Source organism: Phaseolus vulgaris, chromosome 6 (genome assembly GCF_051622355.1).
Source record: "Phaseolus vulgaris cultivar YP4 chromosome 6, ASM5162235v1, whole genome shotgun sequence".
Lineage (NCBI taxonomy): Eukaryota > Viridiplantae > Streptophyta > Magnoliopsida > Fabales > Fabaceae > Phaseolus > Phaseolus vulgaris.
This window is the reverse complement of record NC_143503.1, coordinates 8,620,308-8,692,396: the sequence shown is the minus strand read 5'-3', so window position 1 is coordinate 8,692,396 and position 72,089 is coordinate 8,620,308. Positions and strand designations below refer to the sequence as shown.

The 72,089-nt window shown below is 39.4% G+C and overlaps 2 protein-coding genes across 3 annotated transcripts; both read right to left on the bottom strand.

Annotated features, from left to right (window-relative positions):
* Positions 1-15,119: 15,119 nt before the first annotated feature.
* LOC137816906 (3-hydroxy-3-methylglutaryl-coenzyme A reductase 1) lies at positions 15,120-19,303 on the bottom strand. Its single transcript, XM_068620076.2, has 4 exons — positions 17,916-19,303; positions 16,893-17,074; positions 16,154-16,500; positions 15,120-15,822 (listed from the first exon to the last, which is right to left on the bottom strand). The coding sequence occupies exons 1-4, from the start codon at positions 18,941-18,943 to the stop codon at positions 15,568-15,570; spliced, it is 1,812 nt and encodes a 603-aa protein (XP_068476177.1). The 5' UTR covers positions 18,944-19,303; the 3' UTR covers positions 15,120-15,567.
* A 26,685-nt stretch (positions 19,304-45,988) lies between these two features.
* LOC137816901 (SMAD/FHA domain-containing protein) lies at positions 45,989-68,159 on the bottom strand. Of its 2 annotated transcripts, XM_068620071.2 has the most exons (5): positions 67,567-68,066; positions 56,962-57,026; positions 56,828-56,888; positions 50,967-51,113; positions 45,989-46,243 (listed from the first exon to the last, which is right to left on the bottom strand). In XM_068620071.2, exons 1-5 carry the CDS (start codon positions 67,853-67,855, stop codon positions 46,119-46,121), a joined length of 687 nt encoding a protein of 228 aa, XP_068476172.2. In that variant the 5' UTR covers positions 67,856-68,066; the 3' UTR covers positions 45,989-46,118. The 2 variants fall into 2 exon arrangements, with proteins under 2 accessions (XP_068476172.2, XP_090159388.1); XM_090303262.1 differs by lacking the exons at positions 56,828-56,888; positions 56,962-57,026 and having other exon boundaries at positions 67,567-68,159.
* Between the last annotated feature and the right edge of the window lie 3,930 nt (positions 68,160-72,089).

Sequence of the window (72,089 nt, the reverse complement as noted above, 5' to 3'; positions counted from 1 at the left end):
TCTCTCAGGCCGATGACCGAGGTCTTGGCCAGTAGACATGCCCCCCAGTCTCGAGTTGTGACTTGCTTCAGTGAAGAGACTAAGTGATCGCCCATGGCGACCTACGTGGCACTGGAGTGACGGGATGTGAACAGTACACCGAATCGACGTATCTCCATACTTTTTAATCAGCGTACACGTGGCAGGATCAACGACTAGGACTCGTTATTGCTTGCGCTTCTTCGTATATGTTAAACCCTTTCAAAAACTTGCGTTTTCCACTGTTTCATTACTTCACTTAAGCATTTCTCAAGCATTTCCTGCCCTCGAACGCTTTCTCTTCTCCTTCGACCACTTCAACCTTCAAACCCTAACTGTCTAAAGGTATGATTTTTTACTTGTGATCGCCCTTACTTTATGATTTCGATGCTCATAACATGCCATAACTGTTCTGGTACTGTTTATATTTTTGGATTTTATGTTTTTTGCTCTTTCGCTTTCGCGCACTCTCTGTTTTCTGGGTTTCTGAGGCATACCATCTTCCTCCTCTAAACCTTCATTTTTTCTTTTTCTCTTTTTTCTTCTCTAGCTTCCTCTCTTAAGATGGCTCGAACTAAAACCATCCTGAACCCAATTCCTCGCATTGACTACCAACCCTTGTACCATTGGGCTCCTGACAACCTCTTAGCAGAGACCTCCAAAATCACCTCCTTCAAGGATATAAGAATTGTTCCCGCAAATTGACCTAACGTCTTCGTGCGTTTCTGTTGACTTCGCTTCCTAAGAACCTTTCGCTCCTACGTTCCCTTCCTCCGATGGAATCACCTGAAAAGATAGAGACAAAGGGCGCCCTCGCGACCGTTTGCACTTCGACGGTCCAGTCAGTCTCTTGGGAAATGAACACCAAACTCTAACTCTGATATCACTGTGTGTTCTCTCTCACTCTCCTCTTCTCTCAGAAATGCGTAACTTGCACTAATGAAAGCGTAATGTGTTCTATCACGTAAAACGTACCTGGTCATGCCTGTTGTCAACCTTATATACCTTTTAGTGTTCTGTAGGCGCGTCTTAGCGACACTAGCACCCAGACTTAGGGTCATCCAGTGTGTAAGACTGCCCTGCCGAAGTGCAACTAGCGCGGGATGACTGCTTGAATGCCAACTCATGCACCCAATCTCTGAGTCATCCGCCCTGGGAGTTCCCTGCCTTACTCACGTGCCATGCAAGCACATCACCCTCTAGGACGTGACCCTTACGGGTCGTCTCAGTCCTAGTGGCTCTTTAACGGTGGTGCGTATTGCCGCGTTCCTACACCCCATGCACAGATTCCTCGCGATCTGGGCCTCTCCCTGCTGGTAACTGGGGTGTGGCTTGAAAACCACATTTCTTTGTCCATCTTCACTGTTGAGGTGCCGAGGCCCGAGGCCTCCACGCCCTGCCTCGGTGCCGCCCCCTCCTCGGCCACCCTTACCCGTGAGCCTAAAGAGACTCCTTTCTGTTCTGTTGCACTTTCCTGTGGACCCTACCTTCGGGGTCCCACCATGTTGACTTTGGTCAACGCCCGAGGCCGAGGACCGATCAGTACACGAATGTACAGGAAGGCTAGGCTGATGAGAAGTTCCGCGTGTTTGGGAGGGAGCACGACGCATACATGAATGTTCTTCCTTGTAAGGAGGGGAGCCCGTGTGCATCGATGACTGCGCAAACCCTGAGGCACCTTTCTTCTTTATGTACGGAACCGTCTTTAAGCGGCTCAAGCTTCGTCTTCCTTTCATGGGGTTCGAGTGCGCTTTGCTGATTGAGGTTAACGTGGCTCTTGCCCAGCTGCACCCTAATAGCTGGGTCTTTGTCTGGGCCTTCGCCATCCTCTGCAACCACTTTGGCCATACGCCATTAGTGGATGCCTTCTTGTACTTCTTTGAAGCAAAAAATCATGGAAAGAAGTTGTGGATGAGCTTCAATGGAGTTGCTGGGAGAGTTCTTCTAACTCTCTTTCAGCAGTCTTACAAGGGCTTCTAAGGGAAGTTCTTTAAGATATGTTGCAGGACGCATGATCCTACTTGGATGGATGGGTTCCCACTCTACTGGGTAGAGAAAATAGGTCTCAAAAAGCCTAGGAGCCTCGAGGACTTGTCCCTGCCCGACCGGGAGGTGTGCCAGCTCCTTTCAAGATTAGGAGTGGTGTTTAACACTGCTGAACTGATCAAGCTTGAGTACCGTCCCAAGCATCTTAAGGGCTATATTGGTATCCTTTCCTGTTTCTGCTTTTGCTTACTTGAACACTGTGTTGGTTCACTTTCTTATGCCTTGTTGTTTTCTCGTGCAGACATGGTGCTCAATGCGGAAAAGAGGAGGATGCTAGCTGAGGTAGCCTCCAAATGCAAAGCTGGTGTTGGCCCATCTGTTGATGCCTCTCCTACGCTTATTTCTGCCCCAAGCTCTTCTGCTCCAGCCCCTATGGATCTTAGGCAGAAGGGGGTAATTGAGGCCACTGCCTTCGAGGATGAGGACACCTGCTCTGGCCTCGTCTTTAAGAGAAAAAGGGTTGTTGATCTCGCGGTCCCAGCCCAATCAGCCTAAGATGGTCGCGCCTCCTTCTTCAGAGAGAATCCCCCAAGTGCATCTTCCCCTCGTGATATCATGGTACACGAGGGCGGGGGAGAGAGCGCCCCTGAAGGTGATCACACCGCGCCTCCCGCTGCCAAGCTGCCCGCCTTTCTCCAGGAGGCCCTTCAGTCCTTCCAAGACCAGGAGGTGATGGAGAACCTGGGCGAAGACCCCTTGCAAGGGCGTGCAGCCAGAGGCCTTGGGGAGTTTCTTGTGGCATCCAGTCTTGCCATGACAAAGGTTCAAGGTTTGTAGATTGAGATGCAGGAGTTAAGGGAGGCGACAAGTCAAGACGCGCTCCAGATCAAGAAGCTCACTCAGTGTGAAAGCGCACTATACCTGGAGTTGGCAGACCTTCGCCAAACTGACAAGGAGACCAAGAGGCTCCTGTTCGAGAAGTCCCAGGAGGCCCTGAGCCCTCATTCAAAGGTCTTGTCTCTTCGCAATGAGGTTATTGAGTTACAGGAGAAGGCTGAGGAGACACAGGTCAAGATGGCCAGGCTAGAGGAAAGGACGACCCAACAGAAGGTGCAGCTTGGCCAGCTGGAGGGAAAGCTCGTCCGCAAGGACGAACTCTTCAGTCAGCTCAAGAAGGAGCTTACCAGCAACGTTGTTGAGGCTTATGATGCTGGGTTTGAGGATGCCATGACCCAGGTTGCCTCCGTGCATCCTGGAGTTGACCTATCTCAAACGGGATTGACAAAGAGAGTCGTTGATGGGCAGCTGGTTGACGCCCAGGAGTAACTCCCTCCTTGTTGTAACTTAACTGATTAACGAACAATTTTAGTAACTTGTATATATACCTGTTTATTTATGAAATATGCTTTCTATTTGATCTTGTGCCTTTCTTGTTGTTTAGTTGCTTTGCTTGACTTGCTTAGTCTAACAACGCTTTAGGGTCTTTCTGACTTAGGTAGCACGTTTCTCTGCCACTCGCTCGACTTTAATTGTTCTTCGCCGTCTTAGGGTAGAGGCAATGCTTTACTCAAAATTATTTCTTCGCCCTATCCTTTTCCAAACAAAGGTAAGGGAGGTGTTGCTCTCGACCTTGGCTCATAGGTCAAGGGAGATCTTTAACTAGGTACCGTGCACAAGGGAGACCTTTGACTGGGAACCATGCTGTTCTCGACCTTGTCTTATAAGACAATGGAGGTCTTCATTTAACTAGACTCAACCTTCCCATACAAGGATACGAGAGACATGTGACTAGAACCCATACTAGCCTTGCCTTGTAATACAAGGAAGAGGTCCTTCTTTCTGACCTCGCCCTAGCCGTATAGAGGCAGGGAAGGATTCTAACTGGTACCTACTTTATTCTCGACCTTGGCTTTCCCACGCAAGAGGATGGCTCACTAAGAACCACACTATTCCAACCCAAGGGAGATGCTTGTTTCACTGGTCTCGTCCTTGCCGATAGAGGCAAGAGAGGGTTTTTCTGGTGAACCATACTATTCTCAGCCTTGGTAAACTCACATAAGAGGGAGGCTCACGAAGAACCATACTATTCCCAATCTTGGCGTATCAAACCAAGGGAGAGGTTCATTTTACTGACCTTGCCCTAACTATACAAAGGAAGGGGACAATTTTAACTGTTGAACCATACTGTTCTCGACCTTGGTGAACTCACACAAGATGGAGGCTTGTTCCCGCCGGTTGACCTAAATGTCTTTGGGCGTCTCTGATCACTTCGCGTCCAAGAACCCTCTGCTCCTACGTCCCTCTCCTCCGATGGAAACACCTGAAAACAAAGAGACAAAGGGCGCCCTCGCGGCCATTTGCACTTCAACGCTCAAGTCAAACTCTTGGGCAATGAACACCAAACTCTAATTCTCAAAGCACTGTGTGTGTTCTCTCTCTCTCTCTCTCTGTGTTGCTTCTCTTATAAATGCGTAATGCGTACTAACAAAAATGTACCTTGTTATGTCTGTTATTACCCGTTATATACCTTTCAATGCCTTTGCCCCTCTAGCTAACTGTGACTTAAACATGCTGGAGGCGCGTCCCAACGACACTATCACCCAAACTTACGGCCATCTAGTGTGTAAGACTACCCTACCGAAGTGCAAATGGCGCGGGATGACTGCTTGGATACCAACCCATGCACCCAATCTCTGAGTCGTCCATTCTAAGGGTTCCCTACCTTACTCACGTTCCATGCATGCAGATCACCCCTGGGATGTGACCCTTACGAGTCGTCTCTTTCCTAGTGGCTCTTTAAGGGTGGTGTGTACTACCGCATTCCCTACACCCCATGCACGGATCCTTCGTGATCTGGGCTTCCCCTTACTGGTAACTGGAGTGTGGCTTGGCAACCACCATTTTTGGTACATCCTTTACTCTCGGGGTGCCGAGGCCCGAGGACTCCACGCCCTGCCTCGATGTCGCCCCCTCCTCGGCTCCCCTTATCCACGAAACTAACGAGACTCCGCTATGTCCTGCGGACCTCCCAGTGGACCCAACCTTCGGGGCCCCACCATGACTTTGGTCAACGCCCGAGTCCGAGGACCGGTCGGTACACAAGCCCCCCAGTCTCGAGCTGTCAACTTGTTCAGCGAAGAGACTATAGCCTCGCCCTATCGACCTACGTGGCTCCCTGTGACAGGACGTGTACAGTGCACCGAAGTGACGCTTTCCTGTTCATGCTTTAATCAGCACACACGTGTCTTAATCAGGCGGCTGGGACTTAACATCGCTTGCGCTTCTCAAGTTTACGTCAAGTCTTTCAAAAACGTGCGCTTCATGCACTGTTCCATCACTTGAAACTTCTCTTGCACTCTTCATCTTCTCCTTCGAGCTCCCTAGTTTCCTTTCTTCGCAAAAATCAGAACTTTCGCTCATCAATAATCAAAGGTATGATTTTTCTCCATTGATTGCTCTTTACTTCTGATGTGCGCACTGATAACTGCCTGAGACTGTTTGAACTTCCACATTTTAAGTTTTCTACTGCATCTTCTTCATTCCCCTATTTTTTGAGTTTCCTACGAGGGTAGGGTTTTCTAGGTTTCGTTAGTTTCACACCATAGCCCCCCCTTGCTGAACCTTTGCTTTCTTCTTTTCCTTGTTTTTCCTAGCTTCCTTCATCATGGCTCGAACGAAATTCACCGCCAACCCTCCTCCTCCTAGCGTCAACTATAAGCCCTTATACCCTTGGGCTTCCAACGAGCTCCTCACTGAAACCTTCTCCTTCACCTCTCTCGCTGATTGGAGAGCGCACTTGGACAACGAGCCTGACTTCAAGCGTAGGGCGTTCGGGAGAGAGTGTGATGCTTACATCTCGGTTCATCCCTCTATAGAGGGCGAACCCATGTGCATAGATAACCGCGCCAACGATGGTGAACTGCTCTTCTTCTTTTATCAGACTGTCTTCAAGTGCATTAGGCAGTGCCTCCCCTTCAACAGCTTCGAAAGAGAGTGCATCCCAACAGTTGGGCCTTCATCAGGGCCTTCTCCATCCTTCGTAACTACTTTGGCCACGCCCCCTCCGTAGATGTCTTCCTCCATTTCTTTAAGCCCAAAAGCCCTAGGAAAAACCTCTGGGTTAGCTTCAGCGGGGTGTCAGGAAAAGTCATCCTTACCCTGTTCCAACAGTCTTACAAGGGATTTAAGGGAAAATTCTTCAAGGTGTGCTGCTCCGAGCATGACCGCACCGCCCTAGACAAATTTCCTTTGTAATGGGTGGGGAAGTTAAAACTTAAGAAGGCCAAAACCTTGGATGAACTTTCTTCTACCGACCGCGAAGTATGCCAAGTATTGGCCAGCTGGGGTTGATCCTCAACACCACAGAGATCATCAAGAACGAATACAGCCCGACTGGGCTTGCTGGTTATATTGGTATAGGAACCCTTTCCTGATCCTCCTCATGCACTACTCTGTCTTTTGTTTGCTAGCTTATACTTGTGCTGATTTTCAAATTCTTCCTTGTTTACTAAGTTCTTAACTCTCCTTCTTTTGGTGCAGGGATGGTGTTAAACGCAAAGAAATGGGCAAGACTCGTTGAGGTTCTATCCCTTCGTGATGACGCTGCTGCTGGTGCGGGCACCTCAGCACCCACTGCCCCACTTGCCACCCAAACCAATCCTGCCCCACCTTCCATCCAAACCACTCTTGTTCCTGCTTCCTCAGCCCCCCTTGCCGCAATCCCCTTGGCAACTGTCGGGGATTCTCCACCTCCAGCCCCCCTTGAGGAGGGCGAGGGGGTGGTGAACATTGCTTCTGACGATGAGGAGGCTTCCTTGGATGGCCCTGTCTTCAAGAGGTGCAGGGCGGCCACAACGACCACCTCCCATTCTTCTTCAGCTGGGTGCCTTGCCTCGTTCAGTGATAACCCTCCTAGCACCTCCTTTCCCCGAGGCCCCCTTGCGCTCGAGGGTGGAGGCGAGAGCGTGCCTGAACCGGCCCCTGCTCCTGCCCCTGAGCTTCCCCTGGTCCTTCAACAAATCCTGAAAGGTTACTAGAAAGGGGCCATGAGAAGCTCCACCTCGAGGTAGTGCAGGAGAACTTGGCTTTCAGCCTTGGTGAATTCTTTGCCCAGGCCAACACCTTCTCCCATGAGGCAGAATCAAAGGCTAAAGAGCAACTGGCCTTGGCAGAAGAACTGGCCCTGGTGAAGGAGCAACTTGCAAATCAGGTTTAGGGTTTCTTCATCTGTGAGACCGCCCTGACCCAGAAGCTGAGTGCCCTTCAACAGGCCGATCTAGAAGCCAACAAGAAGCTCCATGACAAAGGCTAAGAGTACACCACCCTACTGGGTAAAGTTGTGCCACTACGTGCTCAGGTGGTGGAACTTCAAGAAGAGGCTACGACCAACAAAGCTAAAATGGCCAATCTTAAAGAGCGCTCTGTTGATCGGGAGGTGCAACTGGGCAAGGTGGAGGATGAGCTCACCGAAAAGGCTAAAGCCCTTGAGAAGGCTAAGGAGGAGCTCACTGTACAAGCTGAAGACTTCAAGAAAGCCAAGGCCGAACTCCTTGACGATGTTGCCAACGCCTACGCTGCTGGGTTCGAAGGTGCCCTTGCTCAAGTTGCTTGCAAGCATCCTGAGATGGACATTTCCCCCTTCGCAATGGCGAACCACATCGTTGACGGGAAGATTGTGCCAAGGCATCCTCAGAAGGAAACTGCTTAAATCTTAGGCTTCAAAACTGTACCCTTAAAATCATTTATGAATTTATGCAACTCACTCCTTACTTTCCTTGCTTTATTCATCTTTATTTGTCGAGGACTGCATCTTTAACTTGTCGCTTTTACTAACAGCGTTCTGATGCTAACACCATACAACGTCTTTGACAAACTTCAAAACTTTGAACTTTAGGTAGCACGCTTTTTCGCCCTCTGCCTTAACTTCCTAACGACCTGTGATGGAAGTGAGCATGCGTGAACCTTCCACTGTCCTTACTTCAACCTCTTGCTTGGACAAGGAAAACTCCTTTCCTAATACTTACTCATTCTTTGCGGTCTCAAGGTGTCTAGCCTCAAGACGCGTTACTGGCCTTGCCTTTGCTCAGAGACAAAGGAGGACTTAACTGGTCGAACCCTGTTGTCCGTACTTGGTGCCCACACTTGAGGAGGAAACGTCCTGAAGGAAGCTGCCACTCCCTCTCGAGGTGTCTAAACACCTAGATGGTTGGTGCACTTGGCGCCCACGCTCGAGGAGGAGGCGTCTCGAAGGAAGCTGCCACTCCCACTCGAGGTGTCTAAACACCAAGACGACTGGTGCACTTGGTGTCCACGCTCGAGGAGGAGGCGTCCCGAAGGAAACTGCCACTCCCTCTCGAGGTGTCTACACACCGAGGCGACGAGCTCATCACCGGTTGAACCTTGCTACTCGCACTTGGTGCCCATGCTCGAGGAGAGGCGTACCATAGGGCACTGCCACTCCCTCTCGAGGTGTTTAAACATCAAGGCAACGGGTTCATTTCTGACTGAACCGTGTTGTTCGCGCTTGGAGCCCATGCTCGAGGGGGGGTGGGCGTCTTAAAGGAAGCTGCCACTCCCTCTCGAGGTGTCTAAACACCAAAGCAATAAGCATTGTACAGAAAACTCGAGAATACGTATACTTGAAACGTAATTTTTATTGGGTGACCTCGTTAAAAAACCCTGAAGAAGGGAAAAAGAGTGTCCCCTTAAACTTTGTACAATGCTAGAGTTTTTAACTGAAATAAAACTTGAGATTGGCTGCATTCCAAGTACGAGGAATGACACCTCCCTCCAAGGTCTCAAGCTTGTACGCCTCGTTTCCCAAGACTTCTGTCACCCTAAAGGGGCATGTTCTCCAACTGGTATGGGTGGGCCTTCTGCATTACCAGGTCCGCGACTAGGAACTGTCGGGGCTTTTACTTGGAACTGTGCTTGTGCTCCACCCTTCTCTTTACTGCTTCAGCTTTGATTTTTGCCTCCTCTCTGACCTCATCCAGCAAATCCAGGTTCACCTTTCTTTCTTCGTTAAACTCCTCAGCCACGAAACTTTGAAAACGTGGCGAGCTCTCCTGAATATCTACCAGAATCATTGCATCTGACCCGTACACTAAGCTGAAGGGTGTCTCTCTAGTGGTGGACTGAGGCGTGGTGTGGTAAGCCCACACTATTCTGGGAACCTCTTCTGCCCAGGTCCCTTAGCCTTCTCGAGTCTCCTCTTTAGACCCCTGAGTAGGACTCTGTTGGCAGACTCAACCTGCCCATTTGTCTGAGGGTGCTCAACAAATGCGAACACCTACTTTATCCCGACCTCTGTGCACAGCTTGCCCAACTACTGGCTTGCAAATTGTGTGTCGTTGTCAGAAACAAGACGTCTCGGCACGCTAAAGCGACATACTATATTTTTCCACACGAAGTGTTGTACCTTGTGAGCTGTGATTTGCGATACTAGTTCAGCCTCAATCCACTTCGTGAAGTATTCGATGGCCACTACAAGATACTTCATCTGTCTTATCGCCAATGGAAAAGGCCCCAGAATGTCGATTCCTCATGTGTGAAAAGGCCACGGGCTGTAAATCGATCTCAGCTCTTCTGGTGGTGCCTTGTGCCAATCGGTGTGCTGTTGACACTGCTTACACCGCTGGGCATACCTCGTGCAATCTTCTCTTACTGTTGGCCAGTAGTACCCTGCACGGACAACCTTTGATGCCAAGGACCTACCGCCAACATGGCTACCACAAATTCCCTCATGGAGCTCAGCCATTATTCGTGTACACTGGTCTCCGCTCACACACACCAAGATTGGGTGAGTGAACCCATGCCTGAACAACTCCCCATCCACAAGGGTGTACTTGGCAGAGTTTCTTTTTATCTTCTTGCCCTCCTCGGGCTCCAATGGGAGTATCCCATCAGCCAGGTAGCGCCTGTAGGGTGTCATCCATGTGTCCCCTTCCTCAACCGTGCATACCTGCATAGGATCCCCCTCTCCCAGCGAGACCAGGTAAGCGCCTACACTGGGCGTCCTCAGCGTCTCCTGAGTCAACGACCGGTGACTCCTCGCCCTTCCCCTAAATGTACTAACCTAATGAACGCCTACCATATTATCGGCGACAAACGACCGTGGTGTTTTGAGGGTTTCTTGTATCACCGTCCTCTGCCTTCCCCCCTTGCCCGAATTGGCCAGCTTGGCTAGCAGGTCAACTCGGGCATTCTGCTCTTTTGGGACGTGCACCAGCTCAAACGCCGCGAACGCACTCTTCAAGACTTGGACATACTAAACATCGAACTCCAAGAGCTTCACTGCCTAGTGCACCATTCTTACTGCCACGTCTGGCTTCTACAACATTTTCCGGATAGGTAAGTTCGTCATCACTACCACTGTGAAACTCTGAAAGTAATGAAGAAGCCTCCTGGTCGAGAATACCACGGCCAGGCTGCCTTCCTCAGGGCCTGGTACCTCACCTTTGGCCCTTGCAATACTTTGCTCACAAAGTATATTGGTTTTTGTACCTGGTCCTGCTCCTGAACGAGGACTGAGCTGATCGCCCGCTCTGTCACGGCAAAGTACAACCGGAGCAGCACGCCCAACTGTGGCTTGCACAGCACGAGAGGAGCGGCCAGATACTCCTTTAACTTGAGGAATGTCTCCTCACACTCTGCGGTCCACATGAACCGGCTGTTCCTTCTCAAACACTGGAAGTAGGGGTGGCCCTTGTCCTTGAGAAAGAAAGGCGCCTTCATAAGGACCCTCCCATTACATATTGGAATGATCTTAGGGGAGTCGTAAGACGCCGCCATATTCCCTCCTACTACAATAGGAAGTCAATGGACAAACTCCAAGGACTTCATCAAAAAAATCTAAGTGTAGAAGAATATTGGAAAACGATGGTGTTATATATAAAAAGGGCAGGGATTAACGAAAACAACCATACCACCATATCCAGGTTTTTAAGTGGCCTCAAACTTGAGATAAGAAACAAAGTTGAACTTTTACCTTATAGAGATTTTAATGACTTGATTCAACTTAGCATTAAAGTTGAAAAACAAATTTTGAGAAAACAATCAAGTTAAAAACAAAGTTCATACTTTGTATCTATGACAACGATGAGTTCCAAATAGGGGAAGAACATATAAAAGAAACATCTCTAGAACTTTCCCGAAACCTATCCGAGCATATCTCACACACTCAAGCTAGAATAAATCAATGTTTAGAATATCTTGGTAAAGGTCATTTAGCATCTCATTATTCCAATGAAAGATCTATGATCTTAAGGAACAACGCTAACACTAGTAGCCAAGAAAAAGAAACTAGTGAGAGTGAAGAAAATGAGAAAAAAAAAGAAAGAAATAGAAAAGCCAAGTGAGGGGTTGTTTGAAAAATAAGAAGAGGAATCTAGAAAGAATGAGGAATATCTTACAACACCCCTTACAAGCATAGTAAAAAAAGAATCTTTAAAGAGGGATTGCATAGGTAAATATGTAGTAGTTTATGATTACCTAAGCCACCTTAGGGAAGTTTTCTTAGTGCTTAGAGCTAATAGTTTGTTTGCTAATAGTGATAAATGTACTTTCTGTGTTGATAATGTAGTGTGTTTGGGTTTTATAGTTAACAAAAAAGGGGTACATGTTGACCCCGAGAAAATCAAAGTCATCCAAGAATGGCCAACACAACAAAATGTAGGAGATGTTAGGAGTTTTCATGGTCTAGCAAGTTATTATAGGAGATTTGATCCTAACTTCTCAAGTTTAGCTTCACCACTCAATGAGTTAGTGAAGAAAGACACTCCATTTTGTTGGATGGAGAAGCATGAGCAAGCCTTTCAAAGGTTGAAAGCTCAACTCAACAATGCACCTATTCTAGCATTACCAAACTTTGTAAAAACTTTTGAGCTAGAGTATGATGCATCAGGAGTAGGAATAGGTGTTGTGTTGTTGCAAGGTGGGCACCCAATCGCATATTTCAGTGAAAAACTTCATGGTGAAACCCTCAACTACCCCATCTATAACAAAGAGCTTTATGCACTTGTGAGGGCCCTGCATGAGTCTTTAAAATATCTCAAGAGTCAACACAAGTTAAAAATACATACAAAGTGGATGGGATTTCTTGAGCAAATTCCATATGTTATCAAATACAAGAAGGGCAATACAAATATTGTGGTGGATGCTCTATCAAGGAGACATGCCCTCTTTTTAAAACTTGGAGCCCAAATTCTTGGATTTGAAAACATACCTAAACTTTATAAAAAAGATCAAGATTTTGCACCCATTTTTGCTAAGTACCAACATAGAGCACATGGAGGGTTTTATGTTTATGAGGGGTACTTATAAAGAAGAGAAACTTTGCATACCCCAAATAACACATAGAAAACTCCTTGTAAATGAGTCACATGAAGGAGGATTCATAAGTCATTTTGGAGTTGATAAAACTTTTAAGCTTTTGAAAGAAAAGAAAATTATGAACTCCTCCCTAAGGAAATATTGTAAAAAGTTGCCAAAAACAATAGAAAAACAAAAAGAATGGCAACTTCATAAAACTGGTTTTTATATTGTTGAAACTAACACATTTGCTTTGTTTGATGATTACCATAGATGGACATTTGATCCAGGAGGACGAGCATAGTTGTCAAAGCCAGAGGCTGCTATTCGAGATCGACCCTATAGATCTGAGGATAGATTTTCTCAAGAAGGAGGAGATGATGGACACCGTCCAGCCACATACAGTCCCCTACTAATGATGAGGACGAAGCCTTGGATTTGAGGAGAAATCCTTTTCAAGAGGGAGGAGATGATGGAAGAGGCCCCAGGACCAACTCTATTGAAAGGCCACCAACATGTCAAATGGATTCAACCACTAGAGTTATGGTCAAGATGAACCAAGGGGACGCATTTTACTAGAGTTATGGTCAAGATGAACCAAAAGGACTTATTTTACATGCCATAAACTCTAGTACAGAGTTGCATTTTATTTCTTGTCAAAAATTAGCATAGGAACTTTATTTGTAATTTTTCTTAGAATTAATTTTGGCACCTAAAACACCAACCTAGGTAAACTTAGAGTTTCTAAAAACCTCTAAATTTACCCAGGTCGGTCTAGAAAGCACATGGAAGGGGTGAGCATACAAACTAGACACGCCCCTCCCCATGTGCTCATTTAGGCTCCACTTTTGGGAGGGAATTCATTTGAATTTCCCTCCACTTTCTTTTGAATTTCCAGCCCTCTAAACACTATAAATAAGAGGGCTTGGCTCTTGTATTTGCAAGATTAATATACTTAGTGAATTGCTGCCAAATTGTGTCAATTTCACTTCTTTCCTAAAAACCTCTTAGGTTAGGCTATTGATATTCACAAATTCCCCCTTTCCAAGTAGAGTTGGCCTCACCACTCTTAATCCCTACCTTTCATGCACCTTCAAGGTCACCACCACTCTTAGGAGGACCTTGCTTCGTCTTCAATCCATGATGTTTCTGCTATTCACCACAATTTCTACAATTCATGAAGGCCTTTCTCCATCAAGTTGAAATGTCTATATTTGTCCTAGAGGACCTATCTTAGAAAAATCCTGGACATGTTTGGCATGACAAACTTGAAACCTGTTCCCACACCTCTTACTTCCCACTACAAGTTGAGTGCTGAACAATCTGCTAAGATGACCGAGGAACAACATTATATGGATGGTATTCCATATGCAAATTTGATTGGTTCAATAATGTATGCAATGGTCTGCAGGTGCCCGGAGATAACTTATGTTGTGAGTGTTGTTAGCAGGTTTATGTCTAACCCTAGGAGAGCACATCGACAAGCTCTTAAGTGGATCCTTCAATATTTGAAGGGGTCACTTGGAAGAGTCTTGGTTTAGGGTGAAGCTAGACGATCTGTCAAAGATGTCCCCATAGGGTTTGTAGACTCGTACTTTTCTAGTGTTTGGACACTAGAAAATCTCTCACTAGTTATGTGTTTAATGCTTATGGTATTGCCATTGGTTTGAAGGCTAGTCTCAAGAAGGTAGTGACTTTGTCAACCACTGAAGCTTTGTGGCTAAAGGGTTTAGCCAAGGAGGTGAAGGTGTAAGACCAAATGGTAACTATTCACTGTGACAACAATAGTCTTACACAACTATCAAAGAACAAATTTATGAGATAACAAAGCACATTGATGTGAAGCTGCACTTCGTGAAAGAAGACATTGTTTAAGGATCTGTGAAGGTGGCAAAGGTCTCAACAAATCATAATCCGCTAATATGATCACGAACGTATTTCCTGACAACAAGTTCTTTCACTATTTGAATTTGTTTGAATTTAAGCCGGTTGATGGTTATTAAGCCTGTAATGGGCTTAGATAAATTTGGGTGTTTTACCACACAAGAGATTTGTACTGAACCAAGGTGGAGTTTAGTGAAGATTTGGTTTAGATAAAACCTAAGTTCAAGTTCCTAGATCGTCCAAAGGTGTTAGATCATCTAGTAATTTAAGATCGTCCATCCGTTCGTTATCTTATACTAGCCTCATATAGTCTAGTGGTTCGTCGTCATCATATGAGTATTAGAATTGTCTAATAAGTTAACCTTCGTCTATGAAGAACTTAAAGATTAAATATTGGATGATCTGTCTCTTTTTTCGAACTTTCCTGTAATTTGTTGTCGTCTCATGTTTATTGTAACTAAATCATTGTACACGTGATTAGTTCTTATGATGAAACTTTGTGTTGTAATATCAAATATTATTCATAGTAAATTTATGTTCGTGGATGTAGACTAGGTTTTCAGTCGAACCATGTTAAATTGTTTTTGTGTGATTCTTGATACTTTGTTCTATCCTATTTTACATTCTTCTTTCCTGAAATTGATTTTTTTTTTTTTTCCGTTTTCATGTTAAGTTTGAGGATTTGTCGGATCAATAAATTGTGTTTGTGCTCTACATATACATATGTAGTGAAGTGTTTACCTTAGATTATTTTTTTTATATACTAAAAAAACAATGCCTTAATGAAACATGATGTCAACCAAGGTAGGCAAGTGATTCCAAGGACAAAAAAGAAAAAATAATGAAACATGACAAATAAATATTATTGTTAATGCTTCTGGAGATATGAAAATAAGCATAGAAAACATGGATAGAGTATCTTTAAGATCCACCAAAAGAAACGGGAAATTATATTGAATAAATGGTCCAATGTAATTGATTGGTTCTAGTGAACAACGTGACAGGAGAAAAGCACGAAACCACCCAGGTTCATGGTCCCCCCATAGAAACAGAAGTTTAAGAGAAAGTGGTACAATGCTGAACATTTGTTGTTTAGAATTTTAGTACATAACAACAAAAGAAATATCTAAGGTCTTGGAGAAGATAACTAGGCTACCAAACTTGTACAGTGAAGGAATGGTCCAGAGGGGCTCACCAAAACTTTCTACTGTACAATTAATGATACATTCAAAGACATCAATACAAGCCAAGAAACTTCACATGGGTGACAGAAAAGTGCTGTCTTCCACTTCCCTCTCAAATCCTGACCATCAAAGAGTCCCATTTTCACTTTTGGCATCACGAGTAAAGGCTAGAACCACATGCTCCTTAACTTTCTTGTCTGGATGATACTGTAGACATATCTCTATTTGATCTGTTGTATTTCATGTGGCTCTTCACTAACTGCCCTGCAGCTATAGCAGACATCAGCGACAGCTCCCCTGCCAGAACAGATCCAGCAACAATGGTGGCCAAAAGCCTCGAGTTTGATCCTGGTGAATCCTTGCTTGCACCCTTCACACCAAGAAGATTCAAGCATGCAGATTGAGATGGTAGTTGAGTTCCACCCCCCACTGTACCCACCTGAAAGGATCACGAGTCTTGCACAAACTTAGCAATTGAATTGAAACATTAACTACATAAAATTCTCTACAAAGACTTGTAGAGAAGAAAATAATAAAGTAAAATGAATTGAACAAACCGAACCTAAGATCTACCGAGCAATTTTAAGAAGTCTTCATTTAACTTTTCCAAAAGTTATTCTCCAAAAATTGAAGTGTATATGATTTTAACTTATAGAGAAACAGTATTTTATCTTTTCTTGTTTTTTCTCCTTTAAGTACTTAAAGAGAAGTTTATCCAAAAGATTCCATGTAAGATAAAAATAAATTTCTATCAGGGTGCTAAAACTAACCTCTATTGAAGGCATGGTCACTGAGATGTGAAGGTCTCGCCCATCATTCACAGCTTCCATCATGGTTATGCAATGGGAACTCTCAACATTCTGTGCCGGATCTTGACCAGTGGATATAAAAATGGCAGAAACAATGTTGCTGGCATGAGCATTGTATCCACCAAGAGCACCAGCAACAGCAGAGCCAGCAAGATTTTTTAGCATGTTAAGCTCAACCAAAGCTGCCACATTGGTCTTCAACACCTTTTTCACTATATGTTCTTTGATAGTTGCTTCACAAACTACTGACTTCCCACGTCCCTCAATCCAATTTACTGCTGCAGGTTTCTTGTCCGAACAGTAATTTCCTGAACAATAAAATCAATATATAATTATAGAATTAAATATATTTTCCGTCCTTCTACTTTCATGCAAAATTGGTTTTTCGTTGTATATTTTCAGTGAAATTGGTTTTTAGTCCCTGTATTCAACCCTAATTAATATTACATTTGAAGTCCAAGTAATCAACAAATATAGTTTCTCTCTAGGCACAAATAACCAAAGATTATCTAATGGGGTCCACTTCGATATTCCCCTTTGGAAAGGGAATTATTTCTCTAACTTTTCAAATTATGACAAACTAATGAAAGTTACTTTTAATTGACAACTTGAAGGACAACCAGATTCAATGTGGCATAACCTCAAGTTTGTTAATGAACATTAGGGGTACCCAGTTAGTGAAAAAGGAAAAGAAAATTACCAGAGATGCCAATAACATCCATATCAGGGAAATCACTTTGAAGGAAATCAAGAACATTCTGAACCCCTTTGGAAACCATGTTCATTCCCATGGCATCACCCGTACTACTGGTAAATCTAAGATAAACATTCTTTCCCGCAATAGAGCACTTAATGCTTTGAAGCCTGCCAAATCTACTTGACCTGTAGCACAAGCAACAAACATCAATTTCAGTAAAAATTGAAATAACCCTGTAACAAACAAATATTTTAAAAACTGCAATAAATGGACTCTACCCTCTACTACTAAAGAATCAGATCTAGTTCTTTATTCCTTATTTATTCTATCCCAATTCATAGCAATAAATCCAAACTCTGAAGACGCACTAGAATAATGAAACTCACCAAACACCAAAAACATAACATAAATAAATACAAATTCATAAGATTAAAGGGACAGAAAAGAGAAAGAGAAATTGACAGCAATAAATTTCTTACTCCCTACACCAAACAAGATTCCCAGCCCAAAATATCATTCAACTGCAGTAGGGAAACTGTCCAAAAAGAAAGGAAATTCATACATCCAAATTTGAAATAACAATTAGTCAATTAGGGTATAGATTATTGTAAGTTCAGAAACAACCCAAAAAAGGTTACAGAACTTAGTTTCCTGACAGATAAATCCATCAGCATTTAGCATGACCCCAATCAACAAACAAAAATGACACTGATTTGGAACAATGGATTTCTTAACCCATCAACCAAAAAACCTGTATTAAAAAATAAATCAACATCAAGCGTAGCATCACATTAACCATCATTACTCATGAAACATTTTAAATTTTGACTAGTTAAAATCATGGAGAAAATCATTCCACTTTCAAGGAATCAATTACCTTTAACTTCCCATCTAGGTAACTCCACATTTACAAGCGAGACTCAAACTAAGATCAGAAGTAAATAAATATATGGAAAAACACAAAATAGAAAACAACAATCCCCTTTTCCTCCACCAACACAAAAAGCCATAGAAGAAAACACGGACTTGTTGAAAACGACGGCCAAGGTATCAAAATTGAGAGTATCTTCCATAAAGAACTTCAACTCCGCAGCCCTTTTTGCCGTCGCGAATCTCACAACCGGCGCCCTACTCATCCCATCCCTCAGAATCACACTAGTCGCCCCACCGGACGCGTAGATCGCCTTGCACCCTCTGTTCGTGCTCGCCACCAGACACCCCTCCGTTGTTGCCATCGGCACCGTATACTCCGCCCCATCCAGCAGCAGCGGCCCCGCCACTCCCACCGGAACCTGCACATACCCCACCGGCATCTCACAGCACTGCCCGAGAATTGCATCGTAATCAAACCCCTCCAGAGGCAGTCCTCCCAACGACCGTCCCGTAGTCCTTTGAAGCGCCTCTCGCCGGATCGCGGCAGCCCTGCGACAATCCCCGAGACGCGATTCAAGTGAGTACGAGGGAACAGTCCCGTTTAGGACGGAGCCAATGAAGACGTCGTCTTCGTCATGATAGACTCTGTCAATGGAAGAAACCAATTCTTTCACCATTGGTTTCACGTTTTGAAAAGAAGGTTGTATGACTCTCTTCCCCTTCGTGACAGAATCGACCATGATGTCATTGTCGACCCCGCACGCAACCAGTTTCACTGGTTCCGTGCATAGAAGTGGAGAAGGTTGTGCAGCTCCCTTGGTTATCGAGTCGGCCATCATGACGTCGTTTTCTTGACCGTCGACTTTATCGAAGGAGGTGCATTCTGATGGTTCTTCGTCGTCGTCGGCAGGACGGACAACGAAGGACTGGACGAAGTGAATGCCGAAGAAGCCGAGGAGGTAGATGACGGAGGCGAGAAGGGCGAAGATGGCGGCTATGTCGGAGAGGGAGAGGAGGTGGAGGGGGGAGGAGGAAGTGATCTTGTCGCGCCAGCGGTTGAGGAGGTAGTAGGCGACGGAGAAGAAGAGGGTGAAGAAGAAGGCGTTGGTCAGGTGAAGAGGGAGGGGGAGGGCGTCGGAGGCCTTGGCGGCGGTGGAGGAGGATCGACGGCGGAGTTCCATGGAGGGGAGAGAGGCAAGGAGGGTGAGTGAGTCAGTGAGTGAGTCAGTGAGAGGGTGAGTGTGATCAACTACAATGATCTCTCATACTGCACACGTGCTCTTCGACCCTACTTTCTCTCTTTAATAAAACAAACAACAAGTCTGAACCATCATTTTGTTCCTCAATTGTCACTATTAATTGGTATGCTTTGAATATGTCTTAATTTTGTTACCAAATATTAATTTGTATTCAGGAGTGTAAGAGTATGACTAATATTTTATGTATTATTCTCATTTAGTTTCCATTTCTTACTTTATATTTCTTTCTTATTTAGAGAGTGTTGAGTATGTATACACATACAAAATATTACTCAGGTAATTTAGGTATTTTAAGGTATTTTTTTTTGGTGTATTTGGACTTTGGGTGTTCCGAAAATATATTTTTTATTGTCACTTTAAATATTTATATAATAGTTAAGTTGTTCTTGCTGGTTGACTCGGTGGCCGGTTGACTCGAACGGCAGCTTGAGGCCCGCCTGTCTCTTTCTTGAGTCAAACTTCCTTGGGTAGAAGAATGCTTCACATGTAAAGACAAAAGGGCGCATTTACGGCCGTTTGCACTCCGACACTCAAGTCAGTAAGGGCTAAAGAAATAGTAATGTGTGTAAAGCAGTTTCAGTCTTAGAAACGGCGTACCTTGTTAGGGTTCTTACCACCCTATTTATAGGTTGTATCTAGGGTTACTTATGTGATGCTCCCACATCTCTTAGTGGGCTTAGGGTTCCTGGGAGAATGTCATTGCGTCGCTATCACATAATCTCAGCGTAATCTGGCACATAGAACTTCCCTTTCCTGGAGTGCATTGACCTAACAACGTAGCCGCCAAGGTACCTACTCACGTACCATCGTTGCGGCATCATCTGTTCTGTAGGTGCCCTAAGTATTCACGTGTCATGCATGTAGTCTTTCCTTGGAAACCCTAACCCTAACAGGTCTTAGCGTCTCCAAGGAACACTTTCTTCTACCATACCTGATGGAAGAGGCCCAAGCCCGTGATAGAAGAAGCCCAAGCCCAAGTCCAAATACAAGTTCAAGCTTCAGCTTAAGCCCAACAAATAGAAGATCTGGGCCAACTAAGCATCATTGGGTGTCTTTTTTTTGTAGATTACTTTTGAGTAGTTGTTAGTAGAACATAAAGGGAGGTGTAGATATAGATATAAGAGGTGCAAATGTATAAAGATAAGTCACACCTTCCATGTGACATAAAAAGAAGGTGTAGGTGTAGATTTAGGAGGTGCCAAAAAAAGAAACCAAGTCACACTTCCCTTGTGACTAAGAATTGGCTCCAAATTCAAATGCTTCTCATTTGGATTTCCCTCCACTTTCTTTTGAATTTCCAACCCTCTAAAGAGGGTTTGGCTCATGTATTTGGAAGATTAATCAAATAGTGAAATGCTGCCAATTTTGTACCAATCTCACTACTTGTCTCCTACCTCTCAAGGTTAGACAATTGATCTTCAAACTTTCACTCTACCAAACAGAGATGGCCTCACCACTCTCATTTCATACCTAACATGCACCTCCAAGGCAGCCACATCTCCTAGGAGAGCCTTGACCGTGAACCTTCATTAAGCTTTTGCAGATTCCACCAACAATTATCCAAGAATTAAGGCACTCTTGCATCAGTACCCGAATGTACCATACACACCCCACGCATGATCCTCTCGTGACTTAGGTCTTTTTCGGTATCTGGGTGTTAACTCATACTATTTGTGGGGCCCAGCATATGTGGCCCACTATTGTTATCAGTCCACTGATGTTCAATATCTTTCTCTCAGGCCCATGACCAAGGTCTGGCTTGTACACAAAATCCCCAGTCTCGAGTTGTAACTTGTTTTAGCGAATAGGCTTTAAGTGATCGCTCGCGGCGACCTACGTGGCACTGGGGGTTACAGGATGTGAACAGTGCACCTAAGTGACGTCTCACCATACTTTTTTAAACAGCGTACACGTGGCAAGTTCAACGGCTAAGACCCGTTGCCGCTTGCGCTTCTTCGTATATGTTAAACCTTTCAAAACCCTTACGCTTCTTCACTGTTTCATTACTTAGCATTTCTCAAGCATTTCATATTCTCAAAACGCTCTTTCTTCATCTTTGAACACCTCTACCTTCGAACCCTAACTTATTCAAAGGTATGATTTTTACTCCTGATTGCCCTTGCTTTATGATTTTGATGTTCATAACATGCTATAATTGTTTGGGACTATTTATATTTCTACATTTTACATTTTTTGTTCTTCGTTCGGGTATTCTCTATTTTTCTGGTTTTCAGAGTCATGCCATCTTCTTTCTCTAAAGTTTCGTTTTTTCTTCATTTTTTTGTTTTCTAGCTTTCTTATTTAAGATGGCTCAACGGAATCCTTCTTCGGCCTCAACTCCAAACTCTACCCCAACTTCATCTCCAACCTCAACTCCACCCTCGACACCAATCCCAACTCCTTCTACCTCTAACTATGGGTCTTTGTATCGTTGGGCACCTGATGCCCTTCTAAAGGAAACCTTCAACTTTACTTCCCTCGTAAGCATAACTGCCTATAGGAAGAAGCAGACCTTGTCATAAGTCTCATGTTTTCGGCAATGACCACGATAAGTACGTGAGGATTGTGCCCTGTAGAGTAGGTGAGCCTGTGTGTTCTGACGAGTCGTCGAAACCTGAGGGACCTTTTTGCTTCATCTACTCCACAGTCTTTCAAAGACTTGGCCTACGCCTCCCTTTCACCCCTTTCGAGCGAGCCCTCCTTACTGAGGTGAATCTTGCTCCCGCCCAACTGCACCTAAATAGCTGAGCTTTCGTGAGGGCCTTCGCCATCTTGTGCCACTGTCTTGGCCATACGTCATTAGTGGATGTGTTCCTATATTTCTTCGAAGCGAAGAGCCGGGGCCAAAAGTTGTGGGTTAGTTTCAACGGCATTGCTGGGAGGGTGTTGTTGACGCTCTTCCAGCAGTCCTTCAAAGTTCGTTGTAACAGGAGGGACCCCACCCTCTTGGACGGGTTTCATCTTTACTGGGCGGAGAAGCCCAATCTCCAGAAGCCTAGGTGTCTCGAGGACCTACCTTCTCAAGAGTAGGAGGTGTGCAACCTCCTTTATGGTATTCACACACCGTTTAACACGGTGGGGCTTCTCAAGCTTAAGTTCAGCCCCAAGGCCCTCAAAGGCTACATTGGTATCTTGTTTGACTCTGCTCTTTCTTGTCTGCTTGCATACTGTGTTGGTTTACTTCTTATACATTGTAGTTTTCTTGTGCAAGCATGGTGCTAATCACAGAGAAGAGGAGGACGCTAGTTGAGGCAGCATCCAAACTCAAAGTTGGTGTTTGCCTATCTGATGCCAAAGTTGTGGCCCCTGCTAATGCTCCTCTTATGCCTATCCCTGCTCCAAACCCTTCTATTCCAGCCCCTGCGGACCTTAGGCAGAAGGGTGTGGTTGAAGCTGCTGCCTTTGAGGATGAGGACATCTACTATGGCCTCGTCTTCAAGAGGAAAAGAGGTGTTGATGCCGCGGTCTCAGCCCAATCAGCCTTAGATGGTCGCGCCTCCTCCTTCTGAGAGAACCCCCCAAGTGCCTCTTCTCCTCGTGACTTGGTGGTACACGAAGATGGGGGAGAGAGTTCCCTTAGAGGCGATTTTGTCGTGCCTCCCGCTGCTGAGCTACCCACCTTTCTCCAGAAGGTTATTCAATCCTTCCAAGACGGGGAAATGGAGAGCCAGGGCGAGAAGCCCCTGCGAGGGCATGCCGCCAGAGGTCTTGGGGCCACCTCATCGCATCCAGCCGCACCTTGACCCAAGTGCAGGAACTGAGGGCTGAGATGTTGAAGCTGAGGGAGGCGGCAAGTCAAGACGCGCTCCAAATCAAAAAGCTCACTCAGCGTGAAACCGCATTGCATATGGAGTTGGCAGACCTTCGCCAAACTAACAAGGAGACCGAAAGGCTCTTATTCAAGAAGTCTCCGGAGGCCCTAAGTGCTCATGCAAAGATTCTGCCTCTCCGAAACGAGGTTATCGACAGGAGTTGCAAGCTAAAATGGCCAGGCTGGAAGAAAGGGTGACCCAGCAGGAGGTGGGTCTTGGCCAACTTGAGGGAGAGCTAGTCCGCAAGGACAAGCTCTTCAGCCAGATCAAGGAGGAGCTTGACAGCGATGCTACTGGGGCTTACGACGTTGGGTTTGAGGATGCCATGGCCCAGGTTGAATGTGTGCCCCCTAGGGTGGACCTATCCCAAACAGGTCTGACCAAGAGAATCGTTGATGCGCAGCTGGTCGACGCCCATGAGTAGCTCCTTCCTTATTGTAACTTAATTGTTTAGCGAACAGTACCGACCAGTCCTCGGTCATCAACACCAGAGAAAGACCTCAGATATCGACGCTAGAGAAAGACATCAGTCATCGGACATCAGTGTCTGATAGTAATGGTGGGCCACGTAAGGTGGGCCCCAGAAATCATATCAGATACCAGTTAAACACCCAAATATAAGAGAAGACCTAAGTCACGAGAGGATCATGCATGGAGTGTATATGGTACATTTGGGTACGACACAAGCAAGTGTTCCTTCGAGGCACTAAGGCTCGTTAGGGTTAGGGTTTCCAGGGAGAGACTGCATGCATGGTATGTGAATACTTAAGGCACCCATAGAACAGATGACGTCGCAAGCATTGGTACGTAAATATGTACCGTGGCGGCTACGCTGTTAAGTCTTTGCACTCCAAAAAAGGGAAGTCTTATGCACCAAATTATGATAAGATTGTGTGATAGCGGTGCAAGGACATTCTCCCAGGAAACCTAGATATGGGTAACAGAACATAAGTAACCCTAGTTACAACCTATATAAAGGATGGTAAGAACCCTAGCAAAGTACACCGTTTCTAAGACTGAAACTACTTTATTCACTTATTGTTTCTTGGCCCCAGTACTGACTTGAGCGTCGGAGTGCAAACAGCCGCCAAGGTGCCCTTTTTTGTCTTTGCAGGTGAGAAGTTCTTCAACCCAAGGAAGTTCAATTCTCAGGTGGAGACAGGCGGGACAGAGACTACCATTTGAGTCAATCGGTAATCAAGTCAACTGATGAAAACATTTAGCGCCCACCGTGGGGCCCGATAAAACTAGGTCCCGCTCACAATCATATTAAGAGCTTACCAGCAATATGAGGAGTACGAGGCAAGGATCAACCGCGACCGAAGGAGAGGAGAACGCTACCTTACAACAAATGATGCAGAGCATACGTGCCCTTCAGCAGGCGGTAACAGCGTCTAGGGTCGACCAAGATCGTTTCCAGGTTGACCTAGTCGCGTCACAGGCAAGCAATGAAGAGTTGCACAAAACCAATGAGGAACTGCGCAGAAGTTTGCAACAGGCGGGGGAGCGCGCAGTGGATGAGCGTGCCCCACCCATACCACCTAGGGCACACCCCATGCCGTTCTCTCAGACAATTATGGACGTTGTGATACTAGCCACTTCCATGTGCCCGAAGGTCACTTTCACTGGTATAAAGGACCCAGAGGCTCGCCTCATAGCGTTCCACACCCAGATGATGCTTTCAGGAGGTTCCAATGTTGTGTACTGCAAGCTATTCATGAGCACGTTGGCAGGCGCAGCGTTGGACTGGTTCGTTAGTCTTCCTAACGGACACATCACTTTGTTCGACCAATTCTCAACGTTGTTCAGAGAACAGTACCTTATCAATAGGGCTCCCCCTCCGATCTCTTATGATGTCTTTGACATAAAGTAATACCAGGGAGAGTCCTTGAAAGAGTTCTTAAATAGGTTTGGGGTCTAAGTGGTGAGGCTAAACACCAAGGATAAAGCCATGACGGTGCACCCCTTCACCAAAGGAATGCTACTAGGGTCCTTCAGCGACTCATTGATTAGATGTTGTCCGAAGATGTTTTGTGAGATCAGGCGTCAGGCTATGGCGCACATTGCCGCAGAAGATAGGGTCACAGAAAAACGCAGTAGTGTTGGCCCTGTCCGACCTCAAGTGACTGGTCGATCTCAGCCCATGAGAGTGCATGAGGCGACGACAAAGAAGAAGGCCCATTCATGGTGAGATCAACACCATCTCTGTAGGGTTCCCAGGAGGAGGATGCACCGCCTCCCAACAAAAGAAGTAGACACGAGAGGTGATGGCAATAGAGGTACAGGAGGCATATCAGACTCCCGATGTCGACCTCGTCTTCACCAAGGCCGACTGTCAGGACGTCGTTCTGCATGACAATGATCCGGTGGTGATTTCGATAGTGACAGCAGGAAGGAGGGTGCACCACGTCCTCATGGACCAGGGAAGTTCGGCCAACGTGATGTTTTGGTCGACCTTCAATTCGAAGCCAGGTTCCTTCAGATAACCCAAAGAAAATTTAACCACTACACCAAACAAATGCTTTAGTATTATTATGATTTTTATTATACTTATTATTATTAACAATATTAATATTAATAATATAAATATAATATTAATAATAATATTTATAATATTAATAATATGAATATAATTTATTTTATTATTAATAATAATTATATTAATATGTATAAATTATGTTAGTAATAATAAGTATAATAAAAATGATAATATGACCAAAGAACTTGTCTGGTCTAATGGTTAACTCTTCCTTGAGCACTGGAAGGACTTGGGTTCGAGTCTTGGCTGCTGCAGTTTCTTTACATCAAGGTGGTTGATCCACATATACTTCCTCATTGATGTAGCCATTGAGAAAAACACTCTTTACATCCATTTGAAAGAGTTTAAATCCACTCATACAAGCAAAAGCCAGCAACTGCATTACTATTTAGGGAATAACCAATAAAGATTCCATGATCAGCTTCACCGTTCTTCCTTTCCACTACACCATTCCTTTGTCACATAGTTGGCTAATGCTTAGCAAGTTGTGCTTTAAGCCTTCTACATAAAGAACATCATGGATGATCAAGATATCTTTGTCTCCTCTGGATCCTCTTCCAAGAATTCTTCCCTTGTTGTTGTCTCCATAAGTTACATGGCCTTCTTGTTTAAAGGAGATGCTTAGAAACTTTGATTTATCCTCGGTCATGTGCTTTGAGCAGCCACTGTCCAGATACCATTGTTGCATGCTCTCCTTCAAGGTTTCCTACAAAGTAGATTTTCAAGTACAAAGATTTGGTCCCCTTATGAATGTGGGTCCATTTGGTTTACATTCATCATTTGAAGCTTCACAACATTTGGGAATCCACTTCATGAAACCTCTAGGAACAACATATCCTTTTTTCATGCAATTCTTCTATGCCATAGCCAAGACTCATCATGCTTAGAAAGAAGACAACCAATAGAACAAGGAGAAGAGATATCCAAGAGATAAACATTATTGATTCTCTTACCAATCAACATTACCTCTTTTGAGTTGGGAAGACAGATTTCACATGAGTTTATCTTGAAGATCACTTGATATCCTTTGTCACATAGTTGGCTAATGCTTAGAAAGTTGTGCTTTAAGCCTTCTACATAAAGAACATCATGGATGATCAAGATATCTTTGTCTCCTCTGGATCCTCTTCCAAGAATTCTTCCCTTGTTGTTATCTCCATAAGTTACATGGCCTTCTTGTTTAAAGGAGATGCTTAGAAACTTTGATTTATCCTCGGTCATGTGCTTTGAGCAGCCACTGTCCAGATACCATTGTTGCATGCTCTCCTTCAAGGTTTCCTACAAAGTAGATTTTCAAGTACAAAGATTTGGTCCCCTTATGAATGTGGGTCCATTTGGTTTACATTCATCATTTGAAGCTTCACAACATTTGGGAATCCACTTCATGAAACCTCTAGGAACAACATATTTTCTTATTTTACAGATTCTGTCAGAATGACCTTTTTTCATGCAATAAAAGCATGTAACAACCGGTTGTTTCGACAGATCAATCGGTTGTTTTTCTGGCAGTTTTGAAAATGACTTTGAAAATTTGTCTTGCTTGTTTTGTGGATTAAAACCTAATCCTGCTTTTCCAAAAACACAATTTTGAGATGCCTAGACATTCTCAAAGTTGCATTGACCTTTTGAAAGCTTATCCACAGTTTTAACAAGATAATGAACTTTCTTTTCAAGATTTTCACAATTTTCACAAATAAGAGTCTCACACTTGCAAGAAGAGTTTTTGTAAACGATTTCAAGGTTTTCAAAATCTGTTTTTGAATTTTCCAATTCTTCTTCCAGTGTTTTGACTCTGTTTTCAAGCTAGTTGTTCATTCCCTTTAATCGGTTGTTCAAGAGGGCCAATCGGTTAGCTTCTTCATGTGTTTCTTGAAAAGCTTGAAGCAATTGGCTGTAATTTTCAGTATTTGAAGAATTAGAGGAACTTACACTGCTTGAATCATCTTCCTTTCTAGCCATGAAGCAGAGGTTGAGGCTTTTTCGATTTTGCCTCCTTTTCCTTCTTGCTTGACTTCTTGTCTTTACTTCCTTTGATTCAGTGATGTTTCCATGAGTAGCTTTGAGAGTGTCCCACATGTCTTTAGCAGATTTGCATTCTGATATCCTGAAAAATTCATTAGGATCCACTGTAGAAGCTATTATGTTATGGGCAATACAATCAAGCTTGGCCATCTTACATTCTTCATTGGTCCATTGGGACCAAGTTTTTTTAATAAAAGATCCATTATTTTTAAGCTTTGGAATGAAAGGGTCATTTTCAATTGAATCCCAAATTCCTTGATCAATGGATTCAACAAAGATTTTCATTCTAGCCTCCCAATACTTATAATTCAAACCACAGAACAAAGGTGGTTTGTTAATTGATGCACCTTCCTCAAAAGATAGTTTTCCAACCATTGAAAAAGATTTTTGGACCAACTTGAGTATTTTTCAAGTACGAAGCTCTTGATGCCAATTGTTAGAATGTATGGCTTTAAACTAGAAGGGGGTGAATGGTTTAAAGGGGGTTTTTGCAAACTTTTTAAGATAGAATGAAATTCTTTGCAAGAAAACAGATTTAGGAATTCAGTTTCCCAAGAACAAAGCTCAAAATAGTAAAGCACCAGAAAAACAATCGGTTGTTTTGTAGAAACAATCGGTTGTTTATAGCAGTAAAAATAACAACAACTGAAATTTAAGAGATTAAGGAAGAGAGAAATGCACAAACCGTTTATACTGGGTACATGACTTGACATAACATGTATAGATTCATAATATCAAATGACTTAAGAACCAAAACATTTTGCATCAATTGAATCACAAAGAAATACTCAAATCCTACAAAAACAAAATAGTTTACCACAACAAAAATGAATCCTACATAAAATTTGCAATATAGAAGCTCAAGATCAATTTGAACATGATTTCACCGATTGGATTGAACCAAAACAGCATCTAAAACAAAATCAAGACTCAAAACAACAAGACAATCAAGAACACTTGAAGAACAACATGGAATTGAAATGAACAAACAATTAAAAACAAGATAATGCACTTATCTCTTGAAGACCATGGCTCTAGATACCAAATGATGGAAGAGTGCCTTCATCCTTGGAGTTTTTGTTGGTGGAAATGGCAGAAGCACAATGGAGGTCTACGGTCAAGGCCATCCTAGGAGGTTTGGTGGCCTTGGAGGTGCATGCTAGGTAGGAAATGAGAGTGGTGAGGCCATCTCTCTTTGGTAGTGTGGAATTTTGAAGATCAATAGTCTAACCTTGAGACGTTTTTTACAAGAAGTGAAATTTGCTCAAATTTGGCAGCAGTTCACTATCATATTAATCTTGCAAATACATGATCCAAGCCCTCTTATTTATAGTGTTTAGAGGGCTGGAAATTCAAAAGAAAGTGGAGGGGAATTCAAATGAATTTCCTCCCAAAAGTGGCGCCTAAATGAGCACATGGGGAGGGGTGTGTCTAGTTTGTATGCTCATCCCCTCCATGGGCTTTCTAGACCGACCTTGGTAAATTTAGAGGTTTTTAGAAACTCTAAGATTACCTAGGTTGGTGTTTTAGGTGCCCACATTTAATTCCAAGAAAATTACAAATAAAGTTCCTACGCTAATTTTGACAAAAATTTAAAGTCTACTATACACTAGAGTTTATGGCATTTGAACATGTATAAGAACGTTTCTTTGCCATCAGTAGCAGCATTCCAGTCTTCTTGGATTCTCTTGGCCATAACTCTAGTGGTTGGCCCAAATCTACCCTTTGATGGGCTTTCATGTGGGCTTGTGCTTGGGCCTCTTCCATCAAGAAACTTCCTTACACAAGAACACATAAAAAGACAATGTTCAAGGAAGAATGGAATAGAATACACCTTGGTAAATCAAAGATTAAAGTTCAGAAGTACACAACTCAATCCTATTCCACACACTTGAGATGATCCAAAGCTTTTGAAATCTTGAAAATTGTTTTTGATAAACTCGCTTTCTTAGTTAATGAAAAGGAGCGTAAAACAACATTTATATGACCTCAATCAAGTGGTCAAAGTAGTTAAATCAAAAACCAAAAGCTATTGGAATCATTTAAAACATATTAAAACCTCTTAATATAATTATGTTAAGGTTTTACAAAAACAACCATTTGATTTATCGAAACAACCAATGGATTCTGTTTGACAGCAAAACCAAAACAAAGCTAAGCTTTTCCAAACCAATTGAAAAACCATTAAGTGCCAAACAACAGGTTGATTCAAAATTTCAACAGGTTGAAATTTCATAACCTTTTAGAAAACCCATATTTTCAAAAAGATAAAGATTCAATTGTACTTGGATCATCTTAAGGAGTGAATTAACAAGTTAAAAACTACAAGACACCACACACACACCCAACAACAAGGTCTTCAAGCTTTTCTTATAGATTTGGTGACATCAAAGTATCTTGTTCAACAATCTCCCTCTATTTGATGAAGACAAATCCCTAGTTTTCTTGTGTTGTAGTTTTTAAACTTGAAAGATCCTGCAAAACAAAATTGTATAGCATACAAAACATATATAACAATAGGATAACATAGAGTTGAGAAGACAAACACAGATCTACACATGCATATGTAGAAAACAAGAAAAATCAATGTGTGTGGTAGCAGAAAAATGTGGCAGTGTGTACATAGCTCTATCAACAGCAACATGATAAAATATAGCACCATAGAGTAGCAGAATTACAACACAGAACCACATATGCAGAAAACCAGAAAAATTACTGTGTGTGGCATTAGAAAAATGTGGCAGAGTGTATATAGCTCTATCAGCAACAACAAGATCAAATATAGCACCATAGAGTAGCATAATTACAACACATAACCACATATGAAGAAAACTAGAAAAATCAGTTTGTGTGGTAGCAAAAAAATGTGGCAGTGTACATAGCTCTATCAGCAGCAGGATAAAATATAGCACCATAGAGTAGCAGAATTACAACTCAAAACCACAATTTCACAAATAGGCTAAGAGAATGGATAAAAACATAATTAAAAAGAAACATCAGAAGTAGGGAAAAAACCAGTTCATCAGCTTCAACGTAATTATAAATTGATGCATTAAACCCTTTAATTTCCTTGCCATACTGGAGCTCGAAGAGCTGGTTCTGCACAACTTTAATTTGTTTACCAAGATTCTGAAACCTGGAAACACTAAACTTGTAATGGTTCCTTTGATCATAGGCCATATTATCCAAGCGATTAATCATCAACCTCTCAAAAGGTGAAATAGAAGCAACATAATCATCCATATTTCTAATACTTGGACCCAACTCCATAGGCTTCACTCGAAGCATGTTCAGTTGGAATCTCATTGCCTTGATCATCCATTCCAGTATCTAGGGCAGCTTGATCTTCCTCATCTGCTTCAGCTTGATTTCCACACGAAGGACCAACTTGTTCTCCATCTTTACTTACCTACTTTCCGCCAACCTTAATGAATCCCATTTTGCTAAGAGATCCATTATTAACTTCATGAGATGGCTTCACAACCTCAAAAAATTCTTCTTCAAGGTCAATTTCAAAATATTGCAGAAATTTTGAAATAAGAACAACATAAGGAAAATGATAGTCACTTAACCTGATTGACTTTTGCATGTGATCTTTGAAAATATGAAACCAATTAACCTTGATCTTCTTAGCAATGCAGTAAATGAGAGCAAAATCTACTTCAATGAGGACCGAGTGATTGCTCCCCCTTGGAGTCATCATCCAAGATACTATGAAAGCAATGATTCTCTCATTCACCTTTAAATCTCCCACAAAGAACCCTCCACTTTTAAGTGAGGATTTTTTAGGAAGTTTCTATAATACTACATCTTGTTGAAGTCCTCCACCACACAAATGTTTCCTTTGTTGATTCTGAGCCCAACATACTTCAACCCCGTGACAAAAGTCCATACATCTAGAGTGATCTCCATATCAACCCCTTTTACATGTGAGCACAAGTTCTCACCATCAATGTAAAGATTTGTGTAGAAGACCTTTACAAGATTTGGATATGTGTTCCATGACATTTCAATAAACCTTATCAACTGTTGTTCTTTCAAAGCATTCCTCAAATCATTGAGGTTCTTCCCTTTTAGCCAGTTGAAGGATATCAACTTTGGGTTGTTGATGGATTTTCTACTTGATTCATGCAAGAACTTTCCAATCTTCTCATCATCACCCAAAAACTATGTCTCAAGGTGTCCAACCCTTTTTACATCACACGTTTTCATCCTTTTTTATGATGGAGATGATGAGGCCATGATGCAGAGATGAATTTTGAGAAGAAGTAGTGGAAACAACAAGTTTTAAGTGAGGTAGCATAAAAAAGTGGGTTGTTTTTGTGAAATATTCAGTTGAAACCACACATATATATAAGCAGAAAAAGCTAATCAAGATAAATTGTCTTTTAGTGAGTTCTTTTTCCAAAGAAAAAAGAATATGTTACAGTTGGAATATGCAGTGCGTCAGACCTAAACAAATATAGCTTTTACATCCCCTTTATTTTGATTTGACCATACTTAAAAAGCACTTAAATTTTCAAGGAAACCATAGAATATATTCCTTTATGACCATAATATATTCCATTATAATCTGATTAAGAGGAAGCAGCCATGATAACTTTATTCAGAGGTGTCAGGGGTAAAACAATTGGTTGTTTCGTGAAAACAATTGGTTGTTTTTCTGTGACAACAAGTGAATGTTTTTCAAAGCAATAATTTTTCACAATGATGAGGAATGCATTATGTAAATTACTCATACCTTTGCACAAAGATATTCCTAAATAGATTTAGCCAAGAAAAACATTTGAATGTTCATTTGATCATATGAGGCACACACATAAGTTGAGAAATGAAAATACACATATTTTCTTAATTATTGAAGTTTCTCTTTTGACCAACCACTATGCATGAGCCAAGGATGTCACTTGACATTTAAAGAACCCTGCTGTATGTAATTGAGCAGGCACAAGAATTGACTTTAGATCTTTTCTCTTGAGACTTCATTCTTTACACCAATATGATTCTTGGCTTTCAAGGATACCTACAAGAAGGATTCAAGAAGCAAGATTTCATCCCCGTATAAATGTGGGTCCAATGATGTTAGTAGGAACCTTAGGAACCTTAGAAACCATAGGAACCCATTTCAAAATACCTTTGGGAACATAAAACCTTCTTACTCTGCAAAATCTAATAGTATAGCCCCTTTTCATGCAATAAAAGCACGTTTCAATCGGTTGTTTAAAAAAAAAAAACAATTGGTGGTTTTTCAAACAAACTGGAAAAAGGTTTTGAAATTGATTTGTTCTTGCTGTTTGGATTAAATTCTAGTCCAGCCTTTCCAAAAGCACAATTTTGTGATGCAAGAACGGTTTCAAGATTTGATTTGCCTTTGGAAAACTTGTCCATAGTTTTTAATAGATAATGGACCTTCTTTTGAAGAACTTCACATTTTTCACAAAAGCTAGAATTACACTTGCAATAAGAGTTTTGGTAAATCATTTCCAATTTTTCAAAATCAGTTTTTGAATTTTTCAACTCTTCTTCCAAGGTTTTGACTCTATTTTCCAACCAGTTGTTTAAACCTTTCAATCGATTATTTAAAAGGGACAACTTATTAGCTTCCTCATGAGTTTCTTTGAAGGAATCAAGAAGTTGGTTATAATTTTCAAAATTAATTGAAGTGCTAAAACTTACACTACTTGTTTCTGATTCTTCCTTTGCCATCAAACATAGATTGTCTTCTTCATCTTCCTTCGATGATGAGCTAGAGGATGAATCATCATTATCTTGCCAAGCAATGTATGATGTGATTCCAATAGCATAGAAGAGAAAGATTCTTGATCTTCTTAGGAATCAACTTGAGTTGGACAATAGTTAGGCACTTTTCTTAGAATTGGATCAATGTTCTAAGTCTAGAACTCACCAAAACTAGCACCAAATCCAAACTCATATGGAAGTTCCAATTATGATCAATTTGAACCGAAAAGAATGGAACAAAAGATAAGCAAACTGAAATAGAAGTGTTGGAAATTAAACACACCGAACCAAATCAAACAAAGGAAGAATAACTTGCTGGAATATGGAAATAACCGAACCACAAAAAGGCAAGAACAATTACGCTAGACATGAAAATGAAGAAGAAACAAAGCTAGAGAATAGAACACTTATGGAGATGGAAGAGTAGGTGATTGATCACACCACTTGGAGGATGGCTGCTCCAAGATTAGTGTGCTGCCGCCACTTGAGGACACCATGGATCCATCAAGATAAGACTAGAGAAGAAGGCTCAAAAGCTCTCCAATGCTCACTCAAAATTTGAGTATAGTTTCTTTACTCCAAATTCAAATCTGAAAAATACAAAGGGAGCACCTCTATTTATAGCCTAAGGTGCTGAAATGCAAGCTACACAAATTCAAAAACTCCCTCCTAAAAAGCTTCTAGAATCGGCGCCAAAAACAATGCATGAGGAAGGTGTGACCTCTTCCTTCACTTTGGCACCTCCTATTCTACTCCTACACCTATCTACTAACGCACCCCCCTCATAAAGCTCCTAACTAAAGCCTAAAAGATGCTATAACAATAGAGGTTTCTAATGTTTCCCTCTAAGCACCTTCAACAAAAGAAATTACAAAAAGAGAAAATAATTGTCCCCTAGCTCCTAAAGCTTTGAACATGCTTCTTGTAAGCCTTTGAGGTGGGCTTTGACCTCCATGGGCGTCTTCTATTTGCGCCTCTACCTCTTCTTGATCTTGTTGATTGGCCTCCATGTCCACTTGAGCTTGATCTCCATCAATGTAGGATCTTCTTATTTTGCCCTTCTTTTTAATCTTTTTTGCTTGTCGCCCTCTCCTTGCTCTCATTATTTGGACAATCAACCTTCATATGATCTTGTTTACCACATCCAAAACAAGTATAGTTTGTAGAATTGAATTTATTCACTTTCTTACTATTATACCTGTTTAATGGTTGATTCTTGTCCCGATTGTGCTTGTTCAAGAACTTGCTAAACTTCCTTGTGAGCAAGTTGAGAGTTTCACCATCACTGCACTCACTTGAGTCTTGACCATCCCTATGACCAGCAACTCTCAAAGTAATGCTTTTCACATGCTTTTCTTCATTTTCTTGGTCATTAAGCTGGTTCATCTCAAGCCCATGCTCCCTTAGCTTACCAAACAAAGAGGTTGTAGTCAATGTGGTCAAATCTTGGATTCGAAAATTATAGCGACCTTTGTTTGCCATGATCTATCCAAAACTTAAGTAACTTTCAAGAACTCAGCTCTTGATGCCAATTGTTAGAATTAGAGGGCTAAACAAGAGGGGGGAAATTATTTTTGAAAGATTTTCGCAATGATTGAAGGTAGAGTGAAAAACTATGAAGAATCAATCAATTGAAAATTTTGTTCACCCAATAAAAAACTATTTTAAGTTTGATTCCATAAAATCAACCAGATGTTTTCAAGAAACAATCGGTTGTTTATACCAGCAGAATTGAAAAAACAATGTTAAAACAGTTTATGAGTGTTGTTCTCGTCGGTTGACTCTAACGGCAGCCTCAGGCCCGGCCTGTCTCCTCCTTCAGTCGAACTTCCTTGGGTTGAAGAACGCTTTGCTTGTAAAGACAAAAGCGCGCCCTTACGGTCGTTTGCACTCCGACGCTCAAGTCAGTAAGGGCTAAAGAAACAGTAATGTGTGCAAAGCAGTTTCAGTCTTAGAAATGACGTACCTTGCTAGGTTTCTTACCACCCTATTTATAGGTTGTAACTAGGGTTACTTCTGCGATGCTCCCACGTCTCTTAGTGGGATTAGGGTTCCTGGGAGATTGTCCTTGCGCCACTATCACACAATCTTAGCGTAATCTGACACATAGCACTTCCCTTTTTTGGAGTGCAAAGACTTAACAACGCAGCCGCCAAGGTACCTATTCACGTACCAGTGCTTGGGCCATCATCTGTTTTGCGGGTGCCCTAAGTATTCACGTGCCATACATGCAGTCTTTCCGAGGAAACCCTAACCCTAACGGGCCTTAGCGCCTCAAAGGAACACTTGCTTGTGTCATACCCGGATGTACCATACACATCCCATGCATGATCCTCTCGTGACTTAGGTCTTTTTGGTATCTGGGTGTTAACACACGTTAACTCATCTGTTTATGGGACCCAACTTACGTGGCCCACCATTTACTATCAGTCCAACAATGACCGATATCTAATGTCTTTCTCTCAGGCCGATGACCGAGGTCTGGCCTATACACAAGCCCCCCAGTGTCGAGCTGTAACTTGTTTCAGTGAAGAGACTAAGTGATCGCCCACGGCTACCTATGTGGTACTGGGTGATAGAACGTGAACAGTGCACTGAAGTGACATTTCACTATACTTTTTTAAACAGTGTACACGTAGCAAGATCCGTATGGAATTATATACGAATACCATTACATACGAATATATATAGTGGACGGGACTTGAAGTTAAGTCCCTTGAATGACCAAAGAAACTTTAACCACTACACCAGACAAGTTCTTTTGTCATATTATGATTTTTGTTATACTTATTATCATTATTATTAGTATTATTAATATTATTAGTATTATTAGTATTATTAATACTATTAATACTATTAATATTATTATTTGTTATTTTTAATTAAATTTTAAATAAGTTACATACGGATATAATCCGCATGTAAAAATTTTAGTTATTTTTTAATTAAATTTGAAATAAGTTACATACGAATTTTATCCGTATGTAATAGTTTTTTTTTTAATTTACATTACGTGCGGATATTACATGCGGATTCAGTATGTAACACTTTTTTTTTTTATTTTTTAATTAAATTTGAAATAAGTTACATACGGATTAAATCCGTATGTAACAGTTTTTTTAATTAATTTTAATACAATACATATGAATATAATCTGTATGTAACATTTTTTATTATTTTTTAATTCAATTTGAAATAAATTACATACGGATCATGTATGTATGCAATAGTTTTTTTTAATTAAATTTTTAAATACCTTACATACGAATTATATTCGTATGTAATAATTTCTATTTTTGAATTAAATTTTAAATATCTTACATACGGATTAGAATCCGTATGTAACGTTCACTTTACATACGAATTTTTATCTGTATGTAATAATCAATATGTAATTCCAGATTTATTTTGTAGTGTAATTACAAAAAAATTAAACAAAATGGCTAGATGGTATAGAACAATAGTTCTTCAATAGACGCTATACCCATCAAACAATGATACCCATGAGACAGTCTTGAACCACTAGACAATTTACTACCTCTAAATGGTTTACGAAAACTTAAACTTAGATTTTATCAGAACCAATCTTCACCGTTTGAATGCTTTATCATCACACTTAGATAAAAAAAAATATAGATAATCAAAATTTAGTATTATTTATTGTGATCAAAATTATAAGACATTTTGCTAAGATTATGTATGCCAATCCATGAGGCTTTTTCCATTGGTCTTGCAAACCTTGCTTCAAGACCAAATTGATCTCTCCTTTTATTTCTTTTTCCTCCACTGTTCTAAATTGCAATGTTCATGTGGCTGTAAATGTTCCATATTCTTTATTGTGCTATGAAGTAAAAATTTGAAAAGTATGTATTCCAATCACGAAGGAAAAGAGGACTCAACGTTGTTATCTTTTAAATGAAAAAAAAAAAAAAATCTTTCTTTTAATTTGTTTTTAATTTCAGTGTGGAATGTTTATTAGTACATTATATGACAATCATGGTGCTATACATTTGATGAATCTTTTTAAAAAAAAGTAAAATGAGCTTAATTTAAAAATACTAATGATAAGATTTATCAAATTGAAACTATAATGGTAAAAGGTACATATTATGAAAAGTCCGATGGTAAAATCTGCAATTAACATTCTTTGAATTGAAACTATGAAGACAAAAATATCTAGAGTTTGAAACCTTAATGGTAAAATGTGTAATTAAACCTAAATTTTATTTTGACTCTAAAAACTATTATATTAATATGAAAAAAATTGTTAGATTAAGTTTAATTTAAAACTTAAGGTATAAAGGAAATTATAAAAAGAGGAGTTAATAAAAATATAAAACCAAATCAAATCCTATAAAACCATATATTATTGACAATATTTATATACTTTTTAAAGCTAAGAAAGCTATTTGAAATAAAATTATCAAATCCAATAAGAATGTTAAATAATAGATTCAATAGATTTACATTATTTATTCATTATAAAACATTATATCATATGCCATAGATAAGATAGAAAAATACTATGAATAATTTGCATTATAAATACATCCACGGTAAGGTTAAGACTTGTTGAAACAACTTTTGAAAGACATTCAATATGAGAGGGCGTTTTCTTCCTTCATTTTCTTATTTTCTTACTCTAACTCCATACTTTTGATACAAAATTTAATTTATCTTTAATAAAATTAAAAATTAATCTTAAATTTTTATAGCTTCATATTATAAATTGTATAATTTAAAATATTTTTCTAAATCTAAAAAATATTTTTCAAATTATATAATTTTATATTCTTAACTCGACAATTTAAAATCTTTTAAATTATATAATTCATAATATAATTTTATATTCCAAATCCTAGAGGAAGAATATAATGTTATATTTTGAATTATACAATTTGAAAGATATTTTGATAATTTTACCATTCGAAAGACGTGGATTTTGTACTGGCCAAGATCTCGGACATCGGCACTAGAGAAAGACATCGGACATCGGTGGGCTGATAGCAATAGTGGACCACGTAAGTTGGGCCCCACAAATAGTATGAGTTAACATAAAGTTAACACCCAAATACCAGAAAGACCTAAGTCACGAGAGGATCATGCATGGGGTGTGTATAGTACGTTCGGCTATGACACAAACAAGTGTTCCTTGGAGGCGCTATGGCCCGTTAGGGTTAGGGTTTCCAAGGAACAACTGCATGCATGGCCCATGAATACTTAGGGCACCTACAGAACAGATGATGTTGCAGCGCTGGTACGTGAGTAGGTACCCTGGAGGCTATGTTGTTAGGTCTATGCACTCCAGTAAAGGGAAGTCCTATGCATCAGATTACGTTAAGATTGTGTAATAGCGGCGCAAGGGCGTTCTCCCAGGAACCCTAAGCCCACCAAGATACGTGGGAACAACACATAAGTAACTCTAGATACAACCTATAAAGGGGATGGTAAGAACCCTAACAAGGTACGCCGTTTCTAAGACTGAAACTGCTTTACACACATTACTGTTTCTTTAGCCCTTACTGACTTGAGCGTTGGAGTGCAAATGGCCGTAAGGACGCCCTTTTGTCTCTGCAGGTAAAACGTTCTTCAACCCAATGAAGTTCGAGAGAATGAGGACACAGGTGGGGCCTAAGGCTGCCGTTAGAGTCAACCGGCAAGAACATATTCAAAAAATTATTTTTATTCTGAAATATACAATTCAAATTGTAGTTTTATATTTTGAACCGTACAATTCAAATTGTAGTTTTATATTTCGAACTCTACAATTCAAAATATAGAATTATATTTTAAATTGTACAATTAAATTTTTTTTTCTAAATTTCAAAAATGGCTTTCAAATTATATATATTTGTTCCTGTTGGTTGACTCTAATGGCAGCCTTTGACACTTCTATTTCCGCCTGAGAATCGTACTTCCTTGATAAAGAAATCTCTCACCTGCAAAGACAAAGGGGCGCCTTGACGGCCATTTGCACTCTGACGCTCAAGTCAGTATAGGGGCAAAGAAACACCAAGTGTATAAAGTAGTTTCAGTCTTAGAAACTGTGTACATTGCTAGGGTTCTTGGCACCCTTAATATAGGTTAAAACTAGGGTTTACCTGTGTAGTGTTACCCTTGTCTAGGGTTCCTTGGGGAGTATCCTTGCGCCACTATTTACATAATCTTAGCGTATCTGGCACATGGAACTTCCCTTAACTGGAGTGCAACGAATAACAAAGTGGCTGCCTGGGTACCAACTTGTGTACCTAATCTCTGGCACCATCTATTTTTGCGGGTGCCCTAAGTATTCACGTGCCATGCATGCAACTTCCCTAGGAAACCCTAACCCTAATGGGACTCCGCGCCTCCAAGGATCATTCTCTCGTGATGCGCCTGTATGCGCTATACACACCACACGCATGGATCCCTTGTGACTTTAGGTTTCTCTCATATCTGATGTCTTAATTGTTAATCTTAGTATAATTCTATGGTCCACCTTACTTGGCCCACTACAACGTTCAGACCGCCAATGTTCGATCTCTCCCTCTGTTGGTAAGGTGCGATGTCGATCTCCAACATCGGGGTCTATGGTACTGATGTTCGAAGACTGGCCAATCTCCTGATAGGTGCGTCTGGGGCCCCCCTTACGTGGCCCACTTCCACTATCAGGCACCGGTGTACGATGTCTGAGGTCAGCCTCAGGAACTGATGGCCGAGGACTGGTCAGGACACAAGGCCCCAGTCTCGAGTTGTAACTTGTTTCAGCGAAGACACTAAGTGAACAATACGCCAAAGTGACGTCTCACCATACTTTTTAAATCAGCGTACACGTGGCAAGATCAACTGCTACCGCTTGTTGGCGCTTGCGCTTCTTCGTAAACTGTTCAAACCTTTAAACCCTTACGCTCTCTTCATTGTTTCATTACTTTCACCTACACAAACCTTCTCTTAAACATTTCTTCGAAACGCTCTCCATTCTCCCTCTCGAAACTTCAAACCTTCAAACCTCAACTCATTCAAAGGTATGATTTTTACTCAACGATTGCTCTTGTTTTATGATTCTGCTGCTCATAACATGCTATAACTTCCTGGGACTGTTTATGTTTTCTGCATTTTAGGTATTCCGCACCTTTCACTTTCTGTGTTTCGAGTCTCTATTTTTCTGGTTTTGTCGAGTCACGCCATCTTCTTCCTCTAAAATTTCGCTTTTTCTTCTCTTTTTTAGCTTCCTTATTTAAGATGACCCAACAAGAACCTTCTCTGGTTTCCACTTCAAACTCTAACTCAGCTTTATCTACAAACCCTGCTCCACCCTTGACACCAAACCCTCCTCCTTTCGTCTCTGACTATAAGTCCCTATACCGCTGGGCACCTGATGCTCTTTTAAATGAGACCTCTAGCTTTACCTCCCTTGCGAGTATAACTGCTTATAGGAAGAAGCAGACCTGCCACAAATCATGTGTCTTTGGTAAAGACCACGACAAGTTCGTGAGGATGGTGGCTTGTAGGGAAGGCGAACCGGTGTGTGCTAATGAGTCCTTAGACCCCGAAGGTCCCTTCTACTTCATCTACTCCACGGTCTTTCGGAGAATTGGACTACGATTACCCTTCACCCCCTTCGAGTGAGCTCCCGCCCAACTACACCCCAACAGTTGAGCGTTCATGAGGGCTTTCACGATCCTCTTCCACTGTCTTGGCCATACGCCATCGGTGGATGTGTTCTTCTTCTTCTTCTTTGAGGCGAAGAGCCCGTGTAAGAAGCTGTGGGTCAGCTTCAACGGCGTAGCTGGGAGGGTGCTACTAACGCTCTTCCAGCAATCGTACAAGGGATTCAAGAAGCACTTTTTCAAGGTACGGTGCAACCGGAGGGACCCCACTCTCTTAGATGGGTTCCCTCTCTACTGGGCGGAGAAGCCTAACCTCCAGAAGCCCAGGTGTCTTGAGGACCTTCTTCCCTAGGAGCGGGAAGTATGCAACCTCCTATTTGGCCTCCGCACTCCATTTGACCTCGCCGATCTGATCCTGCGCCTCTTGGCTCAAAGACTTGCCAAGCTTGAACATCTTCCCACCGATCTCTCGCCCTAGCACGCCTTCAGGGGGTCGGGTCGTCTCTCCCGGGCGATCTCTGTCGAGTGACCCCTTCATCCCTTGGGGATTGGGTAGTAACTGCGAACACCCCTCTCTTAATCTTGAGGCTATTTTTGTAACACCTTTTTGCCTCTTTCTGGTCAAACTTGATGGTGATCACCATGCCCCCGAGGGAAGGCAACTTCATCTTCATGTGCCTCGTAGAGGCAATCTCTCCAACCCTGTTCAAAGCAGGTCTACCTAGTAATACATTGTAGGCTGATGGGGCGTTAACAACAAGATACCTAATGTTGGCAGTTCGTGAAGTTGAGCCATCCGTGAAAGTCATCCTCAACTCTATGTGCCCACGCACCTCCACCTGCTCTCCAGCGAAACAATACAGGCACTCGGTATAGGGCCTCAACTGGTCTGGAGACAATTACAACTTGTTGAAAGTCGACCAGAACATCACGTCGGTCGAACTTCCTTGGTCTACGAGGACGCGATGCACCCTTCACCCTGTTGTAATGATCGAGATCACCACCAAGTCATTGTCATGTGGTATGACATCCTAGAGATCGGCCTTGGTGAAGACGAGGTTGACATCAGGAGTCTGATCTACCTCCTGTACCTCTACCCCCTTCACCTCTCGCGCGTACTTATTTCGTTGGGAGGCGGTGCATCCTCCTCTTGAGAATCCTCCAGAGATGGTGTTGATCTCATCATGAATGGGCACCTCGTGCCCCTAATCTGGTCCTACGATCACCAACCATCCTGTTGCTCCTGAAGGTAATCCTTTAAGAAGTCGCTCTTTACCAGTTCGTCCAGTTGGTGTGCCAGAGCCAAGCAATTGCGTATATAGTGGCCATGTGCTTGGTGAAACTTGAACCAAGCATTCTTGTTGGGCCCTATATTCCTGTCGGTCTTCGTGGGCACCTTCAGCCTTGCCACTATGTTTGGAATAGCAATCAGTTCTTTGAGCTCTACACGAAAATTATGTTTCGGGGGCAAGTCCCTTCACGTGCACGTCCCCGTCTAGGACTGTTCGTAGGGTTTTCCCGCGCCCTTCTTCTTTGTGGTTGCCTTGTGCACCCTCATGGGCTGAGGTCGGATAAGACCGACAAGACCACGTTTCTCTGTTACTCGATCGTCTGCAGCGATGTGCGCCAAAGCCCGACGTTTGATCTCGGTGAATGTCTTCGGGTAGAACCTTAGTAGTGATTCACTGAAAGGTCCTAACAACATTCCTTTGACGAAGGCGTGCACCGTCATGGCCTCATCTGTGGGTTTCAACCTCACCACCTGGACCCCAAACCTATTCAAGTAATCCTTCATGGACTTCCCCTGGTACTGTTTAATGTCAAAGACATCATAACAAGGTATTGTTCCCTGAACAGCGTCGCAAATTGGTCAAAGAGTGATATGTCCATCAAGGAGGCTGATGAACCATGTTAGAATGTATGGCTTTAAATGAGAGGGGGGTGAATTGTTTAAAGGGGTTTTCACAAACTTTTCGGTCTAGAATGAAATTCCTTTGAGAAAACTTGATTTAGAATCCAGTTAGCCAAAAACACAGAGCAATTTAATACAGCACCAGAAAAACAATCGGTTGTTTCGCAAAAACAATCGGTTGTTTATACCAGTTGAAAAAACACAAACTGAAATTAAAGAGTTTAAGGGAGAGAGAGATTACACACACAATTTATACTGGTTCACTCTTAAACCAAGAGCTACATCCAGTTTTCTAGAAACCACTGGGGAATCCACTAAGTAACCAAACCTAGATTACTTACACATAACACCAAAGAAGTGACATTGATCCCCTCAAGAAACACACTTCCTTTGGCTCAGCACACACACCAAGAATGTTGATCTTGACAACCTCAAGAGCACACAACACTTCCTGGCCTACCACCCCACAGTTTACTCAAAGTACAAAAGGATTACACTTGTTACAGAATGAACTGAAATCAATACAAATGAAATCATATTCCACTCTTTCTTGATCAATGCAAGCTCAAAGCAATCTTTAACTATTGAAAACTAAAATCAATGAAAAACTCAAATATGTTTTTCTATGAATCAATCTTAGTTGTTGTTTGTTACAAACGTTAAACAAACTATTTATTGCTTTCAAAGAATGGTCAAAGCATTTAAAACAGGAGTGCATTCAGTTGCAAAATCATTTAAAGCTCAGTCAACACACAAAACAGTTTTTTGTTATGTTTTGAAAACAAACAACCGGTTGAATGTGCGAATCAATCGGTTGTTTTGGTTTGACAGCAAGTCAACCAACCAAAACAATTTTCAACCTTTTCCAAAACACCTAAGAGTAAAACAATCGGTTGTTTCGACAAAACAACAGGTTGTTTTTCACTTAGTTTGAAAAACACTTTCAACATAAAAGGTTTGAAAATACTTTAGCTTTAAGATTCAATCAAGAGTGGATTTACACAATCAATCTACCTAGATCCTATCCTAGACACAGCAGCAACACCAGCCTTTGCAACAACAAGAGATTTGGATTCTTCAAAGCAAGTGATCACTCTAGATCAACAAACCACTCCAACTCCGCGTCTGCCAACGTGCTCATGAGTAGCTTGCAGGCGTCAGATCCTCCTGTGAGCATCATCTGAGTATGGAACACCGTGAGATGAGCCTCTGGGTCCTCCGCACCCGTGAAGGTGACCTTCGGGCCCAGAGACGTGGTTGGCAACGCTATATCCATGATCGCCTGTGAGAACGACATGGGATGTGCCCTAAGTGGTACAGGTGGGGCACGTTCATCCACTGCGCGCTCCCCTACTTGTTGCAAATCCCAGCGTAGTTCCTCATTGGCTCTGCGCAGTTCTTCGTTGTCCGCACGTGATGCGGCAATTTCAACCCTAGATGTTGCCACCTCTGCTTGGAGGGCACACATAGTCTCCAAGATTTGTTGCATGGTAACGTTATCCCCTCCAGGGGGCACAACATTTGTGGCGACGATAGATCCTTGCCTCGTACTCCTCATATCGTTGGTAAAGAGACTTTTAACATGATTGTGAGTGGGAACTTGTTTTAACGGGCCCCATGGAAGGCACCAAATGTTCCTGTCGGTTGACTCGCTTCGCCGGTTGACTTTAACGGCAGTCTTTGGCCCTTCTATCTTTGCCTGAGAATCGTACTTCCTTGATCAAGAAATCTCTGACCTGCAAAGACAAAGGGGTGCCTTGACGGTCGTTTGCACTTCGATGCTCAAGTCAATACAGGGGCAAAGAAACACCAACTGTATAAAGTAGTTTCAGTCTTAGAAACTGTGTACCTTACTAGGGTTCTTGGCACCCTTTATATAGGTTGAAACTATGGTTTACCTTTGTGTTGTTACCCTTGTCTAGGGTTCATTGGGGAGCATCCTTGCGCCGCTATTTACATAATCTTAGCATATTTGACACATGGAACTTCCCTTAACTGGAGTGCAACGAATAACAGAGTGGTCGCTTGGGTACCAACTTGTGTACCTAATCTCTGGCGCCATCTATTTTTGCGGGTGTCCTAAGTATTCATGTGTCATACATGCAACTTCCCTTGGAAAACCTAACCCTAATGGGCCTCTGCACCTCCAAGGATCATACTCTCGTGTCGCGCGTGTATGCACTATACACACCCAGTGCATGGATCCCTCATGACTTAGGCTTCCCTCATATCTGATGTCTTAACTGTTAATCTTAGTATAATTCTATGGTCCACCTTACGTGGCCCACTACAACATTCAGACCGTCGATGTCCGATCTCTCCCTCTGTTGGCGAGGTTCGATGTCAATCTCCAACATCGGGATCTATGGTACTGATGTCCGAAGACTGACCAAAATCCTGATAGGTGCGTCTGGGGCCCCCCTACGTTGCCCACTTCAACTATCAAGCACCGGTGTGCGATGTTTGAGGTCAGCCTCGGAAACTGATGGTCGAGGACTGATCGAGACAAAATTGAAATATAAAAATTGCATAATTTAAAATATAACTTTATATTTCAAATTATACAATTTAAAATATCTATGAATTATATAATTCATAAATGAAAAAAAATCCAATATCTTACCTTATATAACTTTATATTTCAAATTGTAGAACTCGAAATATCTATGAATTAGAAATATCTATGAATTATACAATTCTTAAATGAAAAAAAAAATCCAATATCTTACCTTAAATAATATCGGCTACCTCACCATCACCACAAACTCCTCACAACCACTATAAAAAAAATCTCAAGACACCAAAAATCACCACGAACTACCATAATCTACCGCAAACCAACACTGCCACTCTTAACGAAATCGACAAACATCACAACTTTCACTGCAAACCACCACTACACCTACTCGGCAACTCAATGACCACCACAAATTCACCAGGAACCTCATTCACCTCCAACAATACCCTTTTACCTAAAATATTTGCATAAGGATAATTTTGAAATTAAAACAGTTATGAAAGAAACTGAAGTTGCAGGAAGAAAACGTCATGAGAGTGGAAGCGTGTAAAAGTTATATTATAGGGTCAAATGACATAAATTCAAAAAAAAATGTTTGGTATCTCAAGAACATGATTACGAGATTCTATATATTTCAATAGATAATATAACTCTAATTAAAAATAAAGTATTTTAGTGACAAAATTTGGTGATGAAAAGTTACTTTTTTTTTCTGAGGTTCACCAAAATTTTATAAATCTTTAAAATTGACATATAATATATTTCAGCACTCATTTTCTAATATGATAAATTGGATGACTTTTCGGCTTAAATTCAAACCAAATCACAAGCAACCCTTTTAACAAGTATACATCAACATTGCAAAAACAAAGATTGAATTATACATTAATTGTTTTAATTAACCAAGCCAAAATTTTCACCATTTGTTTTTTTAACTATACAAACATGAACACTACAAGTTAATGTTCAACTTGTTTCGGTACCATCACTTTTGTTGTCGGTGTCTAGTTCAATTTCAGTTTCTCCAACTGTATCAGCAACCTTCACATTTTCTACCTTTGATACACGAAACATAGCTAAATGGGTGTCTCCTGTAAATGTTAATGACAAAAATCAGCTAAAAACTTTCATATAAAAAAATAAAATGATGACCAAAATAATCAATTTATCATTTTTAAACATGTGAACAATTGTAATGAAAGAGAGAATAAGCTACAACTGTCTAAAGTTCCACATGTGATTAGAATCTCTTTTAAAATTCTATAGCACTATGGTGTCAACATATAAATATAAAGAATTTAAAAATATATTGTTTCAAAATTTTGTGTTCCGACCTTTAAATTGTGTGTTTACCTCAATTTCATTCATAAATGATGTAAGATTATTTGGTGTAGGAGATCAAGCTTTTTTTAGTTGAGATTTAACGAAAATTCTTAACAAGTAGACTTTTTAAGTTTAATTCAACCTTATAAAACTGATTTGTAAGGTGAAGTTTACTCTCACTTATATACTATGAAATGTCATCTCTGATCGAGATGAAATCTCCAACACAACTCTCTCACATCGAGGTTGTCAACTTGTGTGTGAAATTAAATAGTATGAGTGTCCGATAGCGAATGACACGAGAGACCCAACAAACTCCAACTAAAAAAGATTCTAAATTATTCAAATATCATATTAAAAAATAGACTTTAAGCCTAACTCAACTTTATAAAAGCAGTTTGTAAGGTGAAGTTTACACCCACTTATATACTATGAAATGTTTTTATCTCTCTAATCGATGTGAAATCCTAAAACAAAAACAAATATTAATCTTTGAAACCATTTTTCTATCTTCATACACAACATTAAGATCAACATATTCAAAAAAAGATAATTCAATTTGAAATTTCATCGTAATTTTGATCTTAATTCAATCTCAAAAAATTAAAGAAAAAATAATAGATAAATTATTTTTCATCGTAGTTTTATTCTGAATACATATCTCAAAAAATAAATAATACATATATATATATATATTATTCTTTACTTAAGTAAGTGTAGAAGAAATCTTTTATTAAAAGTAAAATAATAATTTTTTATATAATTCGGTACCAGTTAATTATTTGGGTATACCAACTGATTCAATCTACATAGGATACTTTAACTACATAAGTAGGAGTTTTTTTTGGTACCCTACATTTTTCTTTTTGCGTCCCTACAATTTTAAAAATTTCAAAACTAGCCATTTCAAAACTAGCCTTGACCTTTTTTTTAAAAGGGTACTGTGAATAAGTTGAGTGACTATCATTCTTCTTCTTCATTAATTGGTGGTGTTGGTGGAGGTGTGGGTTGCGTTGTCGAAATGTTTGTTGACTTTTAAAGGTAAGAACTAAGTTTCGTTGAATAGGGTGGGTAGTTAAGAAGATTTTAGGTTCCCAAAAATTGGGATCCGCGATTCTGCTATGGACGGATCAATCCACAAGTGAAAATTTGATCTATGGAATGGTTGCTCTGTAAGCGAAATTTTTGTTTTCCTGATACAAGGGTGTTCTGGAAGCATTTTATTGACTTATGGATTGGTGGATCCAAAAGTATTTTTTACTTACAGATTGTGAGATTCGGAAGATTTTTTATTGATGGATTGGTGGATCTGGAATGCATTTTTTGACTTATGGATTTGTGGATCTGGAATTCATTTTTTTGACTTACGGACTGGTGGATCTAAAAAACATTTTTTGACTTAGGGATTGGTGAATCCGGAATGCATTGGTTTATTTTTGTGGTAGTTTTTAATAATTTGTTGAAATTTGATGGTTAAAGTTTAATTTGTAAAAGTATGGATAATAGCGAAGGATTCAAACAATAATTATATGATGATGTTGATGTGTGGGAGGGTCAACATGGTAATATTGAGAAGTCAATATCCAACAAAGCCTTAAACAATATATGGAAAGGATATGAATGTACAAATGCATTTACTATAGATGAGGTAAAATTGAAATTTGTAAAGTGTGTTTGGGTCGTTTATATTTAGTAAATAATTCGTACTTGGGATGAGTTATGACGTGGGTTAGAAAGGTTGTGTTTCATTTTGGTTTTGTTATTGTGATATTAACGTTGAATACTTCAACTGGCCAATGAGGAAGGAAGACATTTGTATTATTAGGTTGTGAGAGAGGAGGTAAATACAGGCAATATAAGAAAAAATTACAGGTTCCTCGGGGTGGAAGTAGGAAATGTGACTATCCTTTTAAATTACTTTGAGTCTCATAATCATGACTTGAAAAATACGTTGGTTGGTCATCCATATGTTGGTAGGTTCACATCTATTGAGAAGTCAATACTTATGAACATGATAGACAATATAGTGAAGCCTAGAAATATTTTGCTAACTATGAAAGAGCATATAAAGAAAAATGGGACCATCATAAAGCAAGTTTACAATGCACAATATATGTATAGAAATTCAAAATGAGGTGACAAAACTGAAATGCATCAATTGATGATGTTACTTGAGCGAGATATGTATGTCCATTGGTCTAGGTCTGAGGAGGAGATGAATGTCGTGCAAGATTTATTTTGGACACACCTTTATTTAGTGAAGTTATTAAATTCCTTTAACATTGTGTTGATGATGGACAATACGAACAAAACTAATAGGTATAAGATGCCCTTGCTTGAGGTTGTTGGTGTTACATCAATGGGGTTCACCTTCGGTGTTGCATTTATGTTATGCATCAGAACGATAACATAACACTGTATGGGCCTTTGAGAAACTTAGAGATTTGCTTTTGAGAGTTGATTCATACCTAAAGGTCATGGTCAGTGATAGAGATATTGCTCAAATGAATTCAATAAATGTTATGTTTCCCGAACCTACTCATTTATTATGTGCTTTCCACACAAATAAAAATGTAAAATGATTGTTATCGAAAAGAGACATGGGATCAAGTGATGGAATCTAGGGGCTATTGTTGATTGTCATAATGTAGAGTCTTATAAACATCGTGGGGAGGCATTTAATGTTTTTTGTTCATCATGACCTATATTTACTGAATATGTGATTAGTACCTGGTTAAATCCACACAGAAAAATTTGTTAAGGCTTGAACGAATAAGGTCATGCACTTATCTAACACAACAAGTAACATGGTTAAGTCTGCACATTGCATTCTAAAGAGGACCCGTGTGACGTCAATGGGTGACTTATTCTTTTGTTGGGATTCCATGAACAAGATGGTCATCTTGTAACATAATGCAATTAAATCTTCATTTAAAAAAAGTTTGCATGTGGTGGGTTATGTCTTTAATGTGACAAGATATAAGAAATTTTTTGACTTTGTATCCAATTATGTTTCGTAGTATATTGCAGAAGAGAGTGATCAAGTTAAATATGGTGGTTTAAATAGATTTCATTGTGGGTGCTTCATTAGATCTACTCATGGGCTTCCTTGTGCTTGTGAATTGGCTTCTTTTAGGCTAGGTAGCATACCATTGCAATCAATGCATTTCATATGGATACGTTTTTAGATATTTCAAGTTGTGATACTTCAGTAGAGTTGTCCATCCAACAAGAGTGGGGTGTCATCATGAATCGGTTCAATGAGGTTGACATTGCTGATAAAGTTAACATCAAAGCCAAATTACATGAGATTGTGTATCCAGATAAGACATTTTTTTGTCCACCAAGTGAGAAAGTCAAAACAAAAGGTGGACAAAAAAAAGTCAGTTTAAATTTTCTAGATGAACGAAGCGAAATTCTTCTTACTTTAAACATGTTGATTTCATTGTTTCACGACATGATAGTTCTTATACTTTGAAATCCATTGGAAACAACGCACCACTTTGTGCACTTCATAAGACATCCATCAAACAACAACTACAAAGATGCTATCTAAGTGCATTCGAATAGATACAAATGTAGAAACCCTAAACCATAAACCCATAATAGGGTGCAGAAAAAAACTCCCCAAGTTATAAAGTTCCTTAGACCTCCACGTATACAAGAAAACATTTTTTTTTTACAGAGAAAGCATAGAACCAAAAGTGAACAACATAATTTTTTTTTTTATGAAACTGGGCAACTATTTGGAAAGAATTTATCATCATACACCTCATGATTTATATTTCCAAAAGTATTTCAAAAAAAAAAATAGTTTATGTTTGTTCTATTTTCTTATTATAAGGGTTATCCCTGCTTATATCCAATTTGTTTGGCCATATTAGAGTCCTATAAACTTCTCTCTAAAGATGTTCTAAAGATGTATAAAAGCATGACAATTACTTTTTGCACCTGATCAAATCAAATTTGCAATTACTTTTTTATCAAATTTGAACTTGCATTCGACTTATATGTAAAGTAACAAAAATACCCTTAAATAAAATGGGAGGTATGGATTAAAAATACTTCTGAAACTCTTTTTCGAAACACGTTTTTGGATTTGGATTTTCGAAATATTTTTCTGAATTCTGGAAAGACACATTTTCAGATTTAGTTTTCTGGAAAAAAAAAATCATAACGTAGTTTTTGCATTATGGAATTGCTTTTCAACAATGAAATTTTGATTTTCGAATTCTATTCCAAAATTTCATTTTTAGAACACATTCAATTTTTTTTTCTAAAATGTATTTTTTGAATTCCAAATTTTCAATTCTAGAATAAAAGGTAACTTTAGAAATTTCAAAGGAGGATCGGATGTAGGTCACAATTTGTAAGGTGATGGAAGAATTTGCCCTAAACCAATTAGAGGAGAGATGTAAGGTTAACTATTTTGAACTAATTTTTGGGTTGAATGGTTAAAATTATGATGAATTAGAAGTTTGTAGAAGTTACCAAATGTAATAGAATTGCCAGGTGATACAGTTGCAGCTACTCCAGGTCTCAGACGCTTGTCATTAATGAATGTTCCATTAGTGCTGTCCAAATCTGTGACAAGAAGATTCCCTTGTTTCTTCCTAATACGTGCATGCACACCAGACACTGCAAATATAAGATCAGCTTTTGAATTCAAAACATGGTTCATAAGCAATACAAATTTCAATACATTCCAAGGGACTTTTCAGTAGAATTTTTAAATACGCACTCTTCAAACAACCTTTTTCAAAACTCGACACTTTCTCTTTGAAGTTGACATATTTTTTTTTTTTTTTTTTATGTCATATGGTAAGTGAATGCAAATCTCACCCCATGAGCTGGTTTTATGGGGTTGAGTTAGACTTAGAGTCCACTTCCTAATAGAAAATTCTCAAATACTTGACAATTTTCTTCACCAACGATGTTGGAGCAATGGATTTCCAATTAAATTAATTGAAGAATAATTTTATATTCAGTATTACCATATAACTAAAATCATGATTTTTAACATATTCTTCAAACACTGAGTACGAATAAGTGTAAGAATAAATTTTTATTGACTAAGTAGGAATAAGAGTAAGAATATATTGTTATTGGTTTAGAAGGGATAGTTTTTAAAAGGAAAGCCTTCGCAGCTGAATGGATGTGATGACTTAGGTTAAGTCTAAAATGTTTGGGTTTGGGTTAGGTTTTGTCACCCAATTTAAAAAAAGTAAGCAATTACTTTTCGCACTTCATTGTTGTTTCTTCCAAGATCTACATGAAGGTGTTGCAAAGGTTTAAAACTTTCATGCTCTGGGTTTAGGGTTTGGAAATGGAAATATATTCTTTATTGTATAATCTAGAGTGATTTTTGTATTACACAATCCAAAATCGTATTATGGACATTCATAATAAGTTTTAGATTATATAATTTAAAATACATTTTATATTTAAAAATATATTCTGAATTTTACAATCCGTAATATATTTCAAATTATACAATCTAAAATATATTTTTTGTTTTAAATTTTACAATCTAGAATGTTTTCAACTCATATCTAATTTAGACTTTTCCCTAAAGGTGCAAGGAGAAAATATATAGGTACTAGAAGAAATACCTTAACAAAATATTCTATGTGGTATTGTACATGTAGTAAGGTTAAAATATTCTTTTAAAATCCTAATTTTTACAACTTTCATAAAATTTTATTGTATCTAATAATGTACAAATTTCAATGGATTCTTTTTAATGAAGATTTCAATGAATTTTGTTCACGTACATTGTTAGGTCTTGGGTTCTTGGTCATAATGAAGTCTCGACTTTTGGATCTTAGATCTCGGTTGGAACGTGCAAGAAAAAGAGTTATGCAAAAGGTCATCTTACACTCAAGTCAATATTCAGTATTTAATATTTGGTATTCGATGATTAGAATGATAAATGTTATTAAATACATACATTTGTCTGACCTTGGTCCATGTATTTATAGGATCACATGGGTTTTCATGTTTATGGGTCTAGATTAACACAAATAACCGAGTTAGTCCTTGTATTAGTCAGACATTTCATACGCCTCGATTATGTTAATTTGGGTGCCCTAAGTAGTTACTTGAGTCAGGTTCCTGAGATGTGCTCAGTTATTATTCTCAAGTAGATCTCGATCACAAATTTCAAGATGGTGTCGGTCATGTGTAATGCACTAGTCCCCCATACTCGAAGGCTTTGCTTTTCTAGAGTCATTTTCATAATATTGTTTGTTTTATGTTGAGGTCATCTCGGTTTGCAAAATGTTGCAAGAAAATTTTATCTTCTTGGGTGAGCACTATCTCAACTATGCCGAGGTAGTCTCAGCTACCTACCTAGGCCCGTAACTTTAGGGACAATGTCCTGTAAAGTTTAGAACCTTCCGTGATTTGGCAGAAAACTCTTCAAAATTTGTGTTAGCGGTTATTGGATGAGATTTTAACATTGTTAAATGTTTTTGTATTTGTTCATGTCGGTTGACTTCGATTGTCTTCGTACGTCTACGATGATCACACGCCCAATTATCTCTGCCTTTGTTCGTGCCTCTCTTCGATCAAACACCTGAAAATGCAAAGACAAAGGGCGCCCTAGAGCTCGTTTGCAATCTGACGCTTAAGTCAGTACTGGGCTAGGAAACACCGAAACTTCTGAAAAGCTTTCTCCGTAAAACTGTGTGTGTCTTAGCCTAAAAGTTGTGTAAAAACCTTGTGTACCTTATTAGGTTTGATACTACTCTTTATACACTCTACGGTTTCTGTTGTTTCCGCTAACTGCAATTAGGGTTACTAAGGGTGTGCCTTAGCATCGCTATCACCTACTCTTAGGGCAATCTGGCGCGTAAGGCTCCCTGACTGGAGTGCAACCTCTAACGGGATAACCACTCGGGTACCAACTTGTGCACCTAATCTCTGGGGTCATCCGTCTTGGGAGTGCCCTAGCTGTTCACGTGCCATGCATGCAATTCACCCCTGAACATGACCCTCACGGGTCGTAGCTCTTCCAGTGGCTCTTTACTTGTATTACGCATGAACGTGTCATCCACACCACACACATGGACCCCTCGTGACCTAGGCTTTTCCCTAACTGATAATTGGTGCATGGTCAGGGATCCACCTCTCGTGGTCAAGCTCTGCTGTTTAAGTCACCGATGTCCGATGTCACATCGCCTTCACTCTGTTGTTGAGGACCCATCAGCACATCCTGGTGATCGACGCCTGACCACTCTTCAGCGCCTTGACTTACATGTCTTGCGAGACATCGGCCCACACCGCTCGTGGGACCCAGCGTACATGGCCCCACCTTCACTAGCGGTCAACGATGTCCGAGGACTAGTCGATACAGTATTTTTAGGCATAATGTCTCAAGTTGCACTAACTTCATGTTGGTTGTGAGGCAACTCCGACAACAAGTCACAAAGACTCGATGTTCATGAAGAAGGCTTTATTTAACCAAGCCACTTAACAGGTGATATATTTTTATGGAGTTTCTACTAAGGAGGGCAAGTTTGATATATTTAAGGATATGCATCAAAGTAAACTCATGTCGGTCGATGACATTTCCAGCGAGGGTTGGTCTTGGTGACAACTGACTATGTTTAGAGATTTTTTTTGTTAGTCTCTATATAGGCTGAACAAAAATTTTTGTATACTTTTTTGAAAGTGCTTGTTGGGACTTATTGCTCGATTTACAAGAATGAATATTACTTGCTTTTTAATGATATTCCTTGTCGATGCCTTTGCCTTTCTATTTTTCTATGCTTTTCTGTTTGCATTTAGAATTATTTTTTCATTTTGCTTACCTCTTGGTAATATCTTTGAAATTCTCAGTTGATAATCTATGAACATCTTGCATCTCAGTTGATGCTTGACATCTCGATCGTTGCTTGTCATCTCGGTTGATGCTTAGTTTTTTCATCTCAATTGATGATTAATTTTCACATCTTGATTAATGCTTGCATCTCCATTAATGCTTAGTTTTTGCATCTCGATTTATGCTTGCATCTTGATTGATGCTTAGTTTTGGCATCTTAATACTTGCATTTTGGTTTATGCTTAGCTTTCACATCTCGATCTTGATTGATGTTTGCATCTCGGTTAATGCTTAGTTTTTCATCTCAATTGATGCTTAGTGTTTGCATCTTAGTTGATGCTTAGTTTTTGTGTATCTCAACCATTGATAACAAGTGAAATAATGAATGTAGAGTTTATTAAGTGTCTCGTTAATTACAATATAATGTCAGCTAAAATAGAATTTCAAGTGCGTTGCAGTCCACGTCTTCGATATCGGCTTGCCTGAGAGGTGCTTAAGTCGATGGATGATGGTTTTAACTTCACTATGGATTCGGAAGGGTCCTTCCCAATTGGTCCAAAACTTTCATTCTCTTTTTCTTGTATCACTATGCATCCTCCATATGAGATCACCCTATTGGAAGGTTCTCGACTTTACCTTGGAGTTATATCTTTGGACGCTCTAATTTTGCAAGCCTCGTCCCTGATTCAAGCATTGTCTAATGGTTCAAGTAGGTATAGGTTGGCAACAAGGCTCTCATTGTTTATATTTAGGTTGAAGAGTTATCTCCTTAATGAGAGTTTGTCGATTCGACTGGGATCATGACATTGGTGTCGTATACATGACCATATGAGATCTCTAGCATGGCCGACTGGTGTGTGCACCTATATGTCCATAGAGTTTCCAACAACTCCTCGGTCCTTTGCCTTAGGTTATACCTAAATGTTTATTAATTCATTTAAAATGACCTCGTTAGCAGCCCCAACCTATCTATTTGTCTGGGGATGCTCCACCAAGCTGGCTACATGGCAGATGTTGAGTCCTTCATAAAATTCAATGAGTCTTTTGTCAAAGGACTGTCTTTTGTTTCAGAGATGAAAGTATCGGGGACACCATATTGGCATATGATGTTTTTCCAAATGAAACTCTAACGTTCTAGCTTTAATCCACTTTGTGAAATGATCAACTACTACCAGTAGGAATTGCACTGCCCCTCCTCAAGTGAAAATGATCCAATGATATTCATTTCATATATGAGAAAGGGCTAAGGGCCAAAGGGATGAGATATGGTTCAAGTTTTCTAGCTTCGAGCATAGGATGTTGTCGAATTCCTAACACTTAATGCATTGTTTCACTTAAAAAAACACATGACTGAATTATTGGTTAATAGTATCTCGCTCTTAAGGCTTATGTTGACATTGTTCGTCCTCTTGAGTGGAGTATTGATTCTTGTACAAGCCGGAAAGTTCTCTTTCCGTACTCTACTAGATCTTGGATTCTTGGTCACAATGGGGTCTCATATCTCGACTAGAACGTGCAAGAAAGGGAGTACTTACAAACAAATTCTCTGACACTCAAGTTAATATTTAGTATTCGGTTTAAATACATACATTTATTTAGCCTTGGTCCATGTATTTATAGGGTCACATGGACTTTCATGTTGGTGGGTCCATATTAGTACAAATAACTGAGTTAGTCATTGTATTTGTCAAATATTTCGTATGTGTTGATTCTATTAATTTTAGGTGCCTTAGGTAATTAGTTAGCTCTAAGTTCTCGAGATTTGCTCGATTATTATTCTCAGATAGATCTCGGCCACTAATTCCATGTTGGTCATCAAATTTTATAAACATCACAACTATCAAACAATCTCATCTAAAGACTTTTGTTCTTATTGATGCTAATGTCAAACTTTTCTTTCTCTCATCACACATTATCTTTTTTTTTTCTCTTTGTTAGACGATATATTTATGTAGAGTACTTCATAACTTTGTCAGCAAAGAATAATGAATTTTCAATTAAATGAATAGACAAATCTCTATATCGAGTATTATTATATAACTTACCACATAATTTTTTACCTATTATAGAGACTCAATGGAAGGAACAACAAAACTTATCTTTAGATAACTAAGGAAGATATGAAGTTAAAATCGATTACTAATTAACAATTAAAAGATTGAAAAAGTTGTATTGGATTTATTCTTTATCCAACCCTATTATTATTTTTTAATGACTATTGTAATTTCGAATATTCTTTTAAAAGCTGTAGAATTCTTTACAATCTTATGAATCCATCTTCAAGTTTTATAAAAATGTTCCATAATCTTTCAAATCTTTTAAATTCTTACCATATAAATCCATTAAAATCCAAACTATAAAATCTTAATCAAAGCCTTTAAAATAAATTATAATCCATTAGACTTTTCTTATATCAAATTAGAGTTTTAAAATCCCAATCCAATACAGATCCTTAGACTTGTATGATTCTAGCTTTTAAAAATCGATTTATGTTTATAGAAAGCAATTTCTCAACGGAAGACTATACCTGTTGCAACTGGAATTACTAGATCAGCTTTATCAGGTACACGTCCAACAGTCACCTCACTCTACATAATTCAAAAGCCAGTTATTCTGAAGAATACTCGGGCACAAAATATTATTGATGATAAAATTACTTACAGAAGCGATTTCATATGCACCTGGCATCTGAACCTTGTAACCTATATGCCTTGTATCACCATCTCCTATCAAATAACATTCATTATGTTTCCAATGTGATACTCAGCCTTGTTAATCTTCAGACAAAGAAAATCATATTAAAACAAGTACATAAAATGGATACCTGAAAAGGTCCTATTATGTGACCACAGTTTTCTAGTCAGTCAAGAAATGTTATGCACAAGTTTTACTTTCTAACTCAGCTGTCTCTACTTATACATAAAGTGTCTTAGGAAGTGAACTTTAAATTTAACTCAATTGGCTCGTACGATAAGGTTTGCACCTTTACAATGAGACTACCAACTCGTGCATGAGACTAGATTTTTTTTAATCAGAAAGAATTAATAAAATTAGAAATGGGATACTTCAGAGGTGTCCCAACCCATATACATGAGTCAAGAACCCCTTACCAACTAAGGGTTTGGGTTCTTAAAAAGACCTGAATACACAGAGAAGGCTCACAAAAAACCTGCAGAACAATTCTGTTTCAGATCCTAAAAAGCTACTATGTGTATATAAAGTGCACTTTCCAGCAATGTGCAACACAAACTAAATAAATAACCATTATGCAGCAATTATGCATGATTCTGGCAGCATCAAAACTGGATGGAAGAAAAAAGTAGTTCTCAGAATTTGAACAATTCACCGCAACCAATTCCACCAATAAAGTCTCTTATCTGCAAAGGAGCATTGATGCTATGACAGGAACAACACAACAAACCAGAATTTACATTATTGGCAGCAGTATTTGCATTGAAAAAGTTGGCATCCACTCTTCAATAATACGCCTCTCCTATACTTCACATTGTGCAGAACCTACCTCCACAACAGCCAGCAGCTACACTCATTGCTTCCAGACGTGACAACCTCACACTAAAGATCACATTAAGCACCAACAAGATCAGAGATGATGCACCGACATGATGAAGTGTGCTCAATTAAGCAGGAAAAGTGCAACGCTTGTGCTTCAAATATGCTGCACAAAATGCATAAAAAGCTAAGATTGTAGCTGCAGCACATTCTGACATTTTATTAAGTACTTCTATTAGAGGCTAGACTTTTGTATTGAACTTGCTACTTTGTTCTCATAGAATGAGCAATTTGACCTTAAGACTGCCCTGCCAAATCTGATTAAGATTCCTCCACGCCAATGTGACTAGACCTCCTAGTAGATTAGCCCTGTCCAAGCAAGTGGATGTGGTCCATTGACTCCCTTGTATTACAGATCAGAAATTCATGAAGCCATCTTAATGTGTCCCTTTCTTATTAGCTTTATACTTGATCCACGCTTAGTATGTGTACTGATTTTGTGTACATGGCCCTGCGGTATCACTGCCCAATCTACAACGAAACATTGGTGCTTTGACATCAACACCAACAAGCATGATAGCAAAGGCAAACCAGGATTCAGCCTTTGTTGCAAAAACCATCTGCATATACCAGTGCAAAAGCTACAAAGACTACAATATTCTGTATGAAGACTGCATAACTTCTTCAAGTGCTACAGAATTTTGCCTAGTTCCTGAAAAAAACCCCTTGGTTAACAAAGTAAGGATACTCCTCATGAACAAAGATATCACCACTGCTGCTCCCTCTCAATTTCAAATCTCACAACAGAAAAACATAGCTTTATGTAGCGTGAGTGCTGGACCTGAATAGTTATGCATAATCCCAACTAAGGGAAAACATCAACTAGAGGGGTCACACCTCCCGCAGAGCCAGAGGTACCAAAGAGTTTAGTTCTACCATAAAGAGCCCAACAATCACAAAGGGCTCACCCCTACCTAGTGGCTCCAACACACCTTCTTCACCTTTCTCCTTGGCCGTAACACCTAAAAACCCCTTTCATAACGTTACCTGAATCTACTAATGCAAGGGAGGGGATTCAAAACCCAATCCACAAAGGAGTGGTTATAAGAGGGTACCTTGTGCTTTAGCCACAACCAAGATTTGAGTTGTGCCTTCAGAAAGATCTCTTCAACATCAACTATGCCTTGCTTGAATATAACATTGTTCCTTTGATCCCAGATACTCCATACTAACGTTGTCCATATACCTTTCTAAATCAAGTTTTGTTTGTTGTTGACCTGAACAAGATGGAAACTCTCAAAATGACACTTCAGATCATTATGCTGGACACCGAGGATATCTATCCATCTAAAACACAAAGACCAAACACTTTGAGCATGCTTGCACTCTAGAAATAGATGTTGGCTAAACTCATCCTCAGCTTGGCACATACCACATAATGCAGATTCAACCAAAACCCTTCTCCTACTTAGATACATTCTAGTAGGGAGTGTGTTCAGCAAAACCCTCCAAGTTGTGGTCAACACATTAGGTACAGCTTTGACCTTCCACTTCCACAGACATGTGAATAAGTCATTGTGTTGTCCACTGGCATGCTTAGCAAGTAAATCATACGCAAACTTCACAGAGAACAACCCGGAATCCTCACTCCCCCACTTCTGAAAATCTTTCACCTCCCTTATTAGAGAAGCCCCAGGTATGAATGAAAACAGATCAGCCTCCAACAAAGATTCTCATTCAAACTATTGGAGATCCCACATCAACTAGAGATGAGGACATTTCATTGTATATAAGTGGGTGCAAACCTCACCTTATAAGCCGATTTTATGAGGTTGAGTTAGGCTTAAAGTCCACTTCTTAATATGGTATCAGAGCCATTTTCAAGCCTATCCTAGCAAATGTTTGTTGGGCTTATCAGGCTACCCACTGTTGGGTCATTATCGAACCACCTATAATATGTTGTCCCACGCACGAGCTGTCATTCTCGACGTGAGGGGTGTGTTGGAGATCTCACATCGACTAGAGATGAGGACATTTCATTGTATACAAGTGGGTGCAAACCTCACCTTATAATCTGGTTTTATGAGGTTGAGTTAGGCTTAAAGTTCACTTCATAATACAAACCTTTCACGCTTCCACCTAAGGCGCCAATGCCATAGTGACTCTTCCCACCCCCTACCTCTCCCACTTTTAGATCCTGGTCCATAGATATGGAAAACAACCTTGGAAAAAGAGTTTTGAGGTTGCAGTTGTCAATCCATCCATCCTCCCAAAATATGGCTTTATCCTCTGCTCCTATTTTCCATCTTAAAGCTTCTTGGAACCATCCTACTCCTCCTCCCTCACAGCAAACCTTTGACAAGTCTCTCCACCAATATTGGTGTTTAACATGTACCCTAGGGTTGCTTGCTTCCGTTCCATATTTTGAGACCAACATATCTTTCCATTTCCCTTCCTCTTCACTTATGAGACGCCATTTCCACTTAGCTAACAGGTCAATATTAAACTTTCGAATATCTTAAAACCCCAAACCTCCCTCCTATTTCGATTTACACAAATTCTCCCAACTCACTCACGGTATTGGTTTGTTTTCCTTCCCCCAACCCCATAGAAACTTCCTTTGTATACTGATAATGCTTTTGCAAACTGAATCCAAAACCTTGAAGAAGGATAGGTAAAAGAGGGGAAGCGCTGTAAAAACCAACTTAATTAAGCATATTCTACCTGCCAGAGACAAAAATCTTCCCCTCTACACACTCAGCCTGGCTTTTAATTTTTCTAGAATTGGTTCCCATAAGAGCCTCTTCCTTTGATTACCTCCCACTTCCAGGCCCAAATAAATAAAAGGAACCCTCGTCAAGTTACAGTTAAAAGTCTTTGTGTAGTACGCAAGGGCCCTTAATCTTCACATTTATGCCTGCTAGATTTGACTTATGGAAGTTGATCTTCAATCCTGAGGCAATCTCATATCCCCTAAGCTTTAATAGTGATCACATTGTTAAGAGAATCTTCACACATGAACAAGGTATCATTCGCGAACTGTAGCAAACATACCTCTACCTCATTCCTTCCAATCTTCACACGTGAAAGCATACTAGCTTTTAAAGCTTGTCTTACTAGCCCCACTAAGCCTTCAGCTGCCACAATAAATAGGAATGGCACTAGCAAGTCACCCTGCCTCAACCCTCTTGATGGTCTAAATTCCTCCGTAGGACTACCATTGACCAACACAGATACTGATGAAGATTCCAAACAACCTCTAATCCATTTACTATGGAAGCCCAACCTCTGCAACATATGATAAAGGAATTCTCACCTTACCGAGTCATATGCCTTCTCATAATCCACCTTCAAACACAACCCATGTTTCCCATGCATCCTGATATCCTCCACCACTTCATTTTCCATAAGAACACTGTCTAACATTCCTTTATCCTTCAGAAAAGCTGATTGACTTTCATTAATAACAGAGGGTAAGACACACTTGATTCTACTAGATAGAACCTTTGAAATGATTTTGTAAAGTTCTCCCACTAGAGAGATAGGTCTATATTGGTCAAGCCTTAAGGGGTCTCTCACTTTAAGGACTAAGGCTATAAAGGATGCATTACACCCTTTCGGTATATTACCCAACTCCTGAAAATGCCTCACCGCTGCTACAATCTCTCCTTTCATAACATCCCAACTCTTCTTGATAAAGTTGAAATTATAGCCATCCGGTCCAGGGCTCTTATTCCCATCGCACTGCCAGACCGCTTCCCGTATCTCCTCCTCCGAGAAGTCAACAATAAGGCTTAGATTATCCTCCACAGAGAGAGATTTAAACTCCACCTCAACAAGTCGAACCCTGAAGTCTTTTGCTGCCTCAAATCTTTATTCAAACAGATTTTTCGCCTCTCTCCAAACAACCTTTGGTTCCTCGCTCCATTGGTTCCCGACCACAACACCTTTAACCTAATTTCTAAGTCTTCGCCATCTAAGCATAGAATGGAAGAACCTTTATACCAGTTTGCTCTAGCCTTTTGACATATAAGAGAATCTATCTTTTTGTTCGTCACCGCTAGCATACCAATAAGTTCCATTCTTTTCGACCTAGCATTCTCTTCTAGAACACCATTTGCATCTTGACAATCAAGATCCTCTATTTCCTTCAGAATCCTTTCCTTGTTCGAGTTTAGATGCCCAAACACTTCATAGTTCCAAACTTTCATGTCTGATTTAAGCATTTTAAGCTTATCTTTAAGTTTAGATATTCCATTCCCATGTACAGCATACGACATCCACTTATCTTTCACAAGGTCTTTAAAACCCCTCTCCATAAGCCACAGATCGATAGTTTTGAAAGACTTAGGACTCCAATCCTTGACCAAGGATTTCACTACAATAGCACAGTGATCAGAAACCTCCCTCGGTTGCACATACTGTTTGCTCATAGACCAATTTTGGAGCCACTCCTTAGAAACCAACACCCTATCTAGCCTACTTTTAGCTGAACCATTTGACTTCAACCACGTACACTTCTTACCCACCACCGGCAATTCCATCAATAGATTCTTGTCGATGAAGCCATTAAAACCACTGATCTCTTTTGATTGGTCTCCCCTTTCTCTAACACCTCTCCTTTCATTTACACTTCTAACCACATTAAAATCGCCACAGAAGCCACAACACCATGCCCAGTTCTGATGTACTAATTTTAGATTATATTTATGGATGATCTTATATAGACCCGATAACGGGTGACAGGATAGGTCCAACACAAACTCTCGCTAGGATAGACTCTAAATGACTTTGCTACCATCTTAAGAAGTGGACTTTTAAACTTAACTTTACAAAAATCGGCTTGTAAGGTGAAGTTTGCACCCACTTATATACTATGAATTAGCCTTGTTTGTAGTCGATGTGGGATCTCCAATAAAGTATATAACATGGTGGGTGATGGAAACCAAGTAGAGGACGCCCAAGCCCATGAAGCCCAAGCCCAAGAAGGGGCCCAAGCCCAAAGAATCACTAGGAGCATGGCAAGAGCTTTGGGAAAAGAGCTTCAAATGATGACTCTTCTTATTTCTCTTGTATAGTTGTAGGTGGTGTGGATATTAAATAAATAGGTGTAAATGTATTAGATAAAGTCACATTGTCCATGTGACTTAGGGGGAGAGTGTAGGCGTAATATAGGAGGTGCCAAAACTAGAAAGGAAGTCACACATTCCTCATGCTCTAGTTGGCGCCAATTTAAGTGTCATTTAGAGGGAAATTTGAATTTGATTAGCTTCTCATTTCAGCACCTCTAAGGCTATAAATAGAGGTGCTTGCCTTTGTAAAATTCAGATTTGGATAATTGATATAGAGAAACTCTACTCATTTTGAGAGAGCCTTTTGTGAGATTTTGATCTCCTTAGCATAGTCTCATCTTGTGAGCTTTTGGAGAGCTTCAAGTGGCGGCTTCCTTCACTCATCTTGGAACTCCATCACCAAGTGGCATGATCATTCTCCTAATCCATTCCAGCCGGACTTCAACCATCTAAGTTCCATTCCTTTTCATCTCCTTTGCTGTTTTCATTCGGTAGTTTCAACTTTTATGTCTTGTTCATCAATTTGTACCGTTTAGTTTGGTTCTTGTGCTGTTCTTGAGTTTCTAATCGGTTCATTGTGTTCTTTGATTGATTTTAATCGGTAGATATGTTTCCTCTTTCAATTCTGTCCAGTTTTAGTTAATTACATATTTCAATTGTGTTTCTATTTGTGTTCTTGATTTGTTCTTGCTTTCCTTTCAATTCCGCCAAGTGTTTGTGAAAAGGACATGGCACTCATTGTTCAATGAGTTTGGCTTCTCTCTTGGATGACATTATCCTCCTTTGAGATGACCTTAAGCCTGCTTAAAGTGTTGTTTCCTGTTAAGTGTCTATCCAGCTCATATCAGTGGGTGACCTTTAGAATTAAAATTGATTGTAATACTAACTTAAAAAGTGGATTTTAAACACAAAAACTTCATAAAACTACTTTATACAGTGATGATTGTCCCCAATTTATAATTGTATTTTTTACACTACTCTTACCAATGTAGGACTTTGGTTCTTTCGTATAGTTTTGGTGTCAAGAAAATAACATCTTTCACCACATGATGACTCATAAAACTACTTCACTGCCCGGAGCCATAAATAACTAATATAATCTAATGGGACCTTAGGGCCATTGAGCTTAAACCTCACAAACTCCTATTTTGTACTTCTAGCCCTATCAAAATCTTAACTTAAACCATTTATTTATTATTTAATGTTTAACTACCTCTTGAAAAGTTTATGATCAAAGAAGAAGCAAAGATTGTTATATTGACTACAAGACAACCTAAGTGTCTTTCTGTGGCAAAAGATTGGTCATGTTTAACTACCTCTTAGCCGTCAAGCAGTCATGAAGCTTAGAATATTCGGACATATTAAACATCCATGTATCAAACTAGCACCAGAGTATAAAGAATGAATGTTCAACAAGACACATGCTAGCACTGACTTGGAGAAAAAAAATGCAGATTATTTTATACTACAAGTCACATTTTAGGTGTCTTCGATCTACCACACAAAGTGACAAAGCAATAAGAGATGTAAATCAAAGGATTTAGGCTGGGTGGATGAAATCAAGGGTGGTTTGGGCGTTATTAGAGATGGAAAGATGCGTGGGATTTATCTTTCTGAGTTTTTTTTTCTGAGAAAGCAGTAAGCAACTAATAGAAGACCGTTTTCTAACAAAATAACAAACTAAGGTCTAATAACAGGAACAACGAAAAACTATAAACTGACAGTGAACAACCATATGACTAATGATGATGTATTGTATTAAATATTGGAGAATACAAAAGGATAAAATAAAGGTTGCTAAATGCATTGATGAATGTTGAATAGTCAATAAGGAAAAATATAAGATTATGAAGGACTTTATGAAAGATATGTAGAGAACAATTGATTAATATCTTTTATTTAAATTAGTTTTTAGAAAATATTTCTATTTTTTTTAAATATCTTCTACATATTATAAAAATATATTTTATTATTATTTAGATTTAGGAAGCTAGGATTGAAATATTGTTGATATTTGATATTTTGTTACATTTTTACTCTATATGTAGAGTACATAAATAAAATAAATCACAAACTCTTTCATATAATATATCTTATATTTTTAAAATATATTTCGAAAGTCCAAAATCCCTATAGAGTCATAGTTCTTACTGACACGTAGAATGGAAAGAGAAAGAAATTTCTCACAAGTTGTTATGCAACTTTTTTGTGGCTAAAGTTATGATTTATGGACAGTAAGAATGCAAACTTAACTAGAAGGGCTAGATTTACGGGAAGATGTGGAAGAGGTTTACATCGTTGATCTGTTGCCTACAAATCCTACCATGGCCCAAATCAAAAGTACAAAAGGAAAAAAAAGACAAAGAAGGATGCAAAGTCATGCCTTTTATTTGCTGGTGTTACACAAATGATCCTCACCAGAATCATGGCCATAAAGTCTTCTGAAAATAATTGGGATTATTTGAAAGGAAAATATGAAGGAAACAAAAAGATTCAAGGCATGAAAGTGTTAAATATGATAAGAGAATTTGAGTTGAAAAAGGATGAAAGAGTTTGAGACAATTAAGGAATATGGGTATTGATAACAAGATAAAATGATTGGTTAAGAAGTCTCCTGATTCCAAACTCCTTAAGAAAATTTTGGTAAAGATACTGGATAGATACAAAACATTTATCACGTCATTGGAAAACACAAAGGATCTATCTATTTTTTGCATGCCTTGGAAGCACAAGAGCAATGGAGAATTATTGAGAGAAGATTGTGTTGTTGAAGGTATTTACTATCGAATGTTCTTTCGAAGTCAAGAAGAACACAAAAGGAGAAAATACCAAAACAACAACACAAATGTTTTTTCGTCTTGTCCCTATTGCAAGAAAAATAATCACTAACACAACAAGTATTGGTGGAGCCTAGATGTAAAATGCAAAAAAGTGGTCAATTAGGACATATAGAAAAGATAAGCAAATTTGAACATCTCCAAGAAGTTGTCTAGATTGTAGAGGACGAATTGAAAGAGGAATTACTTCTTGCAACATCATGTGTTACAATTAACAAATCTACAAAAGATTGACTTATAGATAGTAGTTGTACAAACCACGTGACTCCTTTTCAAACACCTCAACAACTCAGTTATTTCTAAAGTAAGAATTGGAAATGGATAACAAATTGTTCTGGAAGATAAAAATGTAAAACAAGGATCAAAATAAATAGAGGATGGTTATCTCTTAAAGAAGTTTGAAGTCCAAGGAGAGAAAGTAGATGAAGAATCACATTTTAACATCCATCAAAGATCCAATAAAAAAAAGATAAGATTGATAAAAGAAGAAATACATTAAACAATATCAAATCAAAATGAAGATACTAAGGAAGAAAGAAAAGGACAATAATTTCAAGCAAAAAAAAGGGAAAAATCAAGCATTAAAAGAAGGAGAATGAATGAAATTTGAAATTTGAAATTCAAATAAACATGTTAAGACAAGGACAAATGTTTATAATATTTGCTTAATATCTTTTATTTAAATTAGTTTAAAGAAAATATTAAGTTTTTTAAAAATATCTTTTACATAAAGATGAAAATATATTTAATTATTATTTAAATTTAGAAAGTTAGAATTTAGATATTGTTGATATTTACCGATAAAGTTTCATTTGTATCTAGCATTTTAGAAGATGGTGGACATGAGAGAAAAACATCAACAGAGCCAAGTGATCAAACAGAGGATAGCCCAATAGTTAGAGAAAAAGGTGGATGTGGAACAAAAAATTCAAAAATTAGACTGATGAAAAGGCTCTATAATAAAATGGATTCTTTAAAGATTTGGTTTAGAACAGAACACAATATTTAGCCAACTTCACCTAGTGGGAAATGCTTTGCTGTAGTTGTGACTTAAATTTTCCAAACTAATTTCTCAATTTGTTTTTAAGAAAAATCATGCATGACTGTGATGTATCTTACAAAATACCATTTTCAAACCATTCATTTGTATTTTAACAGTGCTCATGTGACAATGTTAGTCTCTCCGGAGTTAAATAAACTAAAACCAACAAATAGAAAAACCCTCCCAAACGAATAAAGTTATGGTCCAATTTCCTTTAAATAATATAATCTGTCGTCAAAATTTCAAATGCAAGCATTATCCAAAATGTGTACGCAAATCTCAAAGTTGTTCTAGCAAGGAATTCCCAATTTTCCACTAGGATTCTCAATCATCTAAATGAAGGGTGTCACCATTAAAACATTTTTTACAAATTCTATTACTCCTCTAGTATTGAATAACCTGTAAGAAACGTGAAGGAATTTCTAACACGAATTCCCAGGATGAAATTCTAACACGAATTTCTTTGTTCCATGTTGAAGCCTTTAGGATTAGTAACAGGTGCTTGCTCATCAGTCAATAAGGGTAGGTATGTGTATGCTGCATCCTAGATGGGTACATACTTCAAAAACATCTCATGATATAGGCTAGTACAATTCCCCCACCTCTACCTAAAAAATGTTTAAATTAATAAAAACAAAAACCAAGTTTCCATATTCAAGTACACTCTCCTATGATCCTATCTGCATAATTCCAAGCACCTTCTATGCAAGATTTTAGTTTATAAAAGGCAGAAAAATTGTAGAGGGGTTACTTTAAGGATCTAGTTTCTAGAGAGGATTTTATAGAGGAGGAAGATGTAACTGACCAACTGGTTCAAGAAGCCATCTTTCTCCATCATTGGCCTTTGTTGTTGGTGTTGTTGTTGGGGATGCAGCCTCGGAGGCATGTGGAACTCTCAGGTTCTGCTTTTCTTTTGCTTTGGATATAACACCACCTTGTGGCTGCAACAGAAAGCACTTGGGCAAATGATGATGGGTTACTGAACTGAAAGCAACTGAGGTAGGTTTGGAGTGAAGCAAGAGTGGTGAATTCCACAAAGTTTGAGACTTTCGAAATTTTGCAAGGGAGAGAGAAGGTAAAAATATGCTTTCCATTTGAGCTAGAATTGTTGGACAGTGTTTGAGAAAAGTAGCTGATGTTTGCTCATATGGGTTGGCTTGGTGGTCCTGGTGATCAAGGATAAACCTGAAAGGTGATCTTGGTGTGACTAATGGGAAATGGGGTTGTGTAGTATGTGGCAGCCATTTAATGCTTTACACAAGAAGAGATTGGATAACTATATATGATCTTGAGTTCATGTTTTTTATTTTATATTTTGATACTATAATTCTTTTTTAATAGGTAAATTAGTTATGATAAAATAGACTTTGGAATCTGATCTGACTCACCTGTTTCCAGGGACCAAGAAGAGTAAAAAGGAGACATGTTGGGTTTATCCATGTTTCAATAAAGGGTGTTTCTTCCCGCACCTTATCAAAATTCTTTATAGATCCTACTAATTTAAAAAAAACATTTTTTAATAATTTTTGGATTACTTTTTTTGAAACTCTTTTTTCATAATATATTTTTTGAAATTAATGAAATGCATTCCAAAAAATATTTTTCGGAATAGAATTTTCAAAATAAACTTTGAGAAATATATCTAGAATGTATTTTATGGAATAATTTTGCTAAGTATATTTTGGAAAGAACTTTTCAAAATAAGGACGAATTACATGGGGGCATTTGGTCATTTCACCTATTTGATGTGGGTGCATGAAGAACTTTGATGGGTTGGAGGAATAAATTGATTTTTTAAGTTTGGTACTTTAGATAACAAACCATTCTTAAGAATTTAAAAAAAAAAAGTATGAATTGTATTCTGAATGATATGTGTTGTATGAGGACGATGGAATTGAGATCACACATTTGAAATAATGTATGAGTTGTTGTTTAGTTTAGTATTAAGTATTGTCACCTATGTTTTAACAGAGATCATTTAGCTTCATTGATGATCTAAGTCACGTATACTAAAATATATCAGTAGGTGAGAAGCTGATGAGAGAGTTCATACACACCTTGACCACTTCTAATGACACGGTATTGGATGTTTTAACTTACCTTAATCATTTCTCTTAGATTCGCTTGTAAATCTAAGTCTAGGCTATTAAATCAAATGTTAGTTTCTAGTAGAGTCTACATAATAAGAGTATTCCAAAAGACATCTTTTGGATATTGTTACTATATGGATCCATGTGTATAATTGGTTATGATTGTATTGAAATGAAATTGGGTTGAGATGATAGATATTGAGTATTATATAATTATGATTGATAAAAAAATGAAATGGAATTATATATATATGATTAATCTAATTAATTTTTTCAGTTATATATGTTGTTTGTATATGAAATATTATTATTGTACAATATACCTGAACAAATATATGTGCATGCACATAGGTACTTTGGGAAAAGAATGCACAACATTATTTTTCTTTTATTCTATTTTAAAATAATTTATATATTTTAGGGTGTTACAAAATTGTTAGCAAAATGTAGTATGTAAAAGAATATTAAAATAAAAACAATCTATATATAATTTATATTATGTAATTACTTTCTATTACTTTATAGTAAAAAAACTGAATTTTCATAATATAATATATAAGATAATATTTATGTTACTCTAAAATGAAATTTTCATGTTTTAATGAGTTAAATAAAAAAATTGAATTTTCATAATATAATATATAAGATAATATTTATGTTACTTTAAAATGAAATTTTCATGTTTTAAATGAGTTAAATAAAAATGATAATTAAGAAAATGTATCATTGAAAATAAAAATTATAATTTAAAAACTTGAAAATTAATACAATTTAAAATTTTGGATTTTCTTTATAATGATAAATGTTAATTAATAATTTTTACGTATGCGGTATTTCTATTCTTTTAATTATTAATTATCAATGCTTTATTATAACTACAAAAATTATGTTTTTCAATTACTTAATTAATAATTTAATATATATTTACAGGAGAAATTTTTAGTGGGGTTGTCTTCTAATATATTAATATTTTTCTTTTACTAACTCATTTCTTTATAAGATAAACAAACTGGATGAAAGAAAAAACCATTTACGTAAAATATGTCCAATAGGTCGATTTTTTATCCACGCATATATTGTCTCATATTACTTTATATATTCTATATTGTTCTTGTCGGTTGACCTGGTCGTGGGTTGACTTCAAAGGCAAGCGGTGGCTCCTCCTACTTCTGATGGATTCTGTGCTTACTCTTGGGTGTTGGAAAGCGGCTCCGTTGAAACAGAGGGGACCCTACCTGTTGATTGTACTCCGACAATCAAGTCAGTACTGGGCTAAGAAACAATGAGTAAATAAGATAATAGTTTCAATCTTAGAAACGATGTACCTTTATCATGGATCTTAACTCCCTTTTATAGACTGCTTTTAGGTTACCTCATTGTAACAACCCCTTATCACTAGAGCCTTATATCTAGTGAAATTAGGTTTACTAGGAGGACATTTTGTTACGTTGTTACACAATCTTAGCACAACAACCGCACAAAATCTTCCTCTTTGGAGTGCATAATCTTAACAGTATGGCCGTTAGGGTACCAACTCATGTACCAGTGTTGCGGGGCTCATCTGTTCTATAGGTGCCCTAATTCTTTACGTATCATGCATGCAACTTTCCCCTGAAAACCCTAGCGCTCTTGGGCCTTGGCTTCTTTAGGGGATATTTGCTTTTGCTAGACCCGAATGTACTATACACACCACATGCATGCATTTTCTCGCTGACTAGGCCTTTCATATATATGAGTTTCAACACACGCATCTCTGGGGGACCACTTACGTCGCCCACTATCACGACCAGACCACCGAGTTGACCTGCTCCACAACAGGTGCCGATGTCCGAAGTCTGGTACAGTATACAAGCCCCCCGGGCTCAAGCTGGAACTTGTTCCAGTGAAGAGGCTAACTGCTCGTCGATGGCGACCTACGTGTCCAGTGGGTGATGAGACATGCATAGTGCACCGAAGTGACGTTTCATCATACTCCATCACCAGCGTACATGTGTCCAGATCAGCAGTTAAGAAGCGTTGTCGCTTGCGCTTCCCCTTATATGTTAACCTTTCAATTTTACGCTCCCTTCACTGTTTCATTCCCTCTTTGCATATCTCTTCGAACATTTCTATTTCGAACGTCCTGCTCTCTTCTCCTTAAACAACTCGCCTCCTCGAAGCGTAATCATTTCAAGGTACGTTTTTTATCCTATAACTGCCTTTGCCCTATCATTTTGATGCTCTTAATCTGCTTATAACTGCGCTGGGTCTGTTTATATTTCTCGTACCTACGATCATCGTTCTCTGTTTTTTTGCTTATTTGCTTTGTTTTTCCAAAACGCATACATTTCTTCTTCTGAGTATTGCCTTTGTTTTTCTTTTATGTTTTAGCTTTCCTCTGTAAGATGGATCAACCAACCCCAAATTACAAAACCCTTTACCCTTGGGCTTCTAGTGACCTCCTAAAGGAAACCTCTGAGTTTACCACCCGCGAGAGTATAGTGTCATATAGGAAGAGTGAGATTTCCCACAAGTCTTGTATTTGTGGCAGAGAGCACGACAAATTCGTGAGGGTTGTGCCTTGTAGGGTAAATGAACCTGTTTGTTGTGATGAGTCATAAGACTCGGAGGGACCGTTCTGCTTTATTTACTCCACCATTTTTAAGAAACTCTTCCTCCGCCTACCCTTTGCCAGTTTCGAACGAGCTCTCCTCACTGAGATCAACTTCGCCTCTACCCAATTACACCCAAATAGCTGGGTGTTTGTTAGGGCATTCTCCATCTTATGTCACCACTTCAAACATCAGCCGTCAGTGGACGTATTCCTTTATTTCTTTGAAGCCAAAAGCCCAGGTCAAAAGTTGTGGGTGAGTTTTAATGGGGTTGCTGGGAGCGTATTGTTGACCCTCTTCCAGCAATCATACAAGGGCTTCAAGGGTAAGTTCTTCAAGATCCGCTACAACAAAAATGATCCAACCCTTTTGGATGGGTTTCCCCTATACTGGACACAGAAACCTGGGCTCAAGAAACCCAAATGCCTTGAAGACTTACCCCCATGAGAATGAGAGGTGTGTGACTTCCTCTCCAACCTCCAAGTAGTGTTTAGCTCTGCCGACCTGATTAAATGCGAGTACACCTCTACAGCCCTTAAGGCTTACATTGGTATCCCCTTCCCCTTACATTTGTTAGCGTTACTTTGTCTGTGTGTTGTTTACTAAAATTCTTATATCCTTTCCCTTCTTATGCAGGCATGGTGTTA

Bases quoted from the DNA above. Each gene is read 5' to 3' on its own strand.
- LOC137816906 (XM_068620076.2), bottom strand. From the start codon at position 18,943: ATGGAACTCCGCCGTCGATCCTCCTCCACCGCCGCCAAGGCCTCCGAC. The intron at 16,501-16,892 runs GTAATTTTCTTT...TTTATTGTTCAG, and splicing joins GGATGTTATTGGCATCTCTG to GAAATTACTGTTCGGACAAG. The intron at 15,823-16,153 runs GTTAGTTTTAGC...TGATCCTTTCAG, and splicing joins TGACCATGCCTTCAATAGAG to GTGGGTACAGTGGGGGGTGG.
- LOC137816901 (XM_068620071.2), bottom strand. From the start codon at position 67,855: ATGGAAAGCATATTTTTACCTTCTCTCTCCCTTGCAAAATTTCGAAAG. The intron at 51,114-56,827 runs GTATAGTCTTCC...TTATATTTGCAG, and splicing joins AGTAATTCCAGTTGCAACAG to TGTCTGGTGTGCATGCACGT. The intron at 46,244-50,966 runs GTAACTTCTACA...TAACATTTACAG, and splicing joins TGGCAATTCTATTACATTTG to GAGACACCCATTTAGCTATG.